This window comes from Ciconia boyciana, chromosome 1 (genome assembly GCF_034638445.1).
Source record: "Ciconia boyciana chromosome 1, ASM3463844v1, whole genome shotgun sequence".
NCBI classification, from domain to species: Eukaryota; Metazoa; Chordata; class Aves; order Ciconiiformes; family Ciconiidae; genus Ciconia; species Ciconia boyciana.
Window position 1 is genome coordinate 25255720 of NC_132934.1, and position 72089 is coordinate 25327808.

Sequence of the window (72089 nt, forward strand, 5' to 3'; positions counted from 1 at the left end):
ATGCCTTTTCAGCAGCACTTGAAAATGCAATATACATTTGCTGTGATATACATTGTATCACAATGAAAGAATATATCTGCAAAACAGGGAGAAAAATTACCCTTCTTTTTTTTTATTCAGCTAAGCTATAAATTGCCATCTGGAAGCAGGAGTCATAAAATGTAGCAAAATAGGTAATGACAACAGACAAGCCCAGGAAGAAAAATTGTTTGCACCATCCTCGCCATTGCTCCCAGACTGGGTTCCATATCCCAGCAAGGTGCAATCCATCGGGGAGCTGTGGGAGCATGCATGACTCTCTTATGGCAAAGTCTTCCTTTAAAAATTAACTCACTACCCTGGATTAACAGCTGGCACTTAGCAAACAGTGTCTATGCTCTACTGATTTTACCGCCTTTATAGCTTTCTCTGTAACTGCCCTCAAGTTAATGGTTACATCATGCATTCGTAGGGTAGCGCTCGTCATTCATTTCCCAACATAGTGAGCATTGTCGTGTGCTGGATCCTCAGCAGGTCTAAGCCAGCCTAAGTCTGTGTAATTAACTTCGGCCCAGCACATGGAAGTGTTTGACAATGAGCATCATTCTTCCATCAGTTCTGCAAAGGGAGGATGGGAGAATTCAGATGGATGACGTGAAACAACCTGGCATCTTTTTGCAGGTAATAGTGCTATGGTTGCAACTGAATGTCTCTGCATCGCACCGCAGGGATTAGAAAACTGCAGAATGAGTTGTGATGGCCTAAAATGCTTCAGTTCTTTTACTTCTCATCCAGAGTAATTCAGACAATGATAATTTGCGTATTAAATAAAATATTTTATATTTTTCTTATACAGCAACAAGGTGCCAGATTAACTTATTTTACTGAAAGTATCAATGATATTGAGGTTAATGACATTTCATTCTCTGAATATAGCTGTCAGAATCTTACAAGTAAGATTAATAGGTCACCTGGTCTGTTCTTTAACAATTCACATACTCTTTTCAAATACTTCCCACAGAACAAAATAATCTTACAACTTTCATTTTACCCTAATATTCACCAGACTTTCCTCCTTTCCTAGGTTTAGTCCATTGTTTTTATTTATAACCTTTGACATCACACAAGACAGATCCCTTTTTTCCTTATATCTACAGCAGTTTTTATTATAGCCCATGATTTTGTCCTCTTTTACCATGAATCATTGTGTAATCAGTGATTTTTATCTTTTTTTAATGTATATGGTGGTCTCTTCAATGCCTGTTCATGTTCTTTTTCCCTTAATTTCTTATAATGCTCACCATATTTTTGGGGTAGGGTCCTGCTCAGATCAGCGTGCAGTATTGCAAATGCAGGGATCCTACTTCATGATGTCACACCGCTACATAAAATCTGATTTATTTTTTTTCCCAGTTAGATGAAGCCACTAGTAAGTCAGCCACTCATATTTGTTATTCTCTTTTATAATTTCTTTTCCTAGATACAAGTCTTTCACTGAGAAAATGCTTTATATTCTTTTTCTCCAATGATCTTTCTCTGCTTGAGGGAGAAAGATTTTTCCTCTGATTGCTACCGCTAAGTTTACCCTATGCCCACTCGCCTGTGAAACCTGAGCAATTTACTACAACTAATTCCCTGAGAACTGCTACTAACTCAGAAAATGTACTCTAGTTCCCACTGAATAAAATTTACTTATTCAGTGGTTCTTCTTGTCTCTGAGGGAAAATCAAGCAGATAGATCTTTTCTTGTTTTTATTTGTAAGTAACTCTGAGTTTGTTCACGCAAGGTAAAACTAAAACACTGCAGAATGGAAATATAGGTTGAAAAGAATCAGCACCCTCTTATACCACAAATTTTCTTAATAAAGGGGAGAAAGGAAAAGAACTTGGCCTTATGGGAGAATTAAGGAGCAATTCAGAAATAAGGATGGCAGGGTAAAAAGGCAACCAAATGCTAAAAAATTATAGGTTGCTAATGGAAAGGAACAAAGAAAAGAGAATAAATGTATGCTGACTGAGGAGGTCAAGTAAATATATTTATTTACTGCATTCATTCCCAGTTCTAAAAAAAAAGCTGATAAAATGCCTTGTCTAAGGATCTGATCCTGTGCCATCAAAACTAACGTACTTTTTTTCATTGACTGTGCTATGAGTAGGACCACGCTCTAGAGTTACCTAAAGATTTAGAATGTAAAGAATTTAGTGGAATAGGGCTGTTAAATTGCCATGAACTGAGGGAGAGGATTACTTTGTAAATGGATCAGAGGAACAACTGCTCTGCAGTGATGCATTTTTATGGTGAAACTTGGAGTGAAAATATTTTCAGGAGCCACAGGAAGGCAGTGTGTAACAACTTCATTGTAGTTTTGAAAGCTTCATGTCCGATATCTGAGGAAAGGACGTGTGATTTCTATCAATTGTTCTACCTGAGCTCAGCTTAGAGTTGTCGAATATTTTTCAGTGGCACATTATTTTCAGGCAGAAAATGCTGAGTTTTGACCTTTTGCTTAATTCTGACCTTATCGTTTCGATTGCTATAATGTAAATGACTGATACAATGTAAATTTGCATGTAAATAATCACAGGGGTGTTTGACATTTATAACATTTCCATCTTCAAAGTGGAGTCAGCCTTCTGCGAATGCCCTGAAGCGACTGCAAAAACGTGAATTTCAGTCAGTAAAAGATGAGATAGGTCAGTAAAGATGAGAAGTGTCAGGCAGCAAAATGCCTAAAGCCACAATATTCAAGCATCTTTTACAGTCCATGCTGGCCAGCTGCCCCGGGTGAGGAGACAGGATGCTCTTTGAAGTTTCTTTACCACAACGAGGAGGCTACCCAGGACCCATGAGTACCAATTTCAGAGACAACTACTGCAGGCAGTAGGCAAAGAGCCCCTCACTCTCCTTTTTGGCTGCCATGTTTTAATGGCCCAGATGCTCAGATCAGGTAGCCAGGGTATATGGTGCGACCCAACCTGTAGTTACCCTTCAGAGGAACTGGCAGGCAGAGTGGATAGACCTACACCTCCTCACATGTTCACATACAAAAGAGCTGCAGACAAAACCCCTGCTCTTTCCTGCCCTTTCAGGGTCCAAAGTGTAAGATATTTTCAAGGGAATCACTCCAAACCTGCTTGAACTTCTCCTTTCTGGTTCCGCTCCTCCTCTAATCCTGTCATTATTCCATCTTTGTCTTTGTGGACAACTGCAAGAGTAATAGCAACTGTTAATCCACTGGTGAACAGTGTATGATTTACATTTATGGAGGGAAGTGATGGGGCATTGGTGTGCAAAATCCCTCAAACAGAGGAACTGAGTGGCTGGCATGTGTCCTGGTGCAAGGGATTAATCTCGTTGTCCTGTCCCCAGTGCTCACTCTGTGCTATCTCCATCTTTAGAAATCTGGCCGTACCAGCCTGTGGTCCTGGGTAAGCTGAACACCCTGCACAGTTGATAACCATGTCTCTGACATGTCTGTATGGAAAATAACAGTTTAAAGGTTTCTGCACAAAGAATTCACAATATTACTGGATCCGTTGTAAAATGTTCCTAACATTTGGCCTACATTTTTCTTTTGGATCACCATATTTTATAATACAATAATATTAATTTTTTCCCCCACCTTTAGCCTGATACTCAGCCTTTTTGGCAATAAAGTGATCATACAAACTCTCCACGTATTTTACTGTTTTCCAAAGGGAAGAATATATTTTCTTTCAAACATCATTTTTCCAAGTTAATTAGTTAACATTAATACAGATTTTTCATTATGCAAATCAGCTTACAAGCCCATTAGCTATTGTGGCTGTTGTTGGTATTCTTAAGTAGCTTAGTCCTGCAGGACAATGTGGAACAGACTCACACAAAGGTTTCACTACAAGAAAGAAGACCTTATTATCCCGCTCACCTCACAGGGGTATATTTCAGCCAAGCAGAATTTCAGAAGCAGCTGCGTTTGCCGATGGGTGAATGTCTATCATTGAACTCGACTGGATATAGCCTCTTGATAGGGGATATAGAGAATTCTTGCAGAAGTAAAGCAGAAAATTGAGGGGGAAGAATAGTTTTGCTGAAGCAATAGCAAATGCAACAGTAGCAGGGGATAGCATTGTTTCATTGGGTTTTGCAACTTATATGTGGTAGAAAGGAACAGCTGGTTTGTGACCCTTAGAGGAGAAGTTTTTTGAAGTATTTGCTCTTTGCGGTGCAGAGAACTAACAGCATTCAAGCCCCAAAGGGAAGAACCTTCAATTCTGCCCAAAGCCAGTAAACTCAGTGTCTGGTTTTGTGACCTTTTTGCATGCTCGACTTTCTATATTGCCTAAATTGTTGGTTAAATATAAAATCTGATTTTATATACATAAGTATACATATTAAAAACAATGTTTTCATAAATAAGAGGAATTTCAGAGACCTGACTATTCAGAAGCTTTGTTCGGCTTGCAAAAAGCTGTCCAGCTGTAACTGAAACTCATCTAAGCTTCCTGAACCAGGCAACTTTCCTAGGTGAGGTTTTCTAATGCAATTTCCAGTAATTTCTCTGTTCTTGATTTTGCTAGGATCATCGGAGTAGGATATCTTGTGGCATTTTTTGCTATTTCTATTTCCAGTTTAAAAAAAAAACCCACCAAAATTATTGCAAGGAGCATGGACTGTGACAGGCTGAAAGAAAACTCTTTTTTTTTTTCTGAGAGTTCAAACTTAGTTTTCTTTAGGCTTTGGGCAAGGATCACTGAAAGGTGCAGGTGACTGCTACTGAACCTTCTTCTCTAGCCCCAGTTCTTACTCAAATTTGGGTGGTATTTCTTGTTCCTATTGTCAGTGCTGTAATCCCTGAATTACCATTATCAATATACATTAGACTGGAGGGAGTAAGGTTTAGGCCCACAGAGTCACTTAAGTATTTAAAGCATTTCAAAGCCTGAATTCTATTTAAATCAGTTGGAGCTGGTTGGTAAAATACATTCTTAAACATGGATCATAGAGTCTGCAGTGTAAATGTTAGAAAAAATGTCCCCATCGCCTGTTTATTTGCATTCTAAATATCTCAGGCTCTGAGATGTTAAACACCCTCTGCACAGGTGGAAATGAGCAAATGATACCTAGCATTCTGCAGAATGGATCGAGCAAATGTTTTAAAGTGTAGTTTGCCTTTAGTATTTTAAGTACAGGAGGTAGAGCTGCTAGAAAAGCTGTTTTGCACTAAAAAAGGGCACTACTTTTAATTAAACATATTTCTGAGATGTATGAAATTGTTTACTTTTTCTCCAACATAAAATCTCAGTGAAAAGGGGAGAGAAAGTTGCAACAATATCAAAATATTCTGGAAAAAAGGTTTGTTTGTCATTTGAAATTACTTTTCATTTTCATTTTGTATTTAGTTAGAAGTTAAAAAGCTGAAGGCAAAATCATTTGTTGAAATGAAACAGCTATAAAAGGATTTTTTCATTTCCTGACTGAAAAAAACTTTGGAGTCTTTAAAGTGATAGCCAGAGAAGCATCTGGGTTGCATTATCTGAATCCCTTGGAAGTAAGAGGACTTAACTGCTGGAAAATGCAGTTGAAAATAAAGGTCTCTCACAGTTGTTCCAAATCTTCTTTTTTTCCCCAAGCCTTGCCTTTTGCCTGCGGGTTTCTTTCAGAAGCCCTGGTGCTGCCCTGGCTCTGAGGGTCCAACCTGGCCCAGGGCACTGGCACCTCACCCTTATCAGGAGCAGGGTCAGCTCCTCCTCTGGGCTGCTGCTCTGCAGCTGGTGGGTGCTCTGAGTTGGGGTCACGCCGTGGCCAGAGCCTTTCCCTTCAGGGCATTAATCCGGGGGAAAAGCAACTGAATTCCTAACCTATTGCCGGCATTTCTACCCTACCTGTTGCACTTTTCTCTTTTTGCTACTCATCTCTTTAGGAAAAGGAAAAGGAGGAGGTGTATTTTGACAGGTGAAACTTTATTTATGATTTAATAAAAAAATCCTTTGCATTCTCACTTCTAAAATCTTGCTTCATTTATTTGTCTTATGGGCTGCTTTATGCTGCTCACTGGTTAAACTAATGGTAAAAATAGATTTATCATAACATATGGCCCCCCAACGTGCAGATAAACAGGGATACAGCAGGCCCTGCTCAGGCTGTAAGGTGTTCTCTTACATCAAAAATAGGTGGTGTAATAACAGCTGAAAACCAATTCTATTTCGTATATTGCTCAACTGCATAAAAGATGATTGTAGTACCTTGATATAAATATTTCCAAGTGACAGCACTTGCTTTATTGCCATTAGCGTGTGCAAACACAATGAGCTGGCAAAGATTAACAGACTCTACCATTTTGTACCGACGGAGTTTGTCTACCTGCCAGCATCATGTTCCTTCCCTAACTGTGTCTCTCTAAGAGAAGAACGTGACTTTCTGAAATCTCGCTACCATTACTATTGTCATTAATTTAGTAGGAAGACAACATCTTGAGTATGTGTCAATTCTGAGAGTTATTTTTTATATTGTATCCCCAATTTATGTCTGTTAAGTAGATATTTTACCGTATACAATGCCAGACCGGTGGGAATTAAAGTACACAATAAAACTCAAACACGCAGTCTTGTTATCAACACTAACACTGTTAAGAGCAGTAACCAATGCTGTAATGTTTATAGCAGGTCTGTCTGTGTGTGTGTGTGTAAATAAGTTTGATAGATTGAGCAATATATTTATGAAATGATGCTCAGTATCCTCCAAGAACATCTTTTAGTAGATACTTCTCACAGAGTTCAGCTATTTTTTTCCCAAAGGAAGCAATGTGTATTTTAAGTTACTTTCTATTTCTGTGCATAAAGCTCTTGATTTTTTTTTTTTTTTTGTGGCTAGTTAGGATATTAGAAGCTTTGTGCTAAAATGTGCTAAAAATGAGGGGACTGTGCATTTTAGATGCTAAGGATTTGGAGGGGTTTCCAAGCTTGTCAGCAGAGAATCTGTGTGGTAGAGCTACTCTTTTGCTTAATCTAGCTTGTTACTAAAGAAGGTTCCCTCAAATCTGTTTTCATTTTCCTTGTATTTCTATTTTTCTACATTCCTGACCTCTCTCTATTCAATCCTAAGGTTAAATGAGGTAGGCAATGCTTTAATAAATATGTAAATTCCAGTCAGAAAAATAAATTGTATTAGGAATAATTGGTGCTAGTATTTCCACAACAGTTCTCATGAAGATGATGAAATAAGAAACTTTTTGAAGGTGAAAAATAATCACAGACTTTTGTGTGGCCACAAAATATGTTAAGGACAGAAGCCAGAGCAGTTTCAAGAGGTCTTAATCCAGCACTTCATCCATGGCCTACAGAGCCCTCACCTTACAGGGAGGGATCTGTTTTTAAATGTATTACTTGTAGGCTTCAAAAAACTCTCTTGCCCCACCTTTCTAAAAATAAACACCCAGCTAGGGCACGTTGCTAGGAGTTTAGGGAAATTGAGCCTTCTTCTTGCTGCACCAAGATGTTAGGAGAGGTACCTGTGTCACAGCATCCAAAGCTTCTCATGGATATGGCTCATCTCATGCCTGGAGCCCTTATCTTCCATGCCTTGGTGACTGTTTGACAAAAGGGGTTCAAACACTTCTCTGTCACGGCCCTGAAAGCACTGATGGCCTTTCTATCCCTGTCCAGCCTCCCCTGGGGTCTCCCTGCACCCCAGCCCATTGCCCAGGAGCCCCATTCCAGCTCAGCCTGGGGCTGTTGGCCCTTGCCCCAGGGACATTGCATGGGTACCCGTCTCCAGCCCTGTCTCCTGGGTGGATGCCTTGGACCCATGCTGTCGTCTCATCTCCGGCCCCATCTCCTGCTGCTCCTGACTGGGCTGTCTGGACAGCCCCTGGACCTGGCTCATCACTTGCCTCATCTGGGGCTGTCAGTGGGCCCCATTACTAGCACCTGGCTCTGCCCGCCGTGTCCAGCCCCCATGGGACTGCATCTTTGGTGAGGGCATGGCCCATGCTGGGGTCATGCTCAGCTGCCCATCCCTCCTGGAGCAGCCGGCCCTCACAGCCCCAACACCCTCGTCTTTGGCTTTCTGTTCTGAGAAAATAATCATATTTTATGTACAAAGAACCAAAGCACCCTATTTTTTCCACTGTAATGTTTCAGCTAAAGCACTTCTTATTTTTTGCAAAAAATATAAAGATTCAAAAGATTCAAAACTATCTAAAGATTCTCTAAGCTTAGTTAGAAGTGCAGGAGGCCTGGGTTTAAGTCTCTGCTCCCAAACAAGATCAGCAAACAGGACTTTCAAACTCATTTCCTACAATACCAGGCTATTGAATAAAATGAGATAGAGTTGGGGTTTATCAGTATCAGCTGGCTCTCCCTCAGATATCCAGGAGATATGTTCTAAGGACACTTAGCAAATCACTCTCTGCTGGTCAGATAGATGAGACTTCCAGAGAATCCCACCAAATTGTAAATGTGAAATAGGTCTCCAAGTAGCCAGGTGGCAAGAGCGGTCAGGTGGTGATGAGACATTACTAGGAAAGTCTGATGTGCTGAAGGAATGTAGCAGTCTAGAGCGCTAGGAGATGCCCGAGCAGAAGTTTTTTAGGGGTTTGGTAATATCTGCATGGTAGGTGTAAGCATCTTGGCTCATTGTGGTTGCTACCAGTCCACATCTATTAGTAAGCAGAGCAAAACAACCATCTTTGTGAGTGTCCTCATGCATTAGGACACAGCAATTTCTCTTCTAAATGCAAATTTATGCAGACTAAAACCCCAAAACCCCAGTGCAAACAGTTGTAAAAACACTTGGCGATGATTTACTTGTCTATATACAGTACATTATAACTACCCTGTTCTATCCCAGGTATCTCCATGGGGTTGGCAGGTATGACACAGGATGCACAGGAGTCCCATGTCCCTCTGGGACAGCAGCTGGAGGCCAGGTGGAATATATCTGAATCCCACCCTTAGCTTAGGAATGACCCAGCTCAAACAGTCGCAGGCTTAAACCAAAACAAGCAAATTCATGCAGAGTTCTTTTACCTGGTTCTGATGAGATCTGCTGCTTACAAGGCTCTGCAGGAGAGAGCTACCAGAACTGCCTGTTCCCAGGCTACCTTACCTTTATACCGGCTGGCAGAAATCCAGTTCCTCCAGTCCTTCCCTAAGTGGCACAGAGTGAAGTTTGTGGCACACCACTTATGCCCACATTCACTTGTTACAGCATGTACTCTTTGGCACGGTAAACAAAGCAATCCCAACCTCCTCCCAGCGTTTGAAGTCAGGAGGGGTGAGGGCTCTTGGTATGCAGGCGGAACCACTTGGTGCTTTGTAAAAACTGAAGTCCCTGATCAGAGATGTAAAGAGAATGAAAACCAGCCACTGGAAAATCTGCAGGCTTCTGAAATGTCGGCACGAGTCAGAAGTGTGATGGACAGACAGAGGCTTCAAGTGAGTGTGTTTGTACTTTTTACTGGACTCCTCTTGAACTAGTGCACCAGGCCTGCTTAGTCAAGCTGGACATAACTCACGGGAAAGCAATGCTATGTGCCAGCAAGCTATGGGGATGCTTGGGCAGCCCTAGCACATTTATGAAAGCTCTGCCCATATGCCAGTATGCTGCTGCAGACCCAGAAGTGTTATTTTCTGATTACTCTGAAACCCTGTCCAGCAGAAGCAGGGCAGAGCTGCCAAAGAGCTGTGCAAATCCTGCTCCTCATGAGCAGTCACGAAGCACGCGAGTGCCCACCTCCGCCGGTGTAAATGGGCTGCATTTCTGGTTCCCTCTCCTGCGTGGCTGGCCTTATCGCACAGAGGAGTTTGGTTTGTTGACCCTGTTGCTGTGCTGCTTCACCAGCTGCCCAGGCTGCTGCCCGCAGCGCCGTGGCGCAGGAAGGGACTCAGAGCCGTTCAGAAAGCAGAGCCCTGGAAGCCAGCAATGGGACGCAGAGTTACCGAGGCAAGCACAGTCAGAAAACAATTTTTCTTCCTATTGCTTGAGTCATCCTGAAAAAAGATTTGGATTGCATTGTGTAAAAATATATACTCCATAGCGAAGTCTGGAATAAGGAAACGCGATGTCACTCTTCTATTTTCAATCACCAGAAAGGTTTGCCTTATTTTGGAAGTGGTCCTTTCCCAGGAAATAATATGAAAAAGTCATAACTCTTGCTATATTTGTTCATTTCTACACCATCAAATCTTTTGCTGCGTGAAGAGAAGATTAGAAAGGTTATCTTGCCATGTTTTTCAAGGCAATGAATTGATCAGTGCTACAAAGTCTATTTGAGAAACTAGGTAATCACATTCCTCTAGGCAGACTTCAATAGATATGTGACTCTGTTCATGACCCTTTTCTGTCTGTTTCCAATTAATATTTTAATGAGCAAGTTTTCTTCGAAGAACCTCTTGAGGAAACAGCAAATTTTATTTGAAAGGAGAGAAAATTTCTAAAAAAGTGAATTTTACATTTTTCCCCATTAACACTTGCCTTGAAGCTCGATTGAAAGAATTTGATTGATCTAGTCATAAAAATCAAGTCACTCAGAAAACACGATAAAACTGTGGCTATTACTTAGGGTACTATTCATTAACTTATCCTAGAAAAGGACAGAACAGAAAATTGTAAAGGTTTTAATGTAAAATTTGGGTACTGGGTTATACTCAAGAAGCAGGCAAACCACGTAAATAAAGCTAATCTGCTACAGCTAAAAGAGATTTGTATTTCATAGGTTTGGTGGCACCATAAAGAAATACCTTTTCATAGACTGTAGTTCTTTCTGTTCATTTCTGTATAGGCAATAACATTTTCAGCAAGTAGACGAGACAGTTCTCACAGTGCTTATTTGTCTATAACTCGGGTTTTAATACTGTGACCTAAATAAACTTTAAGGAGGGACCACACAGGAGATTCACAGCTCTTCTCCCAGTGGTGCCATGCGGCCGAAGGTGTGTGCCCAGGGAGGCTTTGACCCCACCGCTACGGACCAGGCTGGTCAAGAGCAGCGCTGGTCCCTGTGAACAGCAAGGCAGGCCACCAAAGCCACTCACTGTGCAGAGATTTGAGAGATGCTTTTTAGTCGAGTGCCTCCTTGCTTTCTAGATCTTGAGCCTGAGGACCATGTTTTGAGGCTTGTTTCCACAGGCTCAGGAGTCGGTAATTTAGGACTTTTCTACTCAGCAGCTGGAACTGGGAGCGGACGGATAGGAAGAGCTGGGAATGCTGCTGTGGGCTTGCTAAAGGCATTTATTTAAAGTCAGTGGGACTGACTATATGAAAACCCTCATGTGGCACTTTTTTTCAAAAGTAAAGGGCTTTTGCTCAAGTTGCTTTAAGTCACTCTAGGAGTAAAGGGAGACGGGGTGAATTAAAGCTACTTTTACCAATTAAAAAGCATTCAAGAAAGGATACGATGTAGTTTAGCTAAACCAGTTAAGACAGATAAACTGCTCACAGCTTCACTTGGCAAAGTCTGAAACCCCCTGCTGATTGCAGTTCATGTTTTTAGTTCTTTTTATGTGAGTCTGTATGTGATTTTTTTTTTTTTGAATGAATGAATGAATGAATGAAAGTGCCCAGTACAGATAGACCATAGGTCATTTCTGGTTCCTTTCCTTGTGTTTAGCTGCCTTTGGTGAGAACAGATAGGATCAGGAGTTCAACAGATGTACGCTGCCATAGCTGCACTGACTGACAAGAACTATGCCAGTGCTTTTAACCACAAGCACTGAAAAAAGCATCAGCAAGACCCCAGAGGAATCATTATATATTTCTGAGGCAAAGAACGAACCATTTGCCCATTGGGCCCTCCCTGTGCTGTGCTTGGGGATGTCTTCTTTTGCAGGATGTACAGTTGCAATAGTTTGTGATAAGGAGGGATCCTGTTCATCCTCTGGCTTTGGGGGTAGCACATTAATTTGGGGTCCAGGGGCTTTTGTCCTGTTCTTGGCTCAGCTACCAGCCAGAAGCAAGATGAGCAAAGATAATTTGTCTCTTTGGACTACAGTTTGACTATCTGTAAAGTGGTTGTTTATGGCCTCTGTAAAGCATTTCAAGATTCACAGGCTGGACATACTATAAAAGAGCAGGTATTTATAGGAATCATTATGCAAGTGACTTAAAAGCCACCAACTATTAAAAACAATAGGCATGTAACTCTTACTGACGTTTGGCTTTTTGAGTTTTCAGACATTTCTTCACACCACATAGGTTAAACCTAGTGTGGGTTGAGCTGTGGTCCAGCACCTCTCCAAGTGTTGGCCTTCTGGGGCAGAAGTTTTATAGCTGACCTGCAGAGAACATCTACTGTGTTTGAGATACATAGGATCTGCAGTATGCATGAAATAAATGTGCTGTTTCTTGAAAGGGTCAGATTCAATGCTCAAATGTCACTTATCTGATCTCATCTGTAGCCACGAACATGAATAGAAATCCCAGACAAAATTTTCAGCCAGAAAAAGAAAGCATGCTTGGAGAAGCCTGTCTGTAAGCTAACCCCAGCCAAACGCTTACCTTCATAAATGAAAGCTATTCTTTCTTCTGTACTCTATATTTTGCCAGCCAGCACTGGAGGAAATCCTCCAGGTATTGAAAAACAATGGTAAATGTGCAGGAGTTAGCAAAGCTGGCTGCCAATACACCAGCCAAGGAGTTATCTGATGGCCTCTACCAAGTAGCCCAGCAACTCACCTACCAGTGCTTCACCCCACTGCAGAGCAGACAGGGCCACAGAGCCCAGCAGTCACATCTCGCCTTCCTGTTCCTCCAAAGCTTTGCACTGTTCAGACACTCCATCTGGACACTGCTCAGGTGCATGTCATGGCCATTTCCTTCCCTGCCGGGGGGCTCACAGGCACGTGGAGGGTGGCAGTGTCACGGACCAGGGTGCAGGCAGCCCAGGGTGCAGGCAGCCCTGGAGAACACAGTCTGCTTGCAGCACTGCACCCGATGCCTGGCTCCACGGCGATGCTCGCCACTGCCCTTGCTGCTCTGCTTTCAAGTCCCACCACAGAGTACAGTCCCAGTGCTACAAAGCTGCAAAGTGAATGTGTTCCTCTAAAACTCTGTCTGCCAAGATTGCACAGGACCGGTCACGCTGATAGTTCATTATAAAGCCCTAATATGTATTTAATGACACCAAATTTTTTGCAATGCCAGTTGTATTTTAATAGCCTTAATAATAGCACATATTAGTAGCATTATTACTTGCTTGTGTAACACGCTCCACCTTCACTGTGCTATGCCAGCAGTAACTAATGAATGCACATTCTAGGAAATTCATCCACCTGGAGCCGATTTCTCTGAGTAAAGCTTTAACCTGAGGGAAATGGGATGTGGGCTTGGTGTGGGAGTGGGTATGAGAGGGATTTGATGCTCTTTTGGAGTTATAGATCAGCTTCCAATTTCTGCTGATGCAGAAATCGGTTTAAAAATAGATAATTCCACCTGGGCCATTTCTGTTCCTGCTGCTCCAGACCCAGCCAAGAACAGCAGACCTGCTGTACAAGCCAAGCTGCTGAGAGGTAGGAATCCAAGATGGGGAGAAGCCAATGTGCCGTCTTTCAAATGGTCTTTTCCATCCATCCTCCATATGACTAAAAAAATTATTTATTAGCAAGAACAGATGAAATGAACAATATTATGGTCACTATACCAGTTTTGGGGTGTCTGATGAGAGCAGCTCACCAGCAGCCTCATATATGCAAGCATCGGGGAAAAGTAGAAAACCAGGCCTAAGATTATTTTAGATCTTCTGTTTGGCCTTGAATGTTCTGCTTTACCCAAAATACCATGCAATCATAGGCCTAATCTATCAAGTCGGCAAGATAAAACATTAGGACTACAGACAGCAGGATCAAGAAGAAAGCTAAATTCTACAGCTTGCTGCTTAGATTGGCCCCAGCCCCTGGGCAAATGCTATAACCATTTATAACAAATGGTATAAATGCTTTTGAGGCTGTTACTCAAAAGATGGTGGTCAGCACCTCCAATAGGAGCCTGTACTCAGGTGATGCTGTGGACCCTCAGTGGGGGCAGATGTTGGCCAGACTTGTGCCAACTTGTTCAGGTTGGGTATGTGACTTTTGCTATCTATTTGTTATACACTTGGTCTACACACTGAGCACCAATACCTCTACGTCTTACACAGATCATCCTTCACTGGTGCTAGCCTTCCTGTGCCTATTTAGGAATCTGGTTAGCATCAGAGAGCTGGTGCTAATTTTAGGCACACTGTTATGCTAACTAAGATCTGTTTTGACTCATAGCAGCTCCCGGGGTGATGTGGGTAGGATAGCAGTTTGGCATAGTCACCCAGGCTCCTTCCTTTGGTTCCATGTTGACAGTCAATCCTTTGCCTTTCCCTACCCGTCTGCTGAGAGAAATGATCCCAGTGCACAAGTCCCATATGGCTGTATTCCCATTTCTCCCCCTTTTCACATACCTCCTGGCTCCTTCCCCCTGCCCCAAAAGCATGTGAGGCCATAGCAGCTGTTTTGAGCAGGACCTGTAACTGCTGCCTGGGCAGCCACTGAAACTGTGGAGACAATTTTTGTTGCAAAAATTCCACCAGAAAAGCCAGGGACTGAACTGGCAGTTGAATGCTATTTTTCACATACCAACTGAAAGTTTTTCCTATTGATTGGCAATTAGCCTGTTCTAAAACACTCAGGGTCAAATTCCCAGCTGGTGTAAATCAGAGAAGTCCCACTGAAGTCTCTGATTTATTTTCCAAATGGTTTAAAAATTCAGCAGGAGCTTTAAACTGTCAATGTTATACATCAAACAGCTGGCTAAAATTCAGAAAGATAGCACATTTTCTGTAATGCTCTTTGACATTAAGTATTCTGTATGGACCACGTATAATCAATACAAGTGCTAGAGAGAACACCATTCTGAAGGTTTAAAAAAAAAAAAAAAAAACCAAAAAGCCGTAGACCTAATCAACATAAGTTTTAGGAATAAGAGTCAAAATGTGGAACAAAATTTTACATTTTGAGCCTTTGTTATCCTTTACAGATGTGTGTTAGTTATCATAATGAATCAAAATTTTTAAGAGTCCTGCACTTCTCTTGGATGGAAGTTTGACACTCCTGTCAAAGTGACTGGAAGGATTTTGCTAGCTTTCAGTGAGAGTGGACTGTATCCCTTGTGAAGCCCAGCTCCCCAGCAGGTGTGGATATTGCCTATGTGCATAGCACAGTTGTTGCATTTTTGGTCCCTTTCTCTTTCCAGTTCTGCTTCTTGAAACATTCAACATGTTGCTGTCCCAGACAAATATTCTAACGAAACTAAAGGCCTGGGAGCTGAATGGGAGAATTAGGGTGGTGAAGGAAGGCAGGGGAAGTTCCAGAATCTGTGTTTTCTCTGGTAACAGACAAAGACTTTGTCTTAGGAGATAAATAAACAGTGCCTGGACTTGTTTTATAACTTCTGGGAAGTCTAATGTCAGGCCTGCCTCTAACATCTATATATTTTAGGAAACTTTTGTAAACCTGGTAATTCTGACCGCAATTTTTCCTATGTTTTCTTCAGTTGCCTGCTGCTCTTCAGTTGCCTGCTGCTCTTCATCTTATTTCTGGACATAAGTACAGCCATACTAAGTTTTCTCCATCTGCTCTACATTGTTGGGCGAGCAAGTCACTGCTACTGAAGTCTATATTGTATCAATAGAAGACCATGTTATATGTGATGTAGAGTGGTGATATTTCATTTTACCGGCCAGAAATTCTAATAATCATTTAGATAAAGGCAAGACCAGGCTGTAAATTACACATTTTCTTTTATCCTGTATTCATTTAAAACATAACCAAAGCCTTTTCTAATTTTAATAGAATCAGATCCTTTTTTATATTTAGAATACAATAAATCACAATGCAGAATATAAAAAAGTGTGTTATTAAAATAAAAGCAATATATTCAGAAAGCAGAGAAAAGGGGTTTACCAGCTATAGAAACACCCACTTCTTCCCTCCCAGGAGTTACAAGTAGATCTTTTGTATTCATGTTGCCTTAACTGAGTGCTAGTTAATGTTGCTAGTCTATGTTGCTTTCTAATAAAGAGTGATTTTCTTGGTTGCAGAGGTGTGTAGTAGTCTTTATTTCAGAGATCCAGTTTTTTAAACTAAGGACTTTTCCCTAAATGCACAGCTGCCATCCCTCCTCCCACTCGCTGGGAGAAACAAGCCAGTGCCCCGTTTGTTTAACATGGATGGCTCTGATAGATCCAGTGATGACTAGGAAAGCCTTCACCTTCAGTGCCGTGATCGTTTCAATGACCTGTGCCTGAAGATTTGGAAAAGGGCTAGGCTTTTCTGTGCTGAAGAGCGAATTCCCCATGCAGCAGGAAACTGCAGAGCTGCTCCAGCTCTAAACAAATCTTCAGAGAATCCGTGCTCAAGCCTTTGCTGACCACATCCAGTGAGGGTTAAAGAAAGAGCCACGTTTTCCGCAGTCACATCTAAGGTATAGCTGCAGCCAGTCTCAGCAGATTTCAACGTAATCTTACTTGTCTTCTGAGAGAGAATCCTTACAGAAACATGGATTTCAGGAAGAGCTAATAAGCTCCTGCTTTCATGAATTACTGTTTACCCAGAATCCTAGCAGAAAATAGATTCATTGCCATCATTAAGACATATGGTTTTACTATCCTTGGAATAGCAGAGCGTTGACTTTCTGTTCAGGAGGCTTACCTTTACTTTATAGAGAGGCATGGGCTGAACTACAAATCGTGTTTGAATAAGGATCTGAAACATCTTTTTTGGATAGGATGGTGGGGTGACACTTCTGTCAAAACAAGGAAAGAACTTGAATCCGAATGTCCTGCCACGTGTGTTAACAGGTGATTATCAGCTGTTCTAGTTCATACTGTATTTCTCCTTTCCCGCATTCTCAAAACATGTTTGTAGGCAAAACACATACACAAATTCCCAAAGAATCAGAAGAACAGAAGTCTGTAAAAACAGTTGATATCTGACTTCTAAATACTGATGAAGTCACGTGTAGCTGAGACTTAATTTTCTGTAAGGAGTTCGTAGGGTATACCAGTCTGTGCAAAGTGATCTGAGTAAGCAACCCCATTGACTAAGTTCCCATAGCAGATGAAAGCCACAATACCTCTGAATCTGCTTTGAATCTTTTTTCTTTTTTAAAGATGGGCCTGTTCAGAAAATTCTGCATTAAAGTGGGAGCCCAGTAGAAAATTCAGGTACTAATTCAGCAGGTTAGGGTTCAACATAAATTAAGATTTAAATGTAATTCTGTAATTTTCAGAAAATGACATACCTCAGACTTCCACCAGTGGAGCACAAGGTGGAAGTATATGCAAAAAGATACCAAAGATCTATAATTTGTTCCACTATTCTCAATACAATGACAGTGGTGACTAAACTATTCAATATAAGCATAAAATAATCTGTCATAACTGAGAGTACTAGAGCAAAGATAGGTAGTTACTCTTTAATCCCCTCTACATGAAAATGAGAATAATAGAAACAAACTCCTAACTATTAATCTGACTCATTAAGTGTACTTAGGAGCCCTATTCCCATCAATTTCAATACAGAATACAATTAAAAATGAATGTGCAATGCAATCTGTACAGTGTTTAAAATGCTGTATTTAATAGTGTTATTGCTATGAGTTCAACCATCCTTTCAGGGAGTTATGCACCTGAATTATGCCAAGGCAAATCTATTTTGCACTTGGCTGTCAAACTGATTTGCAGAAAAGCCCCAGTCCAGGATTAAGATCAACATCCAGACATCTGGAACTGGTTGAGTGATAAAGAAAAATCCCTGCCTGTAAGATCAAGCAGCAGAAATGGGCAAGAAGGTGCAGCATTACCCTTCAGCTGCCTCGAGGCTAACAGGAGGAAAATAGTTTAGTACTGAATAAGTTCGGATGGCTGAGACAAGGGCTGTCTACACCAGATCAGAATTTATGCTTTAATTTGAAACACTAACTTAACCTTGCTGTCACTTGGATCTGTACCTCCTAACTGGCTACATGTGCAGATAGGGTTTGCCTGATTGGATCTAGATGAAGACACAAGGCCATGAATTTTACAGCCACTTCATGGTATGACTGCAACCAGGTGCCAGTTTCAAACATCTGTCCTTTGCCAGGATGACAGTAAACAGAAGCAAAAAGAGAAGATATCTTTATCAACATAATGCCAGTGGGAATTGTGGTACAGCATGTCAATACCAGAGAACACTACAAATGGAGGTTGCAAATTACCTGAAATTCATAATTAGTGTCTGATTTCCCATTTCAAAGTGACTCATGAAAGAGCCTAGGAGGGCAATCAGCAGGCAATAATGTCAGAGCAGTTTTCCTTATGTCCTGTTCTCATTCACAACTACAAAACCATTTCAATAACCTTGGTTGCCTCTGCTAAAAGACTAGATGTACTGAAAAGTGTACACGATTTCAATTATTAGTGAGATACATGCAGATTTTTAGCTGACTGTTAAGCTTTTGGCTAGGTGAAAGAACACTTAAGGTTATTCTCATACCTTATACCAATAAATATTGTTAAATACCAAATCACATAGGGTATTTATTGGTTATCTAAATGCTTAGTAGCTTATCAAAGCATCTAACAACTTAGATAATAAGCCTTTTTAGATGCTTTTTAGATATCTTTTGTGTTTAGGTGCCTACACAAGCTTCTTCAAAACTTGTTTTTGCTTGTAATGCATGCCTTATGATCTATTTTAGGAATGTTGTAGCATGGAAGAGGCACCCATCAAGGTCTCGACCCTTGTGGTGTAATTCCCTAGGAGGCATCCCAGCTCGAGGCAAGGCCTATTGAAACCAAGGGAAGCTTACTGTTGACCTTCACATGGCTTTGGGTCAGACTATCAAAAGCACTGACTAAAATATTTCTGTGCTTATCAGCTTTCCTCTGATCTTTAGTTTCATATATTATTATTTTCACATGATATTACTAAGAAATGTTTAGCCTCTCAACATATGAAAGGAAGAATCACAATTTGTACTATAATAAAAGAAAGTATGTTTATTATACATGTTTATTGTACTTAAAAGCATCCATTCTCATGAATTTACAGAGATTAGTTAATTTTATCACTACCATTTAGTAGGTATAATAACATAAAATGATCTCTAATCCTCTGCAGGGAAAAAGCCTACAGCTAGAATAATTTTTTCCACCATCAGTTTTATTACGACATGCTGCATTACATTCTACATACCATGTGCAACAGTTTTAACCATGCAGCTGCTGAGAACCCAGGAGCAGGTTCTCAGGCCTGTTTAGGTGCCTGACTCCTACACAAATCCATAAAATACTCAGTTTTGGCATGCCCAAATCTTAAGGGTTTGGACACCAGAGAGGAACCCACAGTCTGAAGTTTAAGCAGTCTAATTCTTTACAGGATGCTCTATGACAGTTAGATCCTGGGAAATAAATTTGCGAATACCAGCACATCACTCAAGGATTGTGAAATGTAGCCAACAGAAAACACAAAGAGAAGAAAACAGAAATCCAGAAAGTTATAAAACTGGAAATCAGAAATGCTCCTCACAGGAGAATAGAAGAGAGGTGGTTTGATCTTAGAGGTGCAGCTAATATGAATCTGCACCAGATCCCACATAGCCCGAGTCTCCGGCTTCACAAGGAGAGGGATGCTCGCAGGGGAGTCAGAAGCAGCACCTCGTCAGCTTTCCCCGTGAGAGCAGGCTCTGCATGTGGGGTACCCTGCTGTGGGGGCAACCTGCTCTGGTTTGGGAAGTCATCACTGTACCCTCCTGCAGGTGGTCACTGGCACACTGAAGATCTCGGCTGGCTACTTTATCCTCATAAAATCATCTGACCTGCCAATGCTGTTGAGAGAGAGAGAGAGAGAGAAATTTGGTAGATACTTCTGAAATACCTGAAAGCCCAGTTCTGTTGTACTGGCTTGTGCTTTGTTGTTTGCCTACCTGGGCTGTAATAATTAAGAATTACAATTCTCAGTGTAACCTGGATTTGAGGTCTTCCTCTGAATGCAGAACAGGAGGAGAGCACTTGAAAATTGAGTCTTTGGGGCAAAAAAACCCCTTTCTCTCAATGGAAGGAAGCAATATGACAGAGCTGGTTTGTGCTTTGATAAAAAGCTATTGTGCCTCTGCCTGAAGAGGAAACGTGGCCCCGATCCAAACGAGGGTTTACGTGCCTGGCTTGACACTGAGGTGGGACATAGGGCCCTCTGACCAAAACTGCCATCTCCAACAGTGTCTGCCCAAGTTCTATTTACGTCAAAACCAGCTAAACCCCACTGTACCTAAAGTGGTCCTCATGAGGTGCCCTCCCCCCTAATGGGTTAGCTTCTAATTTAGTTGTCCCACTTCAAAGGATATATTCGGTGGGAGAAATCTGGGCCTGCATACCTGGATCCATGTTTGCATACCAAGGATTATCATAACATTTATATGATGCATTGATGTATTACAGACAGTTTCTAATTTAACACATTCGCAGAAGAGTTTGACATTTGATTTTATAAAACACTGGGTCTCTTTCCCATTATTTAGTTACTATGAGCAGTAAGATGTGACCTTAATGAAGACAGCAAGAAGAGTCAAAACTAACATCTAATCCAATGCCGCCCAGAAAATATTGAGACATTTTGTTTCCTATTGGCATCTACTTCAGTCCTACAGCACAAGCAGAATGTCAAATGAATCATTTTTACACCTTTCCCTTGAAAAATTCACCACAATCAGCACTTTGATTTTAACAAACTGCATTTTTCTGAAAGCTGTTCTATCAAAAAAATTTCAACTAGAATATCTCTAGTTTTCTTTACTATAAAAATATGCTTTAGAAAATTTTTAGTGGATCTCCTTAATTTATTTTTTGAAAGAAATAGCCTGAATTTCATTTACGTTTTTTTTTCTTTTAAAGAAGGATCATTCTAAACTAAATTTATTTCTTATTGATTGGCTGTGGTTTAGTCACAGTCTCCCCTAACTTAAATGGAATTTAAAATATTTCTTTCTACAAAGGAGTTCTGTCAAAAAAATTAATGAAAGTTTTTGTCACTTGCCTTCAAGAGCTCTATTAACGTAGTGTTTTTTCACCTTACAATCGTTTAACATAGTTATTATAGCAATAACTCACTGAGGTTAGATATGAGGATAATAGCATATGTTTGAAGAATGAAAAGCTGCGAAGAGGTGCAAAATCACAAAGGTCTAAGCCTGATGGGATCTTTAAGGTTCTGGGAGAAAAGGAATAATGGAGGCCAGTGGGAGCTGGATGGTATGTTTCACATTTGCCTGGGTCAAATAGAAAAAAGCAGGGAACTCAGCATAGGTCTCATAGGTCCCTTATTTGTCTCATGGCTATTTGTCTATTCTTTTTCTAGCTACAGAGATTCTAATATAAAGACACAATTCTTTCACATATATATGTGTGCATATTTTCATGTATATTATTAATAACCAAATGGTTTGTAATTGTTTCATTCAAGTAAATTCTCTTTCAAGAATACTTCCCCTGGGAAGCTGAGAAGCTGGAGGTTGACAGAGTGCCCTGGAGACAAGCCAGGTATGCTTTCTGCTCATGGTCACCTCTAGAAGGGCATTCTTCTCCCTGCTGACTGGAAGGAGAGCCCAGGGAGATTTTCCACCCCCTCCGGAGAACAGATCTTACAATGGCAGTTGGGACATAAATTTCTTGTCGAAGATGATAAACTTGCCTGATCCTTGTTGATTGCATCTCTATAATAGCCATGGGGTGCTTTCATTAGCTTTGAATTTAAAAGTCATTGGAGTATTGTCATAGATTCAGGGTGGAAGTAGACCTGGCTGAGACGGAGTTCCTGCTCCCAGCACTACTTATTAATTTTCTTTTAAATAGTCATGCAATAAAAAAAAACACAGGGAGACCCTTTGTTGTTGGATTAGAATATATGCATTCCTTTCTTAGTAAATATACTAATCAACAGACTGTGGCTTGTCCTTTTTTTTCCTGATCTCCGGACTCTTTCATTCTTTTCTACCTAGTGGAGGGCTCAAAGCATGAACACCTCCATCATGTGGGACATGAAAGAGGAAAACATGGATTTGAATTCACTCAAATGGAAAAGAAACTAGAAAGCCTCCCCCATCCTCCCCTTTCTAGGAGGATGCTCCAGAATGCCATCCAGGATGCATCCAGGATGCCATCCAGTAAGAGGTAGATATGGTTAGACTCTTCCTCTCTTTACAAAGGGAAAAAGTGAACCTCGCACTATTTTTTCCAGTAGTAGCAGGCTTCTGCTATCTTGTTTGTGGCTGTCAGCCAGGCAGAAACCTGGCCTCTAGCCTCCTAAACAGTCTAATCTCAGAAGATGGGACCAAGATATATTCCTATGACCTGTGTGTCTTTGACTCAGCCTTCAAGGTGCCTCACTCTCTCCATGCCTTATGGGCATTACACCTCGGGGCACAGCTGCAGGGTTTGGGTTATGTCTGGGACCATGACATGTCCAGTCCCCAGCTGCAGAACATGTGACACTTTTTGTTGGATCCACTCTACCATCCCTCTTGACTGACTGAAACCAGCCCTTTGACTAAGCAGCAGTTAGAAAAGACGTATCAAAGGCAAAGGAAACAGGCAGATCACTGCAAATCTTCTGGGTGGGACAGAGTCTGCAGAGCTCCCTGGATGGTCATCAGCAACTTTAACTTCCACAAAGTCAGTTCCTTCATAACCCTGACAACAGTGGCAGACAAATATCTCTGCCATTATTTCCAGATCTTCAGCTGATGCTTCTCTCACAATAAATCCTTGGTCCTCCAAGGCATCTCTCGGGAAGCTCTTAGGATTTAAATGCAGATATGTCGAGGCTCTCCAGGTTCTTCGCACATATCATGCATTGTCCTGACAAAGATGCCTGCTGTGCAGGCTGCTGCTGTGACATTGATAATGTAGGGCCCTAATTCCGAATCAACGAATTTTTGCATTTTTGTGCAGTTACTCTGTAAACAGTAGAAAAGAAATTTTAGCTGATGTCAAAGTACCCACTCTATTTTTTCTTTTCTCTTTCTGAAAAATATACAATATGTAAGTAGCATTATTGAATTCATTCAGGATAATTTAAATTTGACTAATTTAAAGGATTCTCAGGAAGTTTTTTACAGAAATAAGACCCAATGGAGATGCAAAGGGCTTTAGCAACTTGCACTTCCCAGACGACACCACTGTAGCCTGTAGTTCTACAAAGAAGCCATGATGTATGCTAGAAGTGCAGGTGATGACAGCGTGGCTGTGTGGCAGGAGTGTGGGGGTCCAGAGCTGATGCTCCAGGGCCTTGCCTTTGTCACTTGACCCAGCTGGAAGGAAGTTCACCCTCCTATTCACATTCACTCTGACAGAAACCACAGCCGAATATTTACAAAAATTGGCTGAAGTAATTCAATTTACTGAGGACAACTGAACACTTATTTTCAGCCATTCATTCTCATGCTGGCTGGGTTTTCTATACTATCTGCCAGGAGAAAAGCAGTCCAGAACATCCATTTCACACAGCTTTGAGGACAAAGTCTTTTCTCATGACAAAGTTTGATGTGTGGCTGTCTGAAAGCTCTAGGACATGACGGAGCCTCAGAAATCACTCTTTGATTTTAATGTGGCTAGTTCTGATATAACATAATACAAAGCCTCTCCATCTGATCTCAGCAGCCTGCTTCATTTTACGTGCCCGCACACAGGCACAAATAGAGTTCCCATAACCAGACAAATTGCTGGGCACCATCGGTATACCTACTCTGCTCTGACTGATGTGCTAATCAGGCTCTAGCTGATTTCCTGGTGTTCTATCCAGCTGGAATGGGTAATATCGAGGAACTGTCTTCCAGAATGCCTGGTATTAGCCATTGGCTTCCTTCCCTACCACTGGTTGCCTGTAAGCCTCACAAGACCTTGCTGAGCCAGGAATAATTGACCATGTTCCGTGGTCATCCTGGCTGGGGGACAGCAAAGACTGGTTAAGCAGTCAGCTCTGCTGGCACCGAGTACTTGGAACTGGTGCAGTCAGACAGTGCCTATTAATAGCATAAAATGAGGATCTTACACATTGCATTTAAATCAGGCACAGGCTTACCTCTGAAGTAGTTAAATTCATATTTCGCCAAATAGCAATACCTGCAGCTCCCAGGGCACTCACTCCAATAGTGTTAATAGATGCCCCATCCCTGGAAACATTCAGGTCAGGTTGGACGGGGCTCTGAGCAACCTGATCTAGTTGAAGATGTCCCTGCTCATTGCAGGGGGGTTGGACTAGATGACCTTTAAAGGTCCCTTCCAACCCAAACTATTCTATGATTTTATGATCTTGTTACAGTGAAAAGAGTAAAGACATCACTGTCAGGCTAATTCAGCATTTCACAGCCTTTCTAAAGTAATCCAATCGTTTGTTATGTGGCTGTCCCTCGGACTACATTTTCTTTTCATTCTGGTCCCTATGAACTATATTTTATTGTGGCTAAAAATTTGCTGTCTAGAGTACAAAGATTATTAAACATAAGTTACAAACTTAGGTACTGCCTGAGATGTTGGTAATAAGCAAGTGAACAAACACTGGGATACAGTTTACTTTGATGCAAAATTTAATTGTAATTATTTGATATCTCATCGATTACTAGAAACAACTAAAATCTTTGCATTGAAGTGGGATTTTTAACATGACAATTCTCCAAAACATTCCCTCAGTTCTGTTTTTGCTGATAAGGGGAAGGAGAGAGCCATTCTGCTATGTCAATCAGCTGTTTTCCCTGTCCCTCTCCAGTTTGAAAGCTGTGATTCCAAAGGCATACGTTGTTCCTGCTGCTTTCCCTAGGAGCTCGCTCAGCTCCTTATAAAAACCTTATAAAAAGGGACTGTAAATAGGCACACACTATAGGAGGGAGAATGCTGGCATTGTGCAACCTTAAATGCAGGGAAAACCCAACGCTTCGCGAATCTTAAGAATTGCAGTTTCAGTTTTTGTGCTCTTTCTATGTTTGTTTCAGAGAGGTGTCTTTCACTGTACCTTTTCCTCATATCGCAGGCTTTAAGGGGAGGGTAATTGGTGCTTGGATGTTTATCCTTAATTTGAATTAAGGATCAGCAACAAGTCAATTACTATGCCACAAGCACTGAAGATGAAAGACCATTGATATGCAAGTGACTCCCTAGACATCATCATCGATTTAAGGGAGACTGAGGGCCACAGCACATCAAGAATCAAAGTAGAAAAACTTCACAGGAATTGGTTGCCCAAGGCGGAAAAGAGGCGGAAACTGGGTATAAAATGGCAAAGGGGATGCACAGCAGCCTGCAGCAGTTATTGATGACCATCTATCCTCTTCTTGCAAAGCTAACGAAGGGCAAGCTGGATAAAAGCACCACAGCAGGTGCCTACACCTCCTTTAATGCCTAAGAAAAGGCATTTGCCTTCAAGCCGGAGAGATGCACAGCCCCTTACCGGCAAGGGTAGTGGGTGATGGCAGTGCCAGGGGAGTAGCGGGACCTCATAGGAGAGGGAGCTAATGTCCCTTCCCAGACAAGGTGCCAGCTTCAGGCTCTGTACCTGGGCTGAAAGCCTGAACATAGCCTTTAAAAAGTGAATACCCCTCACTTGCTAAACTCTGAAACACAATTTGAGACCTGCTGGTAATGCAGTTACTGTCTACAGGGGGGAACTAAGCTAGGGCTGTCACAGACAAGTTATGCTGCTTTTTCACAGGAAACCTATTGTCTTCATCCAGTTTCTGGGAGGATGTCCAGAATCACATAAAGGACTAGGGTAGGACACACCTTGAAAATACCTCTGTGTGTGTGTGTGTGTGTGTGTGTGTGTGTATGTGTGTGTTCAGCTGATATGAGCAGCGTTCCTTGGTTCTGGTGCACCGTTTGCCTGCTCCAAGGTAGGTAGGGGGAACTAAATGGTTTTGAGACAGAGGCATGCAGAAAGACTGCTGGCTTCAATTTCCCATTCTGACATAACACTGAGCAAGTTGCTAACATCTCTGCCTCAGTTTCCCTTCTATAAAAGGGGCAGCTATCTGGGGATTAGTTAGTGATTGCATACCTGAGCAGAAGAAAGTGCATCAGGGAGGATTAATGTATTAACTGCCTCCTACGTACTACATCAAATTGCTGAAATCCTTTTAATCCATTCAAATGCATGTTTGAGTACGGCATAGTGATGAACTAAAACAAAAAAAAATAGGTATTTGAGACTGCACTTTTTCTTCAGAACATTGAGCTCTTTAAAGCATGTGGACAATTAACATGAACCAGCAGAGCTGGCCCAAGTGGGAGGTTTTCCATCCTGATGCACCATCTGTAAGAATGGTTAAAGCATAAATGCAGCCCACACTGTTCCAGCAAAAGCTTACCATAGAGAGAAATAATAAAGGTTCATCTCTATAACCTAGTCGATTATACACAAATACGGGCAAAGCATAATCTTGGGATGTCACGGAGGTAATCCTTATGGATTCACTCACCCTAAACTGAGAAAAGGGCAAAATATTTTGAATGTTTCCAGGGGATTTCTTAATGCCAATGGAAGGATACAGGGCTGCACTGCTATCCCAGAGCCAGGAAAGTTCATTGTTCCTTAAAACTTCACTCTTTGAGCAGGAACCAGTGCAGTTCTGATCACAGAAATTGTAATTGTGACAGTCAGGGTATAAATAGTATCCCCACAGGCCCTTTGGTCTGCTTTCATTCCTAATGCAATTTTTTCCTTCATAGAAGCTTTTGCGCTTTCTTCAAAGGAAAGTCTGGCTAAATGTTCAACATAATTTGCTGAAATATTCCCTCTGTTTTGGTTATGAGTTTCCTGGACTTTCTTCTGTAGACATCTTTTGCATCCCAGTTGCAGGCCCACTGAGGCCTCCAGTACCCCCAGTCTGTGACAACTAATCCACTGAAGTCCTTCGCTGGGGTGTAATAGTTAATGTAGCGGCTGGCTTTTTCCAGATGAGTTTGCAAGCTGAAGGTCTGGGGTAGGCCACCATTAACAGGGACTTCCTGTGATGTGTACCAAGAATAATAGCTGAGCCTATTAAAATAAAATATGGTCACATTCTGCCCTCTTGCTTTAGTTAATGGGCTTCCAATTATATGGAGCATTTCCAGGTTCAGTACGATGTCGTACCTCAGGGAGCACAGGTCTGTCGGTCATTCCAGGCGGCTATGAAAGGCTTCTTCTCCCAGTCCGGTGGTCAGGCTGGTTTCATAGCAGGGAAGTCCAGATGAGTGCTATGCCCAGCCATCCCATGGGCTGAAAGGTGAATGATGCATTACATCGTCCCATTTTCAGGCAGTATTTCATGACCTAAGAGACAACATTAGGCGGATCTCCCCGTTTGTCCGTAGAACATAACACAAGAGGCATTAGTACTTATTCCATATATAGCTGTATGAATTGGTATCAGCCACTTCTAAGGTATCTACCATGCTGACACTGAAGAAACAAAGTGGACACAATCTAACCCAAAGAAAGGGGGCAGATTCCCAGCTGAAGTAAATCAGTGCAAGTCTGTGGAAGTCAGCATAACCACAGTCGCTTGTCTCATCAGTCCAGGTCTTACTGAAATCACTGAGGATGCTGCTATCACTTCAGTGGGCCCCAGGGTGTCTTAGTGGCTGTGAATGTTGCAGTTGGAAAGGTTGATGAAAAAATGGTTTCCTTATTCTTCAAGCTTTCTCAATAATAACAAAAGTAACTGTAAAATCAAACCTTGGCTTTTATCACCATCTTCACAGCTTCATGAACATCCCTGACCTGTCTAGTACAATGCCAGCCCAGAGATACTCCAAATAGCTCTAAACAAGCACACATATTTCATTGTCATTGTGCAGTACCATAAAGGGATACAAGTTCAAACCCCTGACAGCAATAAAGCAGATCCATGAAAGCTTGCTCTGAGCTATTTATTAGCCTGGGTGCACTATCGCATGGAGCTAGTGCCTTCCAGACCAGCTCTGATAGCTCTGCACAGCACTGCATTGTGCAATGTGGACTTTGATGCTAAGGCCTGTGGCCACTGCTACGAGCAGAACCATTAGTCACAAGGTCCCTGCCGATTATGTGTCTATTAAGCAGAAAAGAAACCAGATATACAGCAAAACCTACATATATTATATGTAAGAGAGAGAGAGAGAGACTTATCCGACCGCCAGCTCCAGGCTCTCCCCTGCATTCAAAACCCTGGGGAGATCCCGCACAGCTGTGCAATCAGGGATGATCACGGATTTGTACTTGAGTCCTACTTGTAGTTCTTCCGCAGTCCTTGCCCGTTTACCTCTCCTGGGATTGTGACTTGCTGGAGGTGAGGATCATAGGTTTCATCTGGGCAGCCAGATTGTTACATATACTAATGGGAATAGCACATCTATGTTACTCTTCTTTTATCTCAAAAACAGGAAAACAATCAGCCATAGCTATGTACCTGGGATACTTTTCTGGACCTCCCCACCCCCCCATTTCTTTGCTATTTTAGTGTAGGACTAGCATGACCTAATTTCAGGTACCCGCAGCAAAAATATCAACATCCAAGGTAGCCAACCTCAGTACTTTTAATAAGCCATGGATGCTTTTACAATACAGTCATCTGACAGTTTGAGACATGAGGGCGCTCTGAAGTGTCCAAGATGTGCCTGTTCCTCCTCCTGACCAGGCAGGCGGTCCACAGGACCAACGCAGTACGCTGTAGACCCCTCAGAACTCCGCGTTTCATCAGAGGAGTCTCACCCCGTGAGACTCACAATACTTTGCATTCAGTGAAGAGGAGGCCCAGGTTTTCAAAACCACTATCCACATATCCATGAGTGCCTTATCGGCATTTATGGGCCTTTTGGGAAAAAGTGTTAATGAAAATTAGCCCGATTTACTGAGTATCTCTCAGAAAGCCTGTGCCATACCAAGAAATCAAACTCGGCAAAGCCACTCGGGGCTTGCCAGCATTAGAGGCCAAACTGAATTTTCCCGCTAGAAGGCTGTACAGCTGAAGCTAGAAGATGGTGGGCTGGCTCTTGTGAGGGGACAACCAAACAAAGGAACAAAAGACCGGCTTTAGAGAGTCAGGCTTGCTGCCCCATCTCCCCCAAAGGGATGGGGCGGTCGGGGGGGGGACGGACGGAGGGCGGGGGTGCCTTGCCAGCCCAGCAGTTCTGCCCCTTACTCCAGCCCCTGCCTGGGGTCAGCGTGTGCTTCTGGCTTTCCAGGCGGACTGCAGGAGGCTGCAGCAGCGGGCCCCGCGGTTTGCTCTGCTTCGCTACAACCAACAGGCGAATGCAGAGCCCCCGCTGTGCCGGTGCGCGGCCGCTGAGCGCTGCTCTCGCAGCTCACGGAGAATGGGAGCTGTGAAATCCTGCCAGAGGGCAGCAAATCCCTACAATTACTGCTTTAAAAACTGCAGCATGGGATTCTGAATTGCAGCATGCTGAGTTCCCCCTGTGAGGGCGGTCCCACCGTCCTGCCACTCTGTTCCCACGCCTGTCACAGCCTGGATGGGGAGGTGTCACCAGCTGGGCTGGGCACATCCCTGGGGTGTTTTACCCCAGGTTTCAGGGAGCACTTCCCACACAGGACCCGTGCCATTTGGCACAACGCAGCAGCCGCCGGCGCAGTGCCCACCCATGCCCTGGGGCACCGCGTGGCATCGCCCCGTGGGCCACGAAGCCTGGGGCAGGCAGGCCCAGCGCTGCCCAGCCAGCACCGGGCTGCACCAACACCCGTGGGGCTCTTGCTGGGGTCTGCCCGCTGGTGGGAAGTGGGGAGGCTCAGCACTGCCCGCGGCGTGGGTCTGCACGTCCCCCCTCAGGCAGGGCTGGGTGTGATTAGCCCCACGCTCTACTGTGGGCCGGATAGACTGATTGACTGCCACCGCGCCCTCTGAGCTGGCACATGGGAAAGGCAGTATCAGCCAGCTGAAAATAACAATGAATAATGGTGATGATGATGAAGAAGATGATGATGATGATAATAATAATGATAATAAGTTATTGAGGATTGCAGGGAAGTGGCAGGCTATCCTGCCCCTCTAAGAAAAACTTGTTATGGAGGACTTAACACCGAAAGATATTTGTAGTCGCTCTATTATTAAGGAGGAGACAGTTACCATTTTATACTCTGTGTGAGGGCAAATCACTGAGGTTTACTGACTTCTGATTTTATTCCATCTGTTGCATTTAGCCATCACACGAGCACACACATGCTTCAGCTGGGAGCAGGCTCCGAAGTCACTTGTTTGCAGCATGCAGGAAGGATGTCCTGCGCCAAGCTCTGCTCAATATTTTTCCCTTCACCCAGGCTTTTCAAATTTGCTTCCAGTTGTGCAGGATTGCACCATGCTAAAAAATTCTCCCTCTCTTTTTACTAGGTATTTCTTTCATTTTTATCTGTTATAGTTGAGAAAAAAACCAGAATGAATGTATCCAGTTATACCCCTTCTGCTGATTATATTTTTCTCTGTATACCAAGGCAACGGGGGGCAGCCCATCTCGGTGTCCAGCTGATAGTGGAAATGCACAGTGGCCAGCAATTCCCAACAGAGAGAAAGTAGAAACCATATGTCTTTATTAGACAGCAAACAGCCCTAGCCAAGACTAAGCAAAATCAGCTTAAACCAGACAGTTCTGAATTGAATAGACATAGAGAATACTTGAACCAGATCACGGGATACTGCTCAAAAAAAAAAAAAATAGCTGGCTAAATAAGAAAAAGGCTAAGCATTCATCAGATGATATAAACTCTGTATCCCACTCCCCCAATTAATCTAGAGCTGAGGAATGTACTTTCAAGCTTTGCCATTTATCTTGTAACAAAAATCCTCATCCAGTGATGTTTAGACTATTCATATCAAGGGATTAGAAGAATTACAAATGATGAATAAAGACAATGACCTTTTCTCCTTTCTGGTTACCATTGTTACAACAATATGACATTGACACAGCACAGCCTTGATGGGCTTAAAACAGGTTGTGTCAACAGGCAAGCCTTACCAAAGACATGCGTGGTTTGTGAAACAAGAATTTTCACACCCACAGAGATGCAATAAAATCCCTGGATTTTTACAGAATAATCCTTTTGTTGACTTCTTGTCAGCAAAGCTAAAGCTGATACACTCAGAAGCCTGATGAGCTGGAACAAGGTTTGTCCAGTTGAAGTCATGCTGTCAGCAGCGAATCTTGCTCTCTGCGCTGGATGTGGATTTGGAGGCAACGTGCTCAGAGGCTGGTGACAGAGGAGACGACCCTGAGAGCCGCAGAGCTTGCAGCAGCCTCAGGGAGGGCAGTACGGGAGGATGCATTGCTGCCGTCCTCTACCTTCTCGCGTATGGATGGGGGCTTATTAGACCAGGGCATCCTTTAATGATTTGCCTTGATGACATTTTGCAAACTGTCTCTGTTACGTTAGTAAATGCAGGGGACTGAATATGCAGCATAATGAATAATAAAAGCGGAGCAGGACCTCACCTCACAATTATCTGACTGACCCAGTGACACTGGTGGCTTATTATAGCTGAGATTCAAACCCCTTTAGTACAGTACTTCACTGATCGCGAGATGAAGGTGCTAGGAATCCTGAGCAGCATGAACTGCCAGGGGACTTTGTATAGTGTTTCAAATTTAGGGCAGGGCACCCTCAAAATGTTACAAATTAAAGTATGAATCTGTTGCAGCAGAGCTATTTCCCATAGCAACTATAAGGAATAAGCTGAACAAAGCATCAAAAGCTATAATTCAGCTTTTTAACACATGTATGGCAAGTTGGAAGGCAGGTACTGATAGCAATTTTGTAGTAAAATTTAACTTATTATGATGAAAGAATGGGACTGTTGAACAGAGAAGAGCAGATTTTAGTAGATGCGCTACAAGTCTGTGTGGGGCTCATCTGGGCAGTCATGTGGCCTCTGTCATCTCTGTTCCTTTTGCCACCATAGTATACTTTTCTTATCATGTATGTGAGATCACTTGCATTCTGGTGGCTTACTAGATAGCTGGACTCCTGAATATGGAAAACTAAGAAAAATGATCAAGTGCCCTTATGCAATTTACTTCTCCTCCACTTCATGCTGCATAGATGTCTCTCATCTGTAGACAATTACACCTGACAGTTGTCCAGCCTGTGAGATTAGACTCATGCTTAGCCCTAGCAAAAAGGTGAACAATTTGATGGATTGATTTAATGGCCCACTGGAGCATCCATAAAATCAGTCTTTATGCTTAGCTTGTACCTCTGTGATGCTCTTGGTGCCAGTGACTGGGTCATTTGCTGGCAAATACTGAAATAATCACGAAGCTTATTTGGCCTATGTCCAGCTTGGCAAGGTTCTCAGTGCTCCATACCACAATTTTCCCCCTGTTTTAAGCCCAAAGGTTTTCCAGTAACTCCCTTTTCCAAAGATGGTAGCCTTTGCACTAGGGGCTATATTTTGGATGCTTATACTATAGAATTAGCATAATGGCCTGAATCCTGGAATAGCCTGAGTGGTCTCCATTGCTATCACATTGTCTTCATGTGATAGCATATTAAAAAATTATATGGACACACACCATGTGCAAAGCAAGGAGATTCACATGCTTTGAGGGTACGTCAGCCTCAAGACGTGAAGACTGTGTTCAGGAGCTGGCTTACACTGACTCCCAGGTTTCCTGCCACATTGCTCGTTTATCTGTAGTTCAAAATACCCACACCACAAAGAGCCACGTTTGAGAGGTGTGCTTGGGGGACCACAACACAGCGTAGCCAGCCGCTGGACTTCAGGCTGCGTTAGAAAAAAGTGGAAGCCCATTTTAAGGCATCAGAACTGCCTGGGCTCTCCCTCTCCATGGAACTCCTGAGTACGTGGTGTGTCCATGCAGCACGGACCAGGTATCGGCTTCATGGCATGCCATTACCATCCTCTTTTTCCTACATTTCTGAGGTTACTGAGAGAAAAGATCAAACACCAACAGATTAGTGTTGACTTACGCTCATTCCTTATAGCATTTAAAAAGGTGTTGAACTAATTCTTTTAAGAAGTAACTTTCCTCTCTGTCCACTTTCCTGATTCAATTGTATGGTAAATCCTAACTGAAAACTAAATAAATGATGGCTGATGTTCTGAGCATGTTCTTCTCACAGAAATTTGTGTAACAATGTTGTAACAAAAGGTTAGCCCTGCACAATAGGAAGGAGTTGCTTCTCCTCCCACTAACTTCCCTGGAAGTCCAGCAGAGTTACTTTGCATTTGCACTAGGATAAGATCATGCCCCCAGGCTGTGCAGAACAAACACCCACAGGCACACTGGAGTGATTGCAGCTTGCACCCAGCACCCGCAGATTCGGGTGACGTTCCTTTCTTCCTGCTCCTACAGAATAGCTGTAACACAGCAACGACAAAAAAGCATTTGATCCCCCCCCAGCTGAGTATTACATTAGAACTAAATGTTATTGTTGGAGGAAATACAACAATTCAGTGTTGTCAGTCTAAGGGATTATTGCAATTATTTTAAGCCAGGAGTCATGTAAACCTCAGTAAACCTCATGTATGGATGGAGACTTTGAACAAACCTAATGAGCCTCGGTCAGTGGCCATGCCCCAGCGCAGCCTCTCCGTCTAGCTCTCATCAGCCACCATCCGACCTGCTGCTTCGCTGGGAGCACAGAGGGGATATTTTGCGGAACTCCTGCTGACCGTTGTTGCAGCATCTGGTGGGTGCTGGGAACTAATGGACTAATGCCAGCCTAAAAGGAAAAATCCAAGGGTGAACAAAGCAAACATGAATATTTCATGCCTGGTCTTCAGCTACTGCAAATCAATAAGGATATACCATCTTACATCAGAGGAGGTTGTGCCCCTTTAAGAGCAGAGAAATCACAATAAAATTAAAATAGGAGATTGCATTCTGGAAAAATCACAAATCAAGTACTTTCTGTCAAAAGTGGGGTAACTACCACTCAAATTAGCATCTTCATTGCAATCAAGTCAGTTTATTATTGGGTTTTTATCCAAGTATACTCAGAGCTGAGTATTGCTGCTGAGGTATGAATGCAACAGTGGTGCTTACACATCACTGTTCCTTCCAAATCAAGGTGCATCAGTACCGGAATTCCTACAGGGGCCCAGCGAGAGCTTGTCTTATTTCTTCATACTTCCAGGTTTAGAAAAATCATTATTTGCCCAAATTCCACAAAATCAAATTTGATGCTGAGACTTAAGAAAAGAGTACTTGCCTGTGGAGCAGCCCAAAGTTTCCGAAGGGCTGTTCATGCTTGTGCTAATTAACCCCATGCGATCAGCGTCACTTACCAGTGTAGGTACGCAAGGACTTTGCAAGATCTTTGTGCATGACTCAGATTTGCCCAGCTCGAAGCACCTTTGATAGAGCAGCAAAGTGCCATGCACTGGCCCTGCCAGTTTGCATCTTGCCTAGGGGCAGTGCTCCTCCACAGCTCCTCCACAGCCTGCTGAGGGTGAGGAGGAGCAGGAGGAAGATCAGCGTCACCACCGGGGCCTGTGCTCTCCCATGTAGGGGACCCCTGTGGCAAACAGCCCCCACCAGCGCCTTGGGTCCTCCCTGTGCCTGCTGAGCCAAGGCAGCCCAGCGCCGGGCAGGAGATACCTGGTGTGTTTAACATCCCCATCTGGAACAGCCTGTTTTAACATCCCCATCTGGAACCTTGTGCTGAGCCTTAAAATGCTCGTGTTGAAGCTCACCTCCACTCGCCATGGGGAGAGGCATGAGCAGCCATACACGGGGGGCAAGGGTGACAACACAAGGTGAACGAACGCAAGTGTCAGCTTAAGAAAACCCAGCTGCCCTCTGTGTACATGACCCACTGCCCGAAATGCCATCGAGGAGTCAGGCGTTGAGTCCCATAGGGCTTCCATAGCACATAGGGCGAGTGGACACAAAGCCAAGGCAAAGAGCAACTTCAGTAAGGAGAAAAGCTAACTGCTTTTTGTTCTACACTGGAAACCCAGCATCTGAAGGAGCAATATAAAAAATGCTCTTAATAATCTGCTGTCTAATTGACTGAGAAGGTTATTACTACCATGGAAACAAACATCATTTTTCCTAAAGCTGCCTACAAATGTCAGACTGCTTGACTGTCTGAGGAGAAAAAGCAGAACCAATACTCTGGGCTGATTTGCTTCTTGCAGATATTGGAGAGCACCTTAAATAAAAGCCAGGCAAGTTCTTGCTGTAATGGAAAAATGAGAAAGGAGCTCTGACTCTCTCTGAGAAAACAGGCTGCCAGCATGTTAAAATATCATCCTAGGCAAAAAATAAATAAAATGTCTGAAGAGGCCACATTTATTGCTGAAATAGGAGCAGCCACATGAGTGAAGTTTAAAATACTGTCCTTTGAAATCATAGAAGTCTGCTTATTTTTAGCTTGTTAGATGCTGTTAGCTTCCTGTATAAACGCAGTTACATAATAGACATAATCCACACGGCAGCAGAGGCCATATGTGCCAAGCTATAAGGTTACACAACTGCCTCCAAGCTTGTTCCCACCAGGCAGAAAACAAAGCCTCACGCCCCTCGTAACTGTTCTGCCGCTTCTGGGTCAAACTTATAGACGCATGTATTACAATATACATACGCATGAGCTCATTCATATACACATGTACGTCTATTAGCACACACATATCCCCTTGTTTTCTTATTACAGCTTAAACAAGGTTTTCATTGAATCAGAAAAATACTACCTTGGAATTACGCTGGTGACATTATACAAGGGATAAACTGGCGTGTTGTAACTATTAAAAGCAGCAAAGTTAAATCTCAAGCACACGCTTACTTTGGGAAGCTACCGAAAGAGTTCTCCCCTCTTTTCTAATGTGACCTCTAACTGCTCCTTACTGCTGCGTGCTGTGGTATGTGGAAAGCACGCGGTGCCATTGCTGAATAAGAACAACTTAGGGGCTTTAATCTCATTAAGCAGTATGTGACATCATTGTTTTTCCTTGGTTTTTTTGAAGGACTGGACTTTTGTCTCTGAGAAGCTGTATTGTTCCCAGCCAGTATCATTCTTTGAAGTGTACAGAACTATCGTTTCCAACTTATTTTTAGAGTAACCTGTGTTTGCAAATACTCCCACACTCTGATTTTGGCCCAGATTGACAGGAAATTACTTTTCCTGAAAGGTAAACAAAAAAGAAGCTGTGGCTGCCACAGCATCTTAAACGTATCAAAGTTTCTTTGGCAAAATCTTTCATATGTCTTCTTATTTGCATGATGTGCAGTTTTAATTCACTACCTACAACAAATGCTTTCAGTGCAAAACTGAGGCAATTTTTAATTTAAGCAACATTTTTTTATTATTTTAGCCATTTGTAACAGAAAAAAATGCACTCATGCATATTTAAGCACAGTGTTACAAGTCCAAACTGGTCTGAGATTTCCTTCTGTTGGTTTTGTCTGTGAGGACTGTTAGCACTTTTTTTCTATAACAATATCATTCCCATTGTTACAAAGCCACTGACCCTAGCAGAGAACATTGCATTTGGAAAAAGCTGATGAAATACAAAAAAGCTGGTATGATTATGTTCAGCCAGTGAGCCTTTCTCATCTGTTTCCTCCTTTAAGACCCGGGGCAAACGGGGACTTCAGAAAACATGTTAAATACCCACGTTCCCTAGTTGTGCCACTCCAGAGGAGCTTTACCTGCCCTGCCTTTGGCATCTGGTGAGGCTCCGAGGTCTGGGCTGGTTACCCCAAGGAACCCTCCGCTTTGGGGGAGCGCAGCAGGTGCCCTGGCACGGCAGTACCCCCATCCTTGGACCCCCCGACCTCTGTCCCCCACGGAGGCACGGGGAAGAGGCCCTGCCAGGCACCGCCTCTCCCCTGCACACGGACCCGGGGCGGTGGGTTGGGTGAGCGCAGCCAGTGCTGCCAGCTTCATACCAAGGCTGCTTACTCACGATGTATTGCTCGGAGTGGCAATACTCAACTTACGGCTTTGCTACCACTTCCCTATGGGTTTTGCCCACTTCCTTAGCCCTGACTCAGCTGTATGAGCAGCGCGATATGGGTCAGAATGAGGAATTAATCTGACTTTAGAAAAAAAGCATTGTTGTGGGCACCTTTTTTGTAACGCAGGAACTTTTGACCTGGATGGTTTCCCAATCTGCGCCCAAACTGCCGTGCCCGCACAAGCAGGAGACAGCACACCACAATACAGGGGTGGGAGTGAGAGGGAAGGTTGGGAGTGGGAAGAAGATGCCAGTGGCACCTAAAGCTGGTCAAACTGGGACTGCAGCCCCACACATCTACCTGTCAGACTGAAGTGGAACGATATGAGTCCCAGCCTTTCCACAGATTTATGAGTTGCTCAGAACATACAACATTTTATTAAGTGCAACACCCAGCAGTGGTGAGAGAGAAAAAGGAAATGAGCACAACATTTCCCAAAATTTCAAAGTTTTGGAATTCTAAATCGGCAAATTTGAGAAAACCTGGAAATGTGTCAGTTGTGCTTCTGTTGGTATTGTTTATCCTCTGACGAGAAGAAGAGGATTAGAGGACTCTACAGCTCAGCATTTGGGAAGAATAAATTCTTGAGTCCATTATCCTCTTGAAGCAGAGGTGGTTCAGATGAAATACAACAAATCCTTGTTCCTATTATCTCCAGAAACCAGTGCCCACTTCCCAGGATCAACTACGCTTTAAGAGCTGGTTCTAGCTAAGGACATCATCATAAAGGTTATAGCAGGTTATATAAACCATATAAAGGTTATATAAATCTCTGCTGCTTCAGACTCTCCCTCCTCCAAACAATTCTAACACAGCTAGAAATTGGATCATGTCTCTCCAAAGACTGGACCATACACCTAGACCAGAAAAAAAAATCTTTGCAAACTTATGTGTACCAGAATGATCAGGCAAGACCTACAACAATATTAAATAGGCTGTAATGAAAAATGCACTTTGCAAAGCTTTCTCTACTTGCTATTTATTATGTGTACTACAGTAGCATCTGGAGTTTGATTTGATCCAAAGTACCATCAAAGATGGAAGTGCACTTATAAAGAAATAAACTGTCAGGGTTGTAACTATATGATACTGTTTGGGAGGATCAATGAAATAGGGGGGAAAAAAAAAAAAAGATACATCTCCCCTACCTTCCAGGTAGCTGGGCTTTGCAAGAAAGCCTATTCATTTGAATGTGATTTCAGTGTTCAGACCTGGATTAAGTGAATCAATTAGTTCATCACTTATTTCGAAAACTAATATTAATTTAATGCTAACAGAAGATAAAAATTGCTCGTTACCATGGCTTTTACTGTATTTCACATTTCTCCACAGGGAGGAGAAAAAAAAGACACCAGGATGTCAGTAAACCCTCCACTGGAAGGGTGCTGAATCCCCCGATGAGCGCAAAGCACCCACAAAAGAAGGGAAGGGAGCAGAGGAGCCTTTGGCCTTCTTTGCTTTTGTGGCAGCTGGCCAGCTGGCCCTGCAGGGTGGTGCATGCTCTGTGGTCCTGCCGAGCATCAGGCTCCAGCCAACCTTGCATGATCCCATCCTGCACCCACCCTAGTACAGGGCACTGATGCAGCATCACATTGTGACCCTATCCTGATAGGTGCCCCAGGGCATAGTCACCTGTGGAGCTAAGGGCGTCAAATGCATCCTGACTTTGGTACTGGCGACTGTATTTAATGGTCCCACATGGGAGCACGCAAGACGTGGGAGCCCTTACATGCATGTGTACAACCTCTGCCTGCCCTCAGTCAGCAGCACGGCTGCTTCCAACCCCACCACTGGCAGCTGTTATTGTAAAGAACTTCCAGGGACACTGCCTAATAGTAAATTGTATTTTCTTTACAAAAGGAAGGGCTCTAATTATGGGAAATATAAAAAAAAAATTGTAAAATTACATTCACTTAGATGCTTGGTGCCATCAATAATTATTAAGAAGCCTAGACCAAATTCTGATTTTGGTCTTCTACCTAAGACAACTTGCTGATGAGGATGCAGAACTGGGCTTGCAGTTCTTCACAGAAATATATGAGCCAAATCCAAAGACCTTTGTTTCCAGGCAGATGTACTACCACAGACACTCATACACTCCTCTGTGTGAAGTGGTAACCTAGACTAAAGAACAGCCACTGGGCAACTTTACACCTGACATACATAAACTGACAGAGCCCCATGGACTTTAGTAGGGCTCTGTCAGTGTACCCTAATAGAGCATATACATCACAGACTGAATCAGGAATATTGCCACTTCATCCACAGCATTTGTATTGTTGGTATAAACTTCCCACGAAGTACCAGAACTTTAGCTGATGAAGACCTTATGTCATTTTAATTGAATTTATGCTATCCAAATAAATTGTGTATATAAGTCTCTACACAGTTTATTCTTATAAACCTACAGAAATAATGGAAACACTTTACAAAGCAACACACAACATTTTAAAAACACATTTCACTGACACAATGCATGGGCATTACAGCATTTTCACATCACCCCTGGTTTCAGAACACAGGACAGCATTACACAAAGCAGGAGTATCCACTTTAAATACAGACCTGCACTAGTGATAGGTATTTAGCAAAAATGGGCTAATAGTTTCTATGCTCTCAATATAGTAAAGTATGTGTAAGTTTCCCTTGAAGTTTAGCAAACTCTGAACTGAATAAAGGAGCTAAAGCAGAATATATATAATCAATAAAAAATATTTGAAAAGGTAAACACCCTAGCTTCAGTCTAAAGGCATAGTTCCTACAGCCAGTTTTTCTAAACTTTAATTTTAATCCCTTCTCTCCCACACCAAAATAATGAAGTTTTTTACCTTCACTTTTGCTGTCATCCATTGCCATTATGCACTACAAAGCAAAAGGTCAGTGGCAAAGCTCTCCTGTAGCTTCTCAGAACATGGCATTACAGTGACTCACTATAGCTAGCATTAAGTCTCTATTTAACTGAAGTCAGTCCCATTTCAGTGCCTAGGTTTAAAGGGATCACTGCAGCCTTAACATATCCACTGCAGGTCTGTTATGAGCTGGGTCTTTGGTTCGAGTGAATCTGAGCATCGCAGTTCACACCAGCTGTGAATCTGGTCCTGGCAAACCAAAGAAAGCTTTTTTTGTGCAGTTACCATGAAGAAATGTTCAGAGATAACAGGAGATTTCAAAGAACATAGGACACCCCAGAAGATTATAAAGAACATAGGACACCCCAGAACATAGGACACCCCAGAAGATTATAATGAACAGACATGTTCATGTTCAAAGTAATTTAGGGCAGTATCAAGAAGGGGGCCTGGCTAAGGGCCAGATTCAGACTTCCTTACTCAGTTGAATATCCTCTCCACATAGCCTTGCTGATTTTAATCAAACTGCTACAGGAATAGGATATTGTGTAATGTAAGCAATGAAGTCTGGCCACAAATGATCAATACAGACACTAGTCAGGGTAAAAAAAAAGTGGTTTAGACCCACATGTGGGTTTCTTACTAATTTCTGTGTCCATGCTCTGGAACGATACTCAGTTCAACACATCATATGAAAGCCTCAAAATAAAATTATTTTACTATCTTCCCTAAGTCAGAGAGACATGTAGGGAATTTCTTGGTTTTATCATCAATTCAATGAAAGCATTCATTGTTTGTTACATTGAAAGGCTGTGTGGAAAACAGATAGGTCTTTGATGAAATACATATGCTCACACATGAACACGGATGAATGAATAACTGCAAATGGACATGCCACAACCTGGCAGGATGGCACGTTATGGATGCTAAATTAACAAGTAATCAGTGGTTCTTTAAGCTATGTCACCTTCAAAGAGGTCCCCATCTGAAGCCAAAGGCTGCAAGCTAAAACATTGCCAGTAAGTAGAGTTCTTCATCTTCTCCTCCCGTGCACAAGGGAGATGCATGTCAGCAGCGGGGTCTGTCAGCCTGTTCCCATTTCCCAGTCGCTGACCAGCCAGCTTGGTTGGGTGACTGCGCAAGAGCTGTAGGAGAGCAGAGCTACCAGACCTGAGTAGTTAGCGGAGCAGAAAGCAAAGACCCTCAGCGGCCCCAAAGGCAGCAGTGATGCCAAGCAGCAAGGCTGCCTGCTTCCCAAGGGCTGGAGCAAGAGGAGGAGCACTCTCCCGTCAGCTGCCTGGGCAGGAGCACTGCGGGGTGCCAGCTGCCAGCGCCGCTCTCGGAGCTCAGGACGCCCTCACCTAAACACGTATATATTCTGCTGGTTGGCTGGCACTGTGGGAAAATGAACATTTGACCCATTGCCTGGCAATTGCAGAGATTTTCGGCCAAACAGTACCTTTGAAACTGATGGCACAAAACTACCACTGCAAAGATCGATACCTCTAGAAGTAACATGAATAACATTAGGCCTTGAAATACTGAAATATACATTTTTAAAAGTGTGCATTGGTGTATAACTCTATACTCTTCACATTGTCTATGCAGAAGCAGTGGGATCAGCGAGTTGCAGTGGATGTGGATGTGGAGCAGCAGCACTGGGCACAGTCCTGCTGCTCACACAAAATGCCATTTGACTTCAGCAAGAGCTGCAGTGAATGGTTTGCGATCCCTGGTTCACATGAAAACTCTCCTCATCACTATATGTTACATCATCCAGCCCTGAAACAAAGAGGATCTGTGTCCTCTTTTAAGCTTCTACATGGATGAATCCTTGCAAAGGTTTATTCAACATTTTTACTCAAGTAAAGCTTCCACTGTTGCAGCAGAAGATTTATCTGTTGAATGTATAAGTAAAACATGAGTTAAGAGTAAAGGAGCTGGTAAAAAAGAGGGAGCTGCTTTCAAAATGTTTAATGTCTGAAGCAATTCCAGGAGTGGGAGATGAAGAAAACAGAATAAAACTATTTAATCAACAATGCCTTTTCCCTTTGTAATAAAAACTTGTTAAGGAACAGAAGTCTTAGTGGCACCATTTCTTATTTCCTTGCACTGCCTCAGAAGACTTTAGTGTGCAGTATAAAGCAGAATAAGCTGCATGGCTCCTAAAAGGAAGGCATAAAACTTCTGTTTTCTTGATCTACTGAACAGAATGTGAACCCAGCGCTCCATTAGCCTTTGGTCAGGCAATTCACAAAATATTCCCGTCCAGCCCTGGTAACACTGACACATGAATCTCTGCCTCATGGCTTCAATATTCTCCAGGCTGGCTTCACCGGTCACCTGGAACCTGGGGCCCCTCTCTGAGCGATGGGCTCGGATCTTAAAATTAGTGGGTGACAAATGGAGGTAAGCAGAAGAGTCGCTGTTTTTGCGGATACATCTTCCATTCTTCTTACACAGGACTTTGCTACAAAGTTTGGCTGCTGAGGTCACATTAATGACATAATGTCCTAAGGGTCCATCAATGTACTGTTTCACAGTTGAACAGCTCTCCTGTAGAAAATAAAATACCATGACACATTTCTCAGTAACTAGCATTATGTCCAAATTACCTATATCTAAGAAGATGCTAGTACAAAACTGTTCTTGGCTAAAGTAACCTGTTGAGATAAATCTTGTTGGATTTACATAGTAGAGTAATCTATTGGTTTAAGTGAGTTTACTTCCACAGGTAAGATTAGCAAAATAGTAACCTTTACTATATTGTCTATTTGGGTGCTTGGTAGCAACATACAGATTTAGACTAAGGAGGAGTCCTAGTAAACAGAAAGAGACTTTATATGCTAATTTGAGACTAACTAGTTCCTTAAGTAGAGATTTCTAGTAACTGCTGACAAGGAGCAGTACATGGGACTAATAGGTTTTAAAGCACATATTGAGTCACTGCTTTGGTCCTGATCTCTCCAACTCCTTCAGTTTACAAGGAGCCACATCATTTTCAGAAACCAGCACAGGAGTTGCTGCAATTGCAGCTGTAAAGTTCCAGTTCAGATTTCCCTCTTCCTCTGCCTAAGTCAGTGGTGCTTTGCCAGAGGCTTCAGGAGGAGGAGAGCAGACTCCATGAAAAGCAGAGTGGGCACCAAAGCCCAGCCCAGGTTCAGGAGCAGGGGCTAGCCTGCCGTGCCTCCTGTGAAACCCCAGTGCAGCCTCCTGCCTCCTCCATCACTTCAAAAAGTATTATTTGTGAAAGCCTGAAGAACCTGGGAGGAAGAACTAGGCCTTTTCTTGTGGTAACATTATTTTCCATGTGTCATTTCAACACTAGTGACCACAGAAAATACCCCCCTCCAGACTCCATTCCTTCTCTGTGGATCTGTACAAACTGCCATGGCTACAAAGTAGAACACTGTAAAACAAGGTGTGCTTATATTTGTATGTTATTGCTTCAAAACATGTCTTTCTTCTAACCTGGACTCATTATTCCATCATGCTACAAATGACCTGCCCAAAGCAATGTGCTCTGAAGCAAAAGGACTTCTCAGCCTAACAAAAGTATAGAAGTAACGAGATCTGATAGTACTGAGCCATCGTCCTCAGTCGCTGGCTGATGGCATCGATAGATAGGTGCTATGGAGGGTGTGGTGGCAGAGAAGAGGTATTGAGGTGATTCCTAAATACTAATAAACTGCTACGACCTACCTTTGAGCTGGCGTATTGCATACTGCCCCAGAGAACAACTCCAGCTGCTCCCAAGGCCGCACTTTCACCAATGGTATTGACCAGATCCATCTGAAAAAGAAGGCCAAAACCAGACATCAGAAAACCAAAGGTATAAAAATAAAAGTAAAAAAGCACTAGGATATGGGCATCACTTTTTTTTCCCCCAGAGGAGACATCGGTCCTGTGGTATATTCTTCACAATAGAATCACTGTTTAGTTTAGAAAGCTCTTCTGTGTGTCTCCAAAGGTTTGCATAGGTTGCATTCATGAGGACTGTTAAATAATGAAATCATTATAGTTTATTCACAAGGGGTCCTCCAGCCAAACTGGTGGTGTAAGTATTGAATGATCTATTTTATCTACCAGTCTTTGAATGATTACCATACCTGTGTAGGCACCATTTTTGGCAAGGGATGATAAGCATGGTCACACATCATTGGATCACCCTTACAGTGTCTAATTGCAGTTGATAGGCTTCAGGCAGGTGTCTAACTTGTGCTGCTTTAGCCATGCCAATACAGTTACAGAGCTGCTGTTCTTACCAGCGTGAATGTCATTATTCCAGGAAAAATACCTTTGAAAAGTCAGCCTCTCCCAGTGCTATGTAGTGCCAAACGAGAAAAAAAAAGCTCACATTTGCATACTGACTTAACCGTGTCCACTTTTAGAGCTGCACCAATAAGCAGTTGAGTTGTAGCGATCAGCAGTAACGCAGCTCTACCAGAGCACAGACTGTGTGTAGAACAGGAGCCACTGGTGCCTTACGTACAACATAGCAACGTACCTTGCAAGTGTCTTAAAGCCCTCACCTGAGACCGTGAATACTGTGTCAAGAGAAATGCAATTAAATCTTAGAAAATATGGAGGAAGCATCTTCTTCCACCCTCAAATTCCAAGGCATGATCAATTACATCTAAAACCATTTCTGTCTACAATAATTGATTAGAAAGTGATTCGTGATCAGTGTTTGTAATGACAGATATTACAATATTTCTCGATTTGATGAAGAAACAACAAATCCCTTTAAAAAGTTAGTGATGGTCTTTGATACAGTCTTTTCACTTCGTTTTAGGAGAAAACAATCCAAAAGACCAGCCAAATTATCACAGTATGGTGGTGGCACCTTAGAAATGCAAGATGGTAGAATGGAAGAACCATGTTATTATTGTCAATTACTACTTAATAGTTTATTTCACTGTGTAAGTGGGCCTGTTGATTTGCCAATGCATAGTCAAGGAGTCCCCATTCCTGAAACATTTATGGCCTGAGAGATATAAAAGAAGGCACAAAGAAATGCTTTGGGAAAGGAAGAATCCACTGAAGAGTTGAAGATGATTACAGAGAAGTCAGAGCGAGCAGTGACTTTGACCTTTAACTAAAAGGTTGGACAAAACAGTGCAGGAAAACCTGCAGAAGTCTGAAAGAGTAGAGCTTGCCTACTGGCTCTTAGTGTAGGGTTCAGAGTGATATAAAGTGTAATTGGTCTCACCTGAAGTTTGTGTTGCTGCTGATCATCCAAGCAGTCTTTTAGAGAATGTCATTACTCTTAAAAGTTTATAGCCCGGTGCTAGTTTCATAAAAGGATAGTGGTGTGGGCTGCAGGTGTTACTTTCATGTGGGAAATGGTGGGGTTTTTTTTTCCTATGGGAATTAATTTATCAGTAAAAAAAAAAAAAAAGTATGTGAATTAAAGATCAAAATATCAAATGTTAAGAGAATGTGAAATACAGCCTGACCTCTTGGTAATGAGAGTTCCCAGGCTTTCCTCATCTGCAAAGCATTTTATGAAGATTACCCAGACACAAAGGCTGGACTGTGATTTTACATTAGCCACGTGACGGTTGAGTGATTTAGCACTAACACAGTTCAGATCTCATTAACAAATTAATGAAACCTTTTCAGACAGCCAAAACAAATAATCAATAGATATTTAGCATTGCTGGATGAACTAAGACCCGAGCAAACCCCAAAATAAAGATTTTGTTAGTAATATGCTTTAGGAGTTAGGGTGCTTGACCAGGAGTCAGTAAATCCAGTTTTTATTCCCTCATATTCCTCAGCTTTCTTCTGTTACTTGTAGAAATCGTTTAGATTCAGATCCACAAAGGGATTTCAGCACTTCATGTCTGATTCATATGGATATAAAATAATCAAATCCAAGAGCATGACCCTTAAAGTTCACCTAATCCTCTGGGTGTGTGAAGTCCAATGGCAGCAATAACTTCACAACTGAAGTTTGCGAGGCACCTACGCTTCCATTTTCGTGCACACCTAGAATCACCACCTTGCCAATGCTGAGAAACTCAGCACTTTTCTCAGGCTAAGGCCAAAATCTGGCATTTCATTGGAAGATACATCCCCCTCGAGATGCTTAAAGGACACTTATAGAACCTGCACAGGTGTTGGATGCTGGAGAAAACAGCAGCTCACTGCAAAAAAAAAATGTATGGGATTTCATGTAAACAATCTCCTTCCACCTTACATTCCTCTTCTTGTATTCTTTAAAACAGAGGTTGAGTGCTAAGAGTCCTTCCCAAGAGGAAAGAGAATTAGAAAGACATGGGCTGAATTTTTCTCTCTTCCCCCATGCTTAAAAGGTACATCACCTCCAGGTAACTCTCCATCAGGGGTTATATCTTCACCGTGAGGTTACGGACAATGTTTCAAGGGGTGCCATTTCTCTTTTTGATGCCATTTTACCTTGCACCAATCCAATGAAGGTTCAAAAGGGAGCAAGAGAAACAAGTGGGAACCTGACTACAGCTTATGATTAATTCAACTTAGTAATTAGGTAACTTGCTCACAAGGGAGGAAATAAGGTTTCTGACTCTCATTTCTAGGCATAGTTACATCTTTTACTGAATGACTGACTCATGTTCAGTACCTCAAAAGCCGTCAGCACAGAAGGGCTCTTCCCTGAATAACCTATGAACAGGAAGTTGCACCCTCTCTTTTATTTTTTCTCTCTCGTACGTTTGTTCTTTTTGGTCTGGTGATTCCCTAACTCTTTCCTAGCGTCTAACACAGGGTGCTGGATTCCTCCTCAGTAGGCTGGGAAGAGAACTGAGCTGAGAGCTCCTGTGCCAGAGGTGGGTACTCTGACCACCGGACGGTCGCACAAAGAGGGAGGCATCACCACTAACCCTCCCCTGCCACAGACAGGGTTAGCAAAATAAATGACTCACCCCCCCCCCCATTCAGGTATTTTGAGAAAAGGAGATGTAAAAGTGCCTCTCGTAACAGCTGAGAGTGGCAGATCAGGAGCAGAGGTAAGGAGGTGCATCCCTGAAGCCCCGAGTGAGGCAGAGGAGCTCCAGCAGCAGCCTCAGACACAGCAGTCCTGGCGTGAGGAATGAACTTAGCACTGCTCCTCATGCAGCACAGCTTGGCATTAGTGGGGGCTCACTGGCGTGGCTCTGCCATGTGAGTGTAAGAAGTACCTCATATGGAAAAAACATGCAAGTTAAAAAATTTTAGTCATCATTTTAGTCATCTTGTCATTTGTCTAGGTGGGGAATCCCATTTCACTCTTTGTATCAGATCCTTGTCCATCCATGTTAGAGGACTGTCCTGAAGAGACAACTTTATGGGTCAGCTGCCACTTAGGCATCTGGTATTTCTCCAAGTGATAAACAAGTCAACAAAGCCTCTTCCCTTCTGATGCTCATTCTCGTTCAAGCTTTTGGGGGCAGTGTACAACAACCAAAGATCCTCAAGATTTTGCTGGGCTATCTCCGAGCAGACGGCTGATTTGGCAGAGAGGAGAAGGCTCTAGTTCCTATCAACGCTTCTCCATATTTTGATCAGCCAAGTCACTGCATTGGACACTAAAAAAATAGGAGGTGAGCTAAGCTGTTTCAGTTTTGGAGATTGAGAGGAAATAGGACAGTCAGTTCTAGTTACATGTTGAGGAAAGAAAAATAAGTGTATCTGTAATCTTTCCTTTACATTTTGAACAGTCTTAGTTTCAGACATGCTTTTTCTGTATTCAGGAATGGTAGTGCAAGCCTAGCATGGCTGCAGGGAATGGTCTCTGTACACATGCATACCTGGTCATCAGAGAAGACTATCTGCAGGTGTAGAGAAGTTGTTATCTATTATTCATCATTTGTTAGTTGTCATCCTGCTTTATTAATGACTTCAGCCATCTAGTCAGGAAGCACAGATGCTACTGTGCAACTTCCCTCTCCCACACAGTTAGCAGTGAATTGTCAAGGCAGATAGTTTCTAAATATCCTACAGATGGCAAACTGCTTATATGCATTTCTAGCAAATACAGAAACCTTTCCTAATGATTGGGATCCCAATTCAGAATTTACAAACTGTTTCCAAGAAAAAAAGCAGGATTAATTTCTCAGATACCTTATGCACAACTCACCTGATTTCCAGGTGCAGTCAGGGTGAAAGGTACAGCAGACATACCTACAGCATCCTGGGTCTTTCGTCTTTCTGAAGGTCTGCTAGGCTTCTGTCTCTCCCCCAGTGACTCTGATTCACAACCATTCTTTCTATTTCCTTCCACTGTGATATTTACTGTATTTTTCATACTGTGTACAGAAGGGCTTACACACAAGGCTTGAATGTGTCAGCAATTAATTCTGTTGAACCAGAATCTCACAGCTCTTGCACAGCTTGAGGGAGCAGGACAGTGGTTCTCCTGGCCCAGTCCCTGTCAAAGCTCAAGTATCTATTAGCCTGTCATCCCAATTTTTCTATGGCCACTTACCCTGGATGTCATTGTACTACACCAGCTCCTTTCCTTGTCACATTCACGCACATTGTTGCTGGAGCTTGGAGGTTTCATGCCTTGTTTGCGGGTTTGTGATTATCACTTAGGGGCATGTCATGCATCAAATTAGAAGCTCCAGTGTAGTCTGAAATCATAGAATCATAGAATGATAGAATCACTTAGTTTGGGAAAGACCTTTAAGATCATCAAGCCCAACCGTTAACCTAGCACTGCCAAGTCCACCATGTCCCTAAGCACCACATCTATACATCTTTTAAATACCTCCAGGGATGGTGACAACTTCCCTGGGCAGCCTGTTCCAATGCTTGACAACCCTTTTGGTGAAGAAATTTTTCCTAATATCCAATCTAAACCTCCCCTGGCGCAACACACCACCCTCACACCACCTCCCCACAGGAACCCCTCCTGACGCCCTTCCCCTCCAAATCCCTTTTCTCTGGTCTGTGTCCCCAGCAGCAGCTGTCCCCGGCAGGCAGGTAAGGCCACGGGGTGGCCAGCTCTGCACCCATAGTGGCATGGGGGAAGCCCAGGGGTTTGAGTTGAGCTCCCGCTCACTGCTCAGAACTACAGCAGCATCCCTTGAGTGTGCAAGGGGGAGCGGAGAGGGGACAGAGGGACATGGCGCTGGACACGCTAGAGGGCAGGGTGGGCCACTGCAATTTGGCTGCGAAGAAAGACACTGATGTCACCTGTTGCACATTGCACACCCTGCGCTAGTGACACCTGTCTGGAATTCCCTCCTCTGATAAACCCCAAAGGTGTTGGCCTTTTGCAAAATCTCCTCACAAGATAAGGAGTGAACACATAGGGTCACCCAACATAGTCCACAGTAAGAACACAGAATCACAGAATGGTTTGGGTTGGAAGGGACCTTTAAAGATCACCTAGTCCAACCCCCCTGCCATGGACAGGGACATCTTTCACTAGATCAGGTTGCTCAAATCCCCATCCAAGCTGACCTTGAACACTTCCAATGCTGGGGCATCCACAACTTCTCCGAGCATCGTGGGTTTCAGGGCTTTCTAACTGCAGCTGCTGAGTGTTTCCACACCATGTCTCAGGCCTGGGCTGAACCATTTCAAACAGTTCAGCAGAACTGTTTCAACCTGTCCTTTGAATGAGATTGGAGGAAAAATGCAACAATCTTTTCAGATGATAAGCCACTTGATAAGCAACTCAGCACATCTGTGTGCTGGAGCCAGGATGCAGCCACATATTTCAAATATCTTGGTGGCTTCAGGGCTATGAAGGAAAACAAGAACATTATCTTCCTGATCATTCCTCTTTAGAGTTTTCTTAAGTGCAACCCTGCAAGTTCCTGGTAGTCCCAAGCTGTTCGCACAGATGATGTGTATAGTCTGGAGATACGTCAAGCCCTGTCCCCATGGCTGCCTGCAGCGCTGGGTACCATCCTTATTAGAAAATATGTAGTGGAGCATAACCCAAAGACATTTCTCTGGCTATGCATGGATCTTCCCTGGCTGCAGAGTTGTAAAGTGATCTTTAAAGCACCCAAAAGTAAACGGCTACATGCAATTGAAAAACAGGCTGGTGAGTTAAAGAGTATAACTTAAGAGGAACATCACTCCAAATTACCACTGTACTGTTCAGAAAATAGCTTAAGGTAAAACAGTAACTTTATACCACCACAGATTTTGAACTCATGCATCACTGGTAACAGCATGTTAGTTTTCTTAGCTTTCAGTGACATTTGTGATATTTTTATATCAATCGAGGGAGTGATTTATATTATAAAAATGTATTATTACAGCCTGCATTTGAAGAATGCTAATTTATTTCATGGCCTGTTTTGAGCTCTTCAGTGAAGGCATTCTGCGTGAAATCCTGCCTGCACTGACCCCAGTGGCTTTTGCCTTCAGTGGGACCCAGTCTTGCCTATTTGCTCATGATTTCTGCGTCAGTTAGGACCTGCAGTTTCCACATCACACAGAAAACAGCTCCAAAGAGTCCCTGGTTGCTAGCTCAGATTTCCTCCCCTCTCCCCTCTCCCCTCTCGTGGAATTGATAACGATGAAAGCAAAGCTTTCGGCACTTCGGACAACTACTAGAGAAATCAATAAGCATCTGTTATGTGCATAAACAAAGTCAGCACCACGATCATCATTACACATCCAGAAAGTCTAGGACTTGTATGCATATATCTTTATCATCAATGCTGTGGTCACTATATATTTATCGCATTTGATCATTGGTTGAAGGAACATTGCATGACTCAAAAACTTGATTTCTTTATTAAAAGGACTCCACAGGGTTAGCACTAAACGTTGAATCATGAAGATATTTGAACGTGTTGTACCTCTGAAAAGTGAGATGGCCAATGCTCATCATGCAGGAGTTAGGAACTCCAGGCCAGACTAGTTTACTTGACTGGTTTATTTCTATACTGAGTGAATGTACATTTGGATAAAGAAACAAGAAAGCCTTGAGGCTCCTTTCTCTTGAAAGTTTATCTTTCCATTACACTAATTAGTTTTAAACTTCATGAAGATTTGTCAAGTTCACTTCACAAGCTGTCCTGAAGAATTAAAATATCAGAATGAATTAATTCCTTAAAGAAATTATTTCTTTGTACTTTCTTTCTAAATTACCCTCATTAAAAATATACAATGTTATCCTACAGAAGTAGACCAGAGCACTGCTATAGGAACTACTGAAAAGTGTAGAGTTTTGTACTGTGACTACAGTACTTCCTTTTAGAGGGTCGTTCTTAAATATGAAAAACAAATGCATAAATGCTTTTATACAAGGAAAACTTTTAGAAAGTACTTTTTCTAAGAGGCTTTTTCTAATCTCTAAATTTCTAAAGAAGTCTGTCTGCTTACCTCTGTTAAAACATGAAAAGTATAGGCATAAAATGGTCTGGAGTAAACAAAAACAGGCAAAACGTAGTCTTTTCTAGCAATTGAGGCAACACGTATTGCCTCCTTAACCCGATAGTGAACAAACTTCAATGCATTTGGACTTGACTTCAGTATATAATCCAGGTATATAGAAGGGTAGAGAGCAGTGCTTTCCTTCCACAGCCAAAGCAGGAGGTCATTGCGGGAAGATTCAATGGCTGGGCATTTCCCCGTGTATGTTTGGGGGTGTTCTTTGTAATCATAATTGTAGCAGTCTGGGTAAAGATAGTAACCCCACAAACCATTTGGTCTCATATGCTCAGCCAGAAGGATAGTGTTGTTCATAAAACTCTTGCCAGCATTTTCAAATTCCTCCTTAGCCACTTTCCTAATTTTGTCCTCTGACCACTGAGGATGCCGTCTCCTAACCATCTCAAGAGATTTATTTCTATAAATGCTTTTATTGCCCCAGTTCCTATCCCACTGGGGTCTCCAGTTTTCCCAGTCAATGACTGCGAGTCCCTGAAATTTCTTCATGGGTATGCAATAGTCAATGTCAGACTTTGCTTTATTAAGGTGTTTGATAAGACTTTCGTTCTGGGGCACCCCTCCGTTGACAGGATCTCCGTTATCGGAGTAGTAGGGATAGTATCCTAAATGAGTGTGATAGAAGATTGTCACATTGGATCCACTCAGAGTCTCATTGGTGTTGGATGCAATGTCAAAAACACTGAGATCCAGGTCCACCTTGTACCGCAGCCTGCACTGCTCGGTCGGCGCGTTCCAAACAACCATGAATGGCTTGTGCAGAACCAGAGGGGCCCGTGCCGGCTTCAGCAGCTGAGCATCAACCATAGTAAGCAGCGCCGTCACTGCTAACCGTTTGACCCAAACATCCATGGTATGTTTTTTTCTGGGAAATTGTTATGATATGTCCTTCAAAACAAAAATGAGAGAAGACATGTTAGAAAGGCCGTAGCCAACCTGGAGGCAGATAGGATGACAAAGGGATGTCTTTTGGTTTGATTTGCTTTTGTTAACATTATACCCAGGGCAAACAGAGAAAAGCGCAAAACTGTGACCTTGTAAAAATTAAGTCTAATTTCAAATGCTTTGAAAGACTTTTTGGTAGACTTCGCTGTCTGGAAGTGTGTTGTAATGCTCAGCTTTTTTTGCTTTCCTTCTCACCCAGACACCTCCCACAGTTGATTCAGACCTTTCCTTAACACTTATTTGCTCCCTGATGTCTACAAAAACATGAGTTAATAAAATAGTAACTTAAAACAACAGTATAAAAAAGAATGTGCTGATCATTTGAAATTTCAGCTTCCAAGCATGTTGTGCTACAGTCAGTCTGACTTGCCTAGAACTTCATCACAGTGGGGCTAAGGCCTCTTTACTATCTGTATATGCTAATGGTCACAACAGGAAAGGTAATTTAAACAAAAGGAAAATACTTCTACCTCACACAGATTATTAAGAGAACTCAGAAATGCTGCAATTTGCAGCATATCTGAAAAAAAGTGTATTGTTATGTACCCCTGACTTTAATTTTCATTTTCTAAATGAACAGATGCAAGAATAATAATCAGTCTGCAGCCTTGAAGTGCGATACTATTAATGATTTAATGGTTTAAGCTACTTATTTGTCCTTCCTTGTGATTTTTCCATCGGGTTTGATGTTTCTTTTCCCATCTGCCACTGCTCTCCTGATCTTCTGCCTTTCCCTTAAGTCTCTACTTTGTCTTTTTATCTCCTACAGAACAGCCTTTCTCTCCTCTATCCCCAGTCTTGTGGTTTTCCGTCCTCAGTCCCAGAAAAGCATTGAGTCCCCCAACCAGTGGTCTGGTACAAAAGCACCTTCCCAAGAGGTGGAGGAAGGCAATTTGCATTAAGCAATGGCTCGGGGCAGTGAGTGAAGGGCAGGACTGCAAGAAGCCACAACGCAGGACTCCCCAGGAGCAAGCCCTCATTAGCAAGCTAGAGATTTATGCTCCTGTTGTTTCCTCACCCACTCTCTGGCTGCTTGCTTTGCACGCCAAAATATAGATTTAGCACCCAAGTTTTAAAACTTTGCTCACAATCCTTTAGATCCTACTAAGGATAACAACCTTGAGTGAAACAGGCCATTGCTACAGGCCATCAAGCTGGTACTACGTACAAGCGTGCCTGTTGGAAAAGAATGCCAGGTTATTTTCACTCCACTGATCTGCTGGAAGGAAGTCTTATGCTTGCAACTAGTATCTTTTTCTCTGTTTTCCTGCAGTCTCACATAATCATCTAAGTAATGTCATAGGCTGGGGAAAAAAACCAAACAAATAAAAAAAACACCACCAAAAAATGCCTTTCCCTTCCTGTTTTATACAAACTGATGAATGCATCACACTACTTTGCACTCCTCCTTTGATGCAAACTGACTTAGTACATTTGTAAGTACTTTTTCATGATTTGGACTGGACTACTTTGCAGTACATGAGAACAAGACCATAATATAAACAAAGATTTCCTCAAAAAGTGATAGCTCAGAGGAAATGGGAAGAGCACCAGGAGAGAAATAAAAAGACCTTTGGTGAATTTCTGTGTAAGAAAAGGTCTGGGAAAAGATCCCAGCTGCCTATTCCCACAACCCAAATGCTGATATTGTTCAGTCTTGTGTTATTATGTACATACAATTAGATCATTTTGTCAGGTATTAATGACTAATACAGTACAGTTCTTGTCTAGATCTGACAGCCCTAGGCATTACAACATTGCAGATAATAAATCATAACAACAGAGACAGGCTAGGAAATAATACTGCAGGATAATTTTAAGTTAGATTTTTAGTTCCTGGCCAATTCTTGTCACTGTCCCTGACAAGGCTTTAAATCACAGAATCACAGAATGGTTGAGGTTGGCAGGGACCTCTGGAGGTCGTCTGGTCCAACCCCCTGCTCAAGCAGGATCACCTACAGCTGGTCGCTCAGGACCATGTACAAAACACCACGAGTGAGAAAACAAAAATGTTTATCTCATGACATGTTGAATAATTCTCGAGGGTCTTTCGACTGGATTGACCAAATCCTCATCGAAGCTGTGAAGAAACCTGAACACCTTGCTCAACTGTAGACTTGCAGGTGTCTTTATCTGCAAGCTGAATCCCACAAAAACTGGCAGGAATCTGTCTAATTCTCTTCAAGCTGTTTGGAAGTTAGGGGTCTGGTCAAGGACAGTCATTCAGGGTCCTCCAGTGAATACTGGACACCTCCCAAAGCTACTATAAATTCCTTAATTAAAGCTATATGGAATTAGTCACCCAGCTATCTCCGTTAACCTAGAAAAGGAGGTGATAAGTGCCTAGATAACATGCCTACCTTTTAGATGGCTAAAGCATTTCAGTGCAAAGCATCTCACTTTTCCTGCTACTTTCTATTACACACAGGAGACATTCCCATATACACAATTCCTTAAAGGGGAGACAATTCAAAAAAATTGTTCTTTGAAAAAGTTCCAATCCAGTTGCATTAATATGCAATTAATTCTGATGTTATTTGCACATGGGAATCTCATTACAGATGCTTACTTTTTCTTTAAAAAGCCATCTGAAGCCAAGTGAAACAAGTTTTCAAAGAAACAGGTAAGCCTATAGTTCTGAAAGAGGGGAAAATAAATTACCTGTTTTTTCACAAACACACAAAAGAACCTCTAAACAAGAACAAAACATCTTTTATTACAATTTCCACTGCTGTATCTTTCGACTATGGCCTTTTTAGTCTCATGCATGGGCACTAATTGGGCTGCTTTAATCCCTGGTTTTTAATGAGCACAAACACTAACGATTCCTTCTTGAAGCTCATTATCAACCTTCATTCAAATTCTCCCGTTTTTCTGATTCAGTGACATATTACCATGGTTAATTTAACTTCCCAAAGATGCACATAACTTTCTGAGGCACTACTGTGTTTTCAGAGCAGAATCTGTTCTCAGTGTTTCTGCTCTATATTCTAAAAACAAAAATGAATTCTTCATAAATGAAAGAAGTGGGGCCTGATCACAAATCCATTGAAGATGATGAGATTTTTTTATTGTATTTAGGAATCTTTGGATTGTGTTCTCACTGCACACAATAACATGTAGTTTTCTATTTGCATCAGTTTCTGCTATGCAGTTTAGGATGAAGTGGGTTATGGCTGGATTTCAATATATCCTTTAATAAGTGTGGTGAAATTTACCATTTCTTGAATAGAAAAAGCGAGTTCATTTCTGCATATTCCTTTTGTCATTTTTGTAAAAAGAAACAAGGAAACGTTTGCTTTTCCCAAGCAAATGCTGTTAACTTAGTCCAACCTTTATTTGAACTGTGTTTATTGGTCAGAATTCCACTAGATTTCCATTTCCAAATAGTTGGTAACAGCTGAACTAGACATCTTAATTGCACACTTTGATTCCAAAATAAACAGCATAAATTAGCAAAAATATAGATTCTCACCCTAAAGAAACCTATTTGCACATCATGTGTTCCAATACAGCCCAATGGTGTTCTCCAGACGGTCAGTTCTGCTTCTCTGCTGGTTTTTATTAATTATCCCGGTGTTCTTTGCACTGTAAATTATGATGCTACAGCTGGTACTTTTGATTCATATGTTGGTCATATAGCCAGCCAACGCAACTTCATAATAGCCAGCAAATGCATCCTCTCATTTTATACTCATCCGTATGCTGACTTTTCAAGGAAGTATAATCCATACGTTTAGTTATAATACCATTCTGTGGTTTCATCTTCTGCTGAGTTTAATTGTTCTTGATGCCCAAGGTTTATAATCTCTTCTGGATGAACAGCTCATTTGTATGGACATATTTGCTATTCAGATTTATCTTGCAGGTGTGGGACATTTTAAGTGTTTTGACTGCCTATGCAGTATAATGTCAATGGACAAAAAGATAAGAAGAATCTTCTATCAAATAAGCATTTCATAAAACTTAATAATCTTTCACTTTAGTTAACAGCTGATGTTCTGGAGATTTAATTTCTTTATCATTCTTTACCTGTCAGGTGAGAAACTCACAGGATATCTATGTAAGTTTTGTACTCATTCTGAAGAAATTGGTGTAATTTCTCCACAGCTATCATGACAAAGTATGACATCAGGAGAAAGAGATTTTAAGCAGAAGTTGCAGTGAAGCAGAGAAATCATGTAGATTTAGACCTAATTTCAAGTAGGATTTAAAAAGCTGGTTTAGCTGACATTTCAAACTTTCTGAAATATCTTAAAGATGATCTTAAAAACTAAATCACGTTATGATTATAACACCTGGAAGCCCGTATCCTGTGACTAAGTTGGGCTTATCTCACTCCTTCAGTTCAGGCAGAGAAGGGAAAACTACACTCTTGGTTTCAAAACTGTTGAAATGTATGCAATGTCATGTGCAGTAAGAAAGCAAGAACTCGCAGAGAAGTGGTTTTACCTGTGAAGTATGAGTTAGGCTGCACACCTTTCATTAGACTCCATCATTATTCCAGAATTCACAAATATATTTTTGAAAAAAAAAGAGGAAAAGAATCTGAAGTTCCTATAGTACCAGCCACTTCAGATTCCCTCACTAATCAGTATCTGGCTAGCATAATTTAAAATCCAGAATAGGAAAGAGGTACAGTTAAATCATAGAGGAAAGGTGATTTTTCCCAACTTATTTAGCAGGAAAGAGTCATGCTTTGTGGCCTAAACTAGGTTTACAACACTTTATCAAGCTTGCTTTCAGCCTCTCACATGCATTATTGACTCCTGTCTTGCAACTGCTGAGTGTAGCACTGCACTTTCTTTCATTGTAGACACACATTTGTTTTAATTAATATTTCTCATATCTGTAGGGAAGCATTTTGCTTAGAAAATAAATTAAATATGATGGCACTTAAAAAGGAAACTAATGTAACTGGATTGTTTGCATTCCACAGAGGAATATGCTAAATTGGCAGCTAAAAGAAATGTCCCTTTTTGAACATAGGCTGGCCACATTAGGGGTAGAAACTATTATTGTGGCTAAGAAATATGGATATTTCAACTGTGTTTAAACATTTTTTTCACCACAGAATCACATTTAAAAGTAGCTTGCAAATAACTTGAAAAATCTTGTGCATCGATACTTCATTCTCTATGAGATACGATTTATATGCACAGAATATGCATTTACAATATATCATGTATTTATCTACACATGTATGTATATTCCCCTGTCTTCTTAGGAAATAAAAGAAAGACCAAATCTGTCCATCCTGTCCCTGTCTTGCTCCCTCTCCGCTGTTATTCTTCTGTTTCAAAATTATGTCAAAAGTCTTGCTATTCCTGGTTTTGTGGAAAAATGGCTTGCATTAGATGAGGCAGTAAGGTGGACACAGACTGTGTATCTGTCGTGAATCCTTCTATGGTCCAAAAGTGTAAAACTACATTAGAGAGAGATTAATATCTCTTAAAGTCTCTTGACTCACATGTCATCCTAATTCTTTAGCTATATTCCTCAGACTAGATTCCAAGTTAAAAAGTGAACAGAAGAAAAGTAACACTAAATTTTTTGCAGTCTTCCTTACAGGTCAATAAAAGTACAAAATGGACATACGATTGAATTTTTCCTTTGCAATTCATATTACAGTTCACTTCCAACAGTTGAACAGAGATACAAGAGGTTGCAAGGCATGGAGTAGCATCCCTTTATTTTTGTGCAAAATATGTGAAAAGAAATTCAAAGAGCAAGGAGATGGGGATTCAGGCCTATGCTATCACTGCTGACATTTTTGTAAACTGTGGATTATCCATTTTAAAGCAAATGGAAAATGCCAGAGGATATTCTTGGGTGCGTATCACAGTTTTACAGTAAGTCATATTTGGGCCAGAGATCTGCTTAGGCATTTCCTGTTTAGCTTTATTGTTTCTGTTATGTGCAGCTCGTGTCAGGCCTTAAATTGAGAGAAAAGACTGCAAGGAAGCATGGGAATGAAAGAGAAAATAATTGGTACTGAAAAGATATTCTTACCCTGGAACCCATAGTTCTTCTATTAAAAAATAACCATTTTAGTACTTCACGTGTCCTGGTCTATCCTAGTGTACCTGTAATGTCTTTGTTGGATAGGCGTTAGAGGCCAGACTCATACATCTTTACATATATTGTTTCTTATGCCAAGTCATCGCATTAGCACCAACAAGACTGAGGGCTACTCAGCACGATAAATGGTGATGGCGTTTCACCCCACCCTTGGCCGTAGGACTGGTTTCATAGAAGTACAAGTTTCATAGAAGTCACTCCTTAAACTACTTTCACCCCAGCATAAACCTCAGTAAAACCAGGAGGCTCGTAACTTTTCATTTCCAGCTTGACTTTTCATTTCCAGAATGACAGAGGTTTTAGTTGTGTTTAAAAACGAGAAATGACAGCCCAGGTTAGCGAAGGGCAGAAAGATCGGGCTAACCCAGCTCCCCCGTACCGGCGCTAAACCCTCGGCGTAGCCTGCAGCCAGCTGCATTCATTCCACTAGGCTTTGCCATCAAAAGTGCTCTTTTGTTCATGCAGTTAAGGCTTGGGATCTGGTCACTTCCAAATCTCACAGACACAGATAAAGACACCTGCATCTGCGTGTTGTCACCAAAGAGACACTGGTAAAGTATTTGACCATTCCCCTTCCACGTGTGCAGTTTAGGCACCCTAAACATCTACTGGTCCAATGCTCCAGTGCTGCAACAACTCTTTAAATTGTCCCAAATGCCTTCACAACCCATTTTTAGAGCCTGCATCCAATTTTATTTTTTTTTTTTGATCTGGCCTTTCAAGGCTGGGTACAGCCTGCTCAATCACAAATAGGTGTGCTGGGGTCAGCTTGTCCTTGCTTCGTGCTCACACACAAGCAATGGAGACTGCCAGGGCTGGGGATTTCCTTCCCTCCTGGCTCTTCTCCCTCACTGCCCCACTACCTTTAACATAGGGACCTCAAACTGGTTTTCAAATGTTAATTCTTAACTTCCTGCTGGAGAGAAAAACGTTCCCTATTGGGATACTGAAACTTTTCAGTGATTTACTAGCAAATCAGTGACTGAGGGAAAATTAAGATACAGGTCATGGTTTCCAGTACTGTTTTAGTTAAAAGACTGTCCTGTCATTTTAAATCACTGCAGATTATTCATGCCACTTTGAATACCAGGGAAAGATAAAGCAATATGGTTTAATTCTGTCTGTGCAGTAGAGGGAGATTAAATATATATGTGCCACAAACAATTTTTCAATTGCTGAAGGATTGAGTAAAAGAAGTGTTTTTTGAGTGGAGGAAACTATGTAAAATCTAGAGTATTATACCATTTTACATATCTAATACATGAATTCAGATTGCATCTAATATATGAAGTACTGATCTAATTTTTTTATGAAAAAGCTTGATGTATTGTTATTTTCAATTTCATTCCATCTGCTTCTATTGCATTATAAACTGGAGACAAACATATTTTAGAAAAAAGTATTCTCAATATTTAAAGTTGTAAAGTTTATGTTAAAAGTGTAGCCTTTTATGTGCAATTTTAATATTTATTTCTTCCTTGTATGCAAAGAATAAAGGGGAAAAAAAAAAATTGTTTTCTTTCCTTCTCAAGGAGCCATATTGATTGTCACAGCTGTTAAAGCCTTAATTCCCTGAATAATTAAGACTAATGTCCTCAGCAGTGCTCAGTACACTGTTCTGGCTCTGGCCCTTGATGGGTGAAAATAAAAGTGCCTACCAACAGTATTCTGAAAAGAAGTTCTTACTGTTTTACAGATTTTCCTTTAATTCATTACTAAATACTTTTAACTGAAGATCATGAACATTAATTGGCACTAACAGAATACATTCTACCTTCTGGCATGTAATTTTAATAGCTTATAAGAATGTATGAATGGGTAATACTGTACAATAAATAATACATGAGTTTACATTGTTTCAAAGCATTTAAAATAGTTTAGCTTCTTTCACACCATCTGCTTAATTCACACATTCATTTTTTCAAAGGTTTATTGTTATTAGAGCCACTTATAAAGGAGAAAATTAAGTCGAATTGATAACACGAGAATTCCTACAATCAGGCCTTGGCTTATTCCTGAGAAAATGCTGTAAGCTAAATTAACTCTAGCTCTCTCAAAGATAAATTCTGCTTTCAGATGGTGTAATTCAAGAAAATTCAATTGAAATTAATTGAGGGGTGTAAATCTGGAAATATTCCAGTTGAATTAATTGAGTTATTAAGCATTTATAATCTTGTGAGAGGAAAAATGTGTCCTTTAGTCAGCTAAAAAAACCTAATATGTTGGCAAAAGCTTAAAACAGTTGTGTATTTCCACTGTAAATCTCTGCTTGCAGTAAATAATTCCTGCTCTTTGGATAACACAAAAGGAAATATTACACTTTGCCGAACAGGACTCAGGACAATTTGGAAAATATGCATACAGCATTTGAGGTGAAATTAACTTCAGACTTTATTTGCATGCCAATACATAGCTTGTCTGATGTCTACATTGTCTCAAGTAAATGAATTAAAAATATCTCTAGCTCTACAAATGCCCAGCACAATATATTAACACAAGTCATTAATAAACAGAACTCATTGTCAAACAACTAACTGTATCATCTTTTGGGCCCCTTTTGAGATTATTTTAAAATACACTGTTTGCAGGTGATGGACTGCCTTACTGTGAGTCATCTTGAAACAATTACCATAAATGTTTGGCTTAATGAAAGAACTATTTTTTTTATTTTTCATATGGGATTGAATACGTGACCAACATATGATTAGCTGCTTTCTAGGTGTGTAGTATTGCATGCACAGCCCAGTGCACTTAAATATTACATTGATTAACCAGATTCTGAAATACCTTTAAAGTAAAAACATTACTCTTGCTTTTCAAACGTGAATTTTATCCACAGACAGCATTTCAAGATCGGTTTTCTAATTTAAAATTGCTGTTACACATCAGAGTGTAAAGCACCAGATAGCTATTTCACAGAAAAAAAAGAAATAAAATATAGTCCAGAATTGACATGCTACAGAAAATAGCACAGAAAGCCTTCCTAACTGGTAGACTATAAGCCGAAGTGAAAACTTTTTCTTTACTGATTATTAATTGAGTAAATAACATGGCACTTACCTCTATAAAATCAGTGAACAGCAGAAAACTTTGGTGGAACAATTTACAACAGCTGATGTGTTTGTCCTGGGAATGTGCTCTTCCTAATGAGTGGGCTTTTAACTAATGAGAAGCTGAGGGCATCTGAAGATAAGGGCAGAATTTTACCTAAACATTCATCATGTCATTGCAAAATAAGTCAACAATTTCATTAAAAAGTTAGCCATACTACTTGTAACCAGCCTGGCTCTTGCCATAATAATTTTGTATCGCCTACTTCTATGTCTTGATAAGGGAACAATCGGACTGGTGTTTGAGAAGAATTAAGTTGTGTTTTGAGAGTTACACGCTCTGGACTCAGCAAGCATTAACAGCAGGGGCAGCTCAGTCACTGCGGCGCAGGGAGAAGCAGGGGTGCTTGCAAAACCAAGCAAACAAAATAGTTCAGGAAGAGCTATTTTAAAGAACTGGCTGGATGGCCGGGGCCAAAGAGTGGTGGTGAATGGAGTTAAATCCAGTTGGCAGCCAGTCACAAGTGGTGTTCCCCAAGGCTCAGTATTGGGGCCAGTTCTGTTTAATATCTTTATCAATGAGCTGGACGAGGGGATCGAGTGCACCCTCAGTAAGTTTGCAGACGACACCAAGTTGGGTGGGAGCGTTGATCTGCTTGAGGGCAGGAAGGCTCTGCAGAGGGATCTGGACAGGCTGGATCGATGGGCTGGGGCCAACTGGATGAGGTTCAACAAGGCCAAGTGCTGGGTCCTGCACTTGGGCCACAACAACCCCATGCAACGCTACAGGCTTGGGGAAGAGTGGCTGGAAAGCTGCCCAGCAGAGAAGGACCTGAGGGTGTTGGTTGACAGCTGCCTGAATATGAGCCAGCAGTGTGCCCAGGTGGCCAAGAAAGCCAATGGCATCCTGGCTTGTATCAGAAACAGTGTGTCCAGCAGGACTAGGGCAGTGATCGTGCCCCTGTACTCAGCACTGGTGAGGCCGCACCTCAAACACTGTGTTCAGTTTTGGGCCCCTCACTACAAGAAAGACATTGAGGTGCTGGAGCGTGTCCAGAGAAGGGCAACAAATCTGGTGAAGGAGCACAAGTCTGATGAGGAGCGGCTGAGGGAACTGGGGTTGTTTAGTCTGGAGAAAAGGAGGCAGAGGGGGACCGTATCGCTCTCTACAACTACCTGAAAGGAGGTTGTAGAGAGGTGGGGGTCAGTCTCTTCTCCCAAGTAACAACTGATAGGATGAGAAGAAATGGCCTCAAGTTGCACCAGGGGAGGTTTAGATTGGATATTAGGAAAAATTTCTTTACCGAAAGGGTTGTCAAGCATTGGAAGAGTCTGCCAGGGAAGTGGTTGAATAACCATCCCTGGAGGTATTTAAAAGACATGTAGATGTGGCATTTAGGGACATGGTTTAGTGGTGGACTTGGTAGTGTTAGGTTAACAGTTGGACTCAATGATCTTAAGGGTCTTTTCCAAACTAAGTGATTCTATGATTCTATGACTCGGGCGTAAACCTCCCTAAAACTTAACCCGAAGTGCTCAGTCTTTGCTGTTCCCTGAACGTGACACCTGCAAGCAGACCCTGGGGACCGCTGGTTCCTGATCCTGGCAGCTGAGTGCCGTGGGATGGCATGAGTGACCAAAGCAGGGCAGGAGGGACCAACAACATCACAGCACCCTTGTGTGCTCCTCAAAGAGGCTTTTAAAATGATTCAGCATGACAAGAGCTTAAACAGCTACATCTTACCTCAACAACCAGTCAAAACCCCATCAGATGTATAGGGATGGATAAAAGGAGTCCCTACATACAAAAGTATGATGGTCAAGGGCATTTGTGTATCGTAACAGTGCAGACAAGGAGGTCAGAAACGTCCACATCCCCATGTGGGAACTGCAAAGTGTAAAAGAAGGAAACCCTGGATATCCTCATCTTGTCAAGCATGACTGTTGCCATTTAAGTATTAAATTTGAAATAAATACAGGAAACAAGTACAGAGAATTATTGGAACAACTACAGACAGTTTTGTTGTTGTTGTTGCCACATTTGTCTCCGAATCCACGTAGCTATTTGAATTAAATAGGAAACAAGTAGCTCCCTGAGCCCTGGAAATAATAAAGGCAAGTTTCCTATGGGCCTGTGTCTCATCCTTGACTGAGCTCCAAACTAAGATTTCCCAAGGCTGAGGCATGTACAGAAGATCTCTCCTGTGCTGGTTCTCCAGTTGCAGCATGACCACCTTTTTTTTCTTGCCTTTTACTCAGCAGGTTGTTTCCATCAATGGGTAGGGATGAGATGGTCTCTGAGACCTGAGGCCCTCCTGAGTGTCTGGCTAATGCTTGCTGTCAGGGGAGGACATGCAATTACACAGACAGACAGACTTGTGCCCATATCTACATGCTCTGCGAGGGCTTTAGCATCCCTTCTACAATGGGAAAGGCTGAAATAACGTCTCATGACTGACTGTTGCCCAACACCTTCAGTAGATATGCTAGAGGGTGCATTTAGCAGCTGTCCCAGCCATGCCATGGGTGAGGCAGTGCACCCCTGCCCCGCTGCTGAGGTGCCCCTTGCCGCCCATCTGCAGCCCGGCAGCCCCGTGCTGGAGCCCTGTGCTCGGGGTTCCCGTCCCACCCCAGAGCGCAGCAAGCGGGCTCACCCGGCCAGCACGGCTTTTCCTGAGCACCTGGCAGGACTCAGCAACTGCTTATTCAAAACAAAGTGCAATTTATTCGCCTAAAATAGAACATAGGACAAAGGGTGAAGTTAAACAGACAGCTTTTCGTATTTGGCCTTATATCCATCTTCCTTTTTAAGCCATTGTAAAGGTCTCTTCAGCCCAATTATCTCAGCCTGTAGGCTCGGGAGTGCAGCCCAACCTGACACGTGTGAAATGCCTCTTTCTCAATGTGTTTCTAGCTGCATCTTCCCCTTCGATGGTGGCTGCTAACCCAAGTGCTGCCCACTTCCCCCTTACTACACCCTTACCCTACTTGTAAGGGGTAGCATCCCCTTGGAGCCTCGGCTCTGCACAGCTCAGCCTGGCCAGCCCTGCAGCGATACCCCCCTCCTCTACTTTCATTCTTGTTCTGTGTCTCATTTCACTCCACTAAAATGTTTTCCTTTTTCTTATCCTGTGCTCAGGTGGAAAATATGAAGCAAACTAAGGCATAATTCACGAGGAATTCACTTTGATGATTCTCTTTGTTCTATCTGTTCAAGTATACCACATGAAGAATAACTTCCCAATTAAATGTTATTAAAAATATCAGTATGTGAGAGTCAAATATATGCATGCTGTGCACATGTACTTGGTTTTATATACATATGTAGGTAAAATCTTTGGTATAGTCAAAAAATGGACCTGAACACACTCAAAATAGAGTGGTGGGGTGGAAAAAAAACCCACTCAGATAATCCAGTAGAAAGTATCGCATTTCTTTGACTAAAGTGGGAAAGAACAACAAATTTGAAATAAACGGCTGGCACCTACCAAGATACCACCCACTCCAGGGTTTTACTCAGAACTGCACAGAAAAGTGAATCCTGCAGGATAAACAGGAGACAAAGACAACTCAAGACCTTGCTTCTTCCAGGCATCACGAGTCATTCAGGCAGCACTCGGAGCTGCCAGAGCAAGAGAAATGCCTCCAGCCACTGGGGAAAAAAAGCCAGCAAAAGCAAAAAGTCTGTGTTCAGGATGATGAAACAGCCCCAAACAACCCAGAATGGAAGAAGCAGCTCTGAGAACAAGTAGTTTCTGTTTTACAATACTACTTCATGGCAATACTAATACTTAATAAAAGTCATACTCTAACCCACTCTAATCCCCAGTGATACTCTAACCCACAACAGGTTTCGGGTTTTCACCTTTCTTTCTACCTGCACGTGTGTGAGCACTAGGAACTCAGCGAGTTTCATTCCTGTTGTTATTTTTACTTGATATTGCAGTTACGTTTGGTATTTGAGAAATGTAGATCATGAGAGAGGTGGAACAATTGCCATGAGTCAGCAGCTATCGATTCCTGCCATCTGACAAAGGGATGCCTGTGTGTGTATATATATAATTCTGACAGACAGGAGGAGAATGATGCCAGGATTTGCAGTCTAGCTCCTGCCAACCTCCCCCTGTGCCGTACAAAGCTTCTGCTAAATCTGAAAGCCTGGAGCAGCCTGAGATATTTTTTGTGGAGCGCCTGTCTCTTGCTGTGTCTCCCTGAACTCAGGTGGTGGGCATCTACATCCAGATCCTTCCCAAGTTCTGCTCCTTCTTCTCGGAGCCGGACCTCAGCCCCAGCTGTGCTAGAGGAGAGGCAGAAAATGTTCTCTGGGACAGAAGGAATGACGGCTGCAGCAGAAGAAAGGGAACTGTAGGGACAGATTGTTGGGGGAATAATTCAGAGAGAGACTTATGCTTTGGTTCTATTTGAATTACAAATGAAACCAAGATCTTTAATGGGAGGAATTTGAGGAAGAAAGCTGTACTTTATGTAAAGTGATATTTATTTAGAGCTGGAGAGGAAGCACAGCTGTTCCCAGCCTCTTGTCACCCATCTAAAAATAATGATATTTTTATTTTAAAGTTTCATTCCTCAGAAATATAGTCCAGCTTCCTATGCATCAAGATCACAATAGGAATATGGGTTGCCACTTGAATAAAATATAGTCCATTCTCAAACACAGAACTGGTTGTTGGTTTGGGGTTTTTTTTGCTAGATAACTGACAAAATAATTAGAATGTATGTTTCCTAATTAATTACTAAGTAGTTATTAATATTGGTGTTTAAAGATGATAAGAAAAATACAAAGTCCTGATATATATTATAATCCAGATTCTACCCCATGTCACAAATGCATTCTGAACAATAAATGCTTCTAAAAAACTCACAGCTAATTAAACAACTGGACTAATATAGCAACTCTATGAAGAATATACATTTAATAACAAAACCATATTGAAGAGTTTTAGAAAAAATTAAATTCAACGCTGCCTACAGAGTAACTCCTTATGCACCATAGGTAGGAAAAAAAGATTGAGAAGGGCTGTGGGAATAATCCAGTATTAGACTGAGTTTTAATACTGATTTTTAAAATAAATTTTGTCAAGTTGATTAGACCTGTGGGTTATGGGCTTCATTTCAAGCCCATACATGTATCTGGAAGTGAATTCTACTCCTAAGGGTCTGTTTTATTTAAAGCTAATGATGTGACATAAGAGGGCTTGTGCCCCTGTGGTCAGATTTCCAAGTCACATCATTGCCTAAAGATGCAAACCAGGCACTTACTGACATTGTTAAAAGTAGTTGAACGGATTGGGCCTCACAGGACTGAGGGCTCATATCTGTAAAATTATTCAAATATTTAATTCCTGTTTATTGGTGATTTCAGTGCAGTCAGGCACCTAGCTATCTTTGGCGTAAGACTGATAGCACTGAACCAGTGTTGTTACTTCTGAAAATATTATTAGATAGTTATCTGCACTTTAAGCCCTTATGTAATTTTATAAATCTATCGCTTTAAGGGTTAGCGGGTTAAAGGATTAGGTCCCTCTCTTGCATTTCTGAACACATTTAATCATGAACACTGGACATTCGATTTTATGGCTAGATAAACTGAAACCAAAACACACTCTAAAAATATCTAGCTAACCGTGAGACAGAATAAGCTGCCTCTCCCAGCTATCTGTTTGGACAGGGGCAAGTTTGGGATGCTTGTATCTGCTGTTAGCTACCTTTTCATCAACGCTTATCATCGACACCTTTTTGGGGAACAGCACCCCATTGTGACAGGCTTTCAGTGAAGTTTGGCTGAAGTTGAGGATGCTCAGGTCACCTCTGCCAGAAAAGTGCTTGGCCCTCATTGCCATCACTCAGCCTCCAACCCAGTGTCATATCCACCTCCCTCAAGCTGCAGGACCAAATCCAGCCTACCCCACTGATTTTGCTGGGAGACATCAGACTGCCTGATGCTCAGTTGCCAATGTTACCCACAGATGCCAAACCATATTTAATTCTGTGAGTAAATGCAAAAAGTGTACACTTTACTACCTTTCTCTGGATGTATCCAGTGGCCTGGTCAATCTTAGGTTTTAGATATTCTTGCCAGGAGCTCCTGAGAATACACTCAGCAAACCAGGCTTTTGCACTTATATAGCAGAGACCTTACTCTGGCGATGGTTACATTTACAATACGAAGATACAATACAAAGGCAGAAAATATGTTCAAAGCTTAAAGCCCACAAACATTTATAAGCTTATCACACTCAGAACATAGTTTTTGAGAGATAAATTCTTTAGTAACAACTCTCACAAAATCAGATCTGTGCCCCCCCCAACTCTTGGTACATCTATCAAACAGGGAAAAGTCGGGCTGACTCGCTGAACACATTTCCCTGAAGATAACAGTCACCGGGTCTGAGATGCTGCTGTCTGGAGAGATACTTTACTCAAAGACCTTTTCTTAATTTTTTCTCTGTGATAGTGACATTCTTTTGGCACTTCTTTAGAAAAAAGTGTTGTGCATTCACTTTTTTCTGAACTTAGATGAATTTTCATTGTCACACCAAAGGGAGTTGGTAATCTCGTCACACAAGAAAAGAATAAGTAACAGACCTTGTTCCTAGTTGAACAGAGGAATGAAGTTATATTTAGAGTGCAAGGAGCAAGAAATGGAATTTATTGTTCAGCTTCATGCAGAGAGGTGGCTGACTCACAGGCCTGTACGGCTGACGGTACTTGCAAGCAACAGCAGGAGATAAATGAATAAGGAGAAAAAATGTCAATTTATGTTGACTAAAGAGGAAGCTAAAGAACAGCCATGGCTTCCCACATACTTCTGCAAGGCAACTTTCTTCTGTTTCTATTGTATAAGCAGAAAGCAGAAGCTGGGGCCTATGGCTAAATCATATCTCCACAATTTTCATAGATTTTCTAACATGGTACGAAAAGAAGCAGGATCATAGAAAACTCATGAGATCAGGTTATTCCTCCATATTGAAAAAGAAGAATTATCACTTCCACAATAAATACTTTTGGATGCTAATAAAAAATAATTAGACAGCACTTGACAAAAAAAAGTTCTGTGGAAAATAAGTCTTTGTTTATCTATATACATATATATAGATATATATATACACAGTATATATATATAGTATCTATATATACACATATATATATACATATATATATATACAGTGTATATATATACAGTATATATAGAGAGTATATATATATATACAGAAATCACAATCAGAAACCCACTGCTCATAAAATGCACTTCACACTTTAGATTCATTTAATCTAAAATTTAATTTAAAAAAATTAAAGTTCATTTAATCTAGATTCATGTAAACCAGAACTTGGATAAGTGGGAAGGGTAACAGTAAGCTACCAATAAAACCAAGAGATTTGTTTTTCTGAAATTATTTAGCTCTTTTCTTTGTTGAACACTCAGGCTCATGAAATGTTGTCAAAAAGTTGTTTGTCAGCTAGTAGAAATATGATAAATATAGATATTTGCAGAAGTGTTAGCTTTGGTCATGCCCCTTGGCCTTTTAAAAGCTCTGTGTGGGAGAAGTGAAAGAGGAAAGACTCTAAAAAGTGCTGAAGATGAAACAGGGATGGGGGAACCATGAACCAGCACCCAGACTCCACTGGCATTGCACACCTTCATTACACCAAGCTGAAACAGAGGGCAAATGGGCAATGTTCATAGCACCCCAGGGCAGGGGAGTCTACAGGGATGGCGATGCTCAGCAGCCCTGGCACCAAAAAGGCAGCAGCAATCAGTGGTGGGGAGAGAGCCAGCTCATGGCCCTGACACAAGCCCTTTTTAATAACCATCCGTCTGATGTATGGACTTCCTTTCCAGCTTCTTTTTCTTCTTTGCATTATTTTTCCTCAAACCTTTCTGCTTTCTGCCTGAATGAGAATCCATCTTAGGCAGGCAGATCGCCTTAACCCTGCTACATTTAGCTTAGCGCTGCAAGCTAAAAACTAGTCCCAAACAACCAGATCTAGTTCTAAAAAAAAAAACTTTTCCATGAATTGTAGAGAGGAAAATAAGAGCAAAAAGGCAAATGTTTTTCCTGGCCCGAAGAACACAGTTTGGATCATGTGCTCCAAAAGCTACCCAGATGCAGAAGTTATATTTTCCTGCCTTTCCTATTCCTTCCTCCTTTCCCTTCCTACCAGAGGGCTTTGTTTTGCTTTACAAGGAAATATGATTCAATTTTAACTGTGAAAAACAAAAGCCACTGTCTGAAATCAACACTTTTTTTTTTCCCCACAGAAGAGGCATTAGTTATGACTTTAAAGACTACAAATGAGAGGGTATTTTCCTCTAAAAATATGGTATAATATAAAAAATATGCTATTATGAAGCGGAACTATTTAGAAATATTGTGCACTGAGGTTTCTAATAAGTTTTAACCCAAATTATATCCACTTCTTTGAAAATCTTAACCTTAATTTTGAAGCTTTTTCTGTTTTCTTTTTCCCTTCTCTCTATTCATCTTCCTTTTTTCGGCATTTTAATAAAAATGAAATGTAATTTTGCTTCTTACATAACTAGTAAAAACCAAGGGCCTTGCAACATAAGCTCAAATCCAGGAAGTAGTACAGTCATTTTCCATACGCGTTTGTGTCTCATCTTTAAACTAATTTTCATTTTTCAAGGACAGGCTGCATATGCATATGGGGAACTCCCATAAGGAACCAGATTACTTAGGCATCGGAAAAAACACCCTGCGTAACTTAGGCTGGGACACATCCTTAGGCTTGCAGCTTGCCTAAACAAACTAGGTATGGAGCCATCATACTACCCTGAGTCATGCAAAATCCCATACTTAGGCAATTTGAAGTAAACGATCCCTTTTGACACCCATTGGGTGAACAACCTGTTCCCTCCAGAACTGGGGGTTACCATAGGGCTGACACCGTATCACCTGGGCCAGGCAGAAGCCGGGTGCGAGTGGGGAATTACCTTGAGACAATGACTTGCTTCATGGTTGGGAGGTGAATTCATGCTTTGTCATCCAGCTACTTGTATTAGGGTTTCTACATTTCAGAAGAGTTCGTTGGGCAATAAAAACACGAGAATCCATTTCAGTCATTCACCCTGCTGTTCCTAGCCGTGTGAATGGAAGCAGTTTTGGATTATACTCTCAAATAAAACCCACAAGACTGCCTGAGAGATGTAGAAGCCTGTGTGTTTTGACTTTCAGTAGGAATCAGGCACACAATTCATTTGAATAAAAGGTTGATTTTTCCACCTTAAATCAGATTAGGATTTCCTTGATAAAACACAAAATTACGCCTCTATTCTTAATAAATTAAAACATATTCTCATCATGTGTTGGACTGGCAATGATGCTTACGGTCAAGTTTGCCCAACGTTTTCGCACCATTAGGCGGTATTTTTGGGATACTCGAACCCCAAATAAAAGCAGGGAGACCCTCCACGCTGTTTTGCTCCCCTGCACCTTTTTGGGTGCCTCACAGAGGAAGCAGCTACTAAATGAGTGTGAACGTGAAGCAGAGAGGGGAAGCAAGCAGGGAAGCAGGTAGGAGATTCTGCAGTATGGAAGGGAGAAGAAGGCAAAGGCCAGGGCATCCAGAGGGACTGGAAAGGGATGAGCAAAGGGGAGCCAAGGATGGGGACAGACAGCTGCCAAGAGCCTGCCTCTTTTGCCATCTCCTACTCTTTCAGTATCTGACTTCAAGATAGTTTAACAGGTGAAGTGTTATACAAAACCATAAATTTGTTTCTTACTCTTTCAGGTTTTCACCCATAAGGAGGTAAAAATGATAATAAACTGCAGTTACCATCCCAAAAGGTCTTCTTCTGAAGTGACTATAAAAATGATATTGTGAATGTTCTGATTTTTTACTCTTTCTATGCATTTAGTTTAAAAGTTAGAAGCATTTTGTCTTCTTTTTCTAACTGCCAATTTCGTAAACCCAGCAGCAACCTAAAGGAAAGCTGGTAGCTGGTAGCTTTCCACTCGATTAGTCATTCCTGGCAATGAAGGCTCTCAGATGTGTTCTCAGCCAAATACTGGCAACCCCACTCTTCTTAAATTGCGGTTATATCTGTGCAGATCACCCATCTTCAGTATATTTCCTTAGATAGAATGCTTTGAAATTTGCTAAATAATTGTTTTTATGGTGCACAGAAAGAAACAGAAACCCACTCAGGCTGAGCGCTGTGACTCTGAAGAGCTAGCAATGACAATACGCACTAAAAGGCTATTTTTGTCACACAGATTAGCAAATATGTCCCTGAATTCATGCAGGATGTTTCTTACTCTTGTGCAGAGGGACAGCACAAGGACCACATGTCATTTAAATCCCATTTAAACACTATTTTAAAGGCACTAGTAGGACTTCTGCGCTCCACCACCCTTTTCATGGGGATTAATTTTATAAGTGTCAGTTTTACACCGTTTTCAAAGGCAAATTGTACTTTAAGTTGAGGAAGTGGCACCATCTTGTGGGTGAAAATGAAAGTCTTTTTCTTTCGTAAATTTAGCTGGTTTTCACTCCCCCCCCGCCCCCCCTGCTTTCTGGTTCTCATATTTCTACAGAGTAGCCTTTTGAGTCTAAAAAATAATCATTGTTTTAGAAGACTTTAGGGCAGAGCTGTGCTCTATTAGGCAAAAAGTGCACAATATTTTGATAACTTACCATGCTACACAGATTTCTGAGACACTGGCTAATGTCTGTGAATGATTTTTGAAAAACCTTTTTGAGGTCAGCCCCAGAAAATTAAAAAAAAAAAGAAAGGCAAGCTAAAATATGTTTATCAAGAAAATAACGGCTACATTTGCAGTGGTAATGTCTTACTCCCAGAAGTGAGTCAAAATTGTTCAAATCCACATATA

At 41.8% G+C, this 72089-nt stretch overlaps 2 protein-coding genes across 2 annotated transcripts; both read right to left on the reverse strand.

The window, feature by feature from the left end:
• Window positions 1-22520: 22520 nt before the first annotated feature.
• Window positions 22521-27205, reverse strand: HYAL4 (hyaluronidase 4). Its single transcript, XM_072846079.1, is given in 7 exon segments — window positions 22521-22838; window positions 22841-22918; window positions 24043-24104; window positions 26302-26649; window positions 26652-26750; window positions 26753-27112; window positions 27115-27205. Coding segments are annotated over 7 exon segments (1356 nt in total).
• Window positions 27206-41881: 14676 nt separating this feature from the next.
• On the reverse strand, window positions 41882-51988 carry LOC140655305 (hyaluronidase-1-like). Its single transcript, XM_072869662.1, has 3 exons — window positions 51071-51988; window positions 43457-43546; window positions 41882-42310 (listed from the first exon to the last, which is right to left on the reverse strand). The coding sequence occupies exons 1-3, from the start codon at window positions 51986-51988 to the stop codon at window positions 41882-41884; spliced, it is 1437 nt and encodes a 478-aa protein (XP_072725763.1).
• Window positions 51989-72089: the final 20101 nt, after the last annotated feature.

Excerpts from the sequence above, each read along its gene's own strand:
- LOC140655305 (XM_072869662.1), bottom strand. The coding sequence starts at position 51,988 with ATGGATGTTTGGGTCAAACGGTTAGCAGTGACGGCGCTGCTTACTATG. Across the intron at positions 43,547-51,070 it reads CTTTTCATGTTTTAACAGAG|ATGGATCTGGTCAATACCAT; the intron begins GTAAGCAGACAG and ends CTTCTTTTTCAG. Across the intron at positions 42,311-43,456 it reads TGCAATACGCCAGCTCAAAG|GAGAGCTGTTCAACTGTGAA; the intron begins GTAGGTCGTAGC and ends TATTTTCTACAG.